Source organism: Manduca sexta, chromosome 9 (assembly GCF_014839805.1).
Source record: "Manduca sexta isolate Smith_Timp_Sample1 chromosome 9, JHU_Msex_v1.0, whole genome shotgun sequence".
Lineage (NCBI taxonomy): Eukaryota > Metazoa > Arthropoda > Insecta > Lepidoptera > Sphingidae > Manduca > Manduca sexta.
The window spans coordinates 3,606,136-3,678,224 of NC_051123.1; the positions used below are offsets into that span (position 1 = coordinate 3,606,136).

Below are 72,089 nucleotides of genomic sequence, written 5' to 3' on the forward strand. Positions count from 1 at the left end.
TGAAAGATCTTTACAATGGTAGGTCCAGTACACTTCAATAGGAAAGTAAAATAGATACATACATAATGGGGTGTGAAGGTAGATGAAATGAGAACAGAACCTTAGAGTTTAGAACGGGGTCGACCCTCCTAGCCAAAGTTTCGGCCACGGCGGTCAATCTCACCGGAGATCAGCCACGCAGGGGATATTATAGTGCACAAGTGTGTGCAATGCACAGGTGCACTCTCTGTTTCTTCACTCTAGTAATTCAATGAGACAGCAATCCGACATGAGCTGAGGGGGACCAGGCGCAGAACCAACGGCTTTACGTGCTTTCCGAGGCACAGGGGTACTCCGAGCTGTGTCTGAGTAATGTTGTAGATGGAAAAACCCAGTCACAATTATTTTGGCCCGACCTGAGATTCGAACCCATGATTTTAGCGCAGTAGTCGTACTTGTACCGCGTACAATTACAACTACGCCACCAAGGCAGTTACGCACGGGGTACGAGCTTCACTTATAATCTCCGCATTACACTTAACACTGGTTGCCGATGTGGTGCAAACACGAGTCACTAGCACTCCGAAACAGGCTAACAGCACGACGTTGATGCAGGTGATCTGCTCCGCCAGCACAGATGGAGAGCCATGTGGTCTTTGTGGTGAGCTGGGACGGCACCCCTGATGGCTGGAGTGATGATGGTTAGCACGTGGCCAGAGTAAGCACTCCCAATGATGGTGTGCACCTGGACGGAATCGGGAGTGAGCTCTCCCGTACTATCAGTAGAAGACGGAACGTGGAGTGCAATATAAGCTTACATATATTACACTAGAACTGCTGGTGGTAGGATACATTTTATATCCGCCCGGATATCGACTGTTAAAGATGAGCCAGTACTCAACCAGTTAAGGAGTAAAAATAGGCGTTATAATAAAATAATTTACTCACATACGACGAAAATAAAAATCTCAACTGACAACTAAGAACATAAAAAGACATTACATTGACGGATCGAAATTCAAATATTTAAAACTAAACCATATTTTACCAAAAAGGATTTGCGTCGCCAACATCGACCACCGACACAAGACGTTAAAACCCGCCATAGTGTCTTACGTAAGTGTGTCGCGTTCTGTGTTTGTGTGTCTGTCTGTGTTCCGGTACCAACAGGCCAGCTTAATTGTGTCGACTAATGTTATCATCTTTTGTAAGTCGAAATTGTAATGGACCCCACTCCTCTGACCATCAAGTGCAGAAGGGTAACTTTGTCGGGCACGCGTAAAAAAGCCTAAATGGCAGATTGGTAAAATCATTATATTTTCTCGCTTCGCCATGGTCGGGTAAACAGCACCACTTTATATTATGTAATTCCTGGACGTATTTGCGTGCCAAAATTCATTCGAATTCATTTATATACCTGCATTTACTTCTAACAAACATCCAGCTCTACAAAATTTCTTATTTATAATATTAGGCAGTCATGAAAATTGTCACCTGTTTAGTGTAATGGGAGCCATGAGTTAAATGGAAGGTTTGAGTCCCCATTCAGGCAACTCTTCGTGTATTTTTTTAGAATTTGTCTAAAATACAATCGTTGAAGGGGAGGACCGGTTCTTAAACTAATCCCTTATTTTGTAACATTCTTGAACAAAATATTGCGTCGACCCCAAGTAGGAGTGATATAAGGACAGCCAGAAAAAGTAACATAATCATAGCCAAGGCCCTACACAAAACTATAATACTAAAGGAGCAGAACTATAGTACGATTTGAATGTTTAAATAAATTGAAAAAATACAGTATGAAAAGAAATTATTTTGGATTTGAATGAGTAAATAAATTGTAGCAAGAAAACACGTCAACAACATTGCTATACGTAACGACAAGGCGCACAATAATCAACTATACTATTATGTCAAGCTGAAGGATTTGTTATGAACACTCTAATCTCGGGAACTAATGGCCCGAATTGAAAATATATTTTAGTGTTGAATAGCCCATTTATCGAAGCTATATAACATCACGCTATGACGAATAGGAGCGGAGCATTAATGAAAAATGTTGCAATAAAATTATAAAGATATATTTGCATTCGAAAATATGCAAAGAAATATAAATTACTTTAACTATATTTTATCATACTCCGATCCTCAAAATATACTATATACCTTAGCATCCGGCAATCAACTTTCTTATATGTCAAAACATGTTACTAAAAAACTAATCCAACGAAATATATTGCGTTATATCACTGTACATAGAACATATAAAACTCTGTATATAGAATATATAACAAAGCGTTTTAAATACTTTATTTTTGACCCTCACATGAACCGCTTTAGAAAACCATCAATCTTTTAGCTACTAGAATCTAGTGCATCAACTTTAATTATATTCTCCTTTGAAACTGTTTGAGATAAATTCAATATTGCCTTATCGATTTTAAAGTATCAAAATGCTGGTCATGGCTATTTTTCATCCAAAAATATAATCTTAGAAATAATTTTAAGTAAAAATAAAAAGGATTACATATCTTTAAAGTAAACTCATTTTAGAACTGCATAGCTATCCCCACAAAGTCGATTACGCTACAAATAAATGTGTTTTTTTTTTAATGTACCATAGGCCTAGCGCTGGTTCCTATATCAGCTACTTACTTCAGAAACTATTAGCTAAATTGGTAGTATTTATCGGCATCAAGTTGATAGCATGAGGGTGGTACTTTACACGTACTGAGTTCTTTTTTTATTGCTTTGAATGACAAGACGAGCTTACCGTTCGCCTGATGGTAAGCGATACGACCGCCCATAAACAGTAGAAACACCATCCAATTCCGCCTTGTATTGCGAAGTATTGTTTGATTTTTCACTGCGTTCGCTATCCTGAGACATGAGATGTTAAGTCTTATTATGTCCAATAGTTACACTGGCTACAATGCTCTTCAAAACGGATCATAACAGTGACTACACACTGCTGCTTGGTGGCAGAAATATACATTGCGGTGGTGCCTTCCCAGGCGAACTCTCACATATGAGAGACCTACCACCAATACACCATCGAATCTCTCTACACTCTCACAATCTGATTTGGCAATTGGACTATTCCATTTTTCATAATTTAGCCAACAAAAATACATTTGCCAGTATATTTTATTCAAGTCTCAGAAGGGTCTAGTATTTAACTTGGCTGGAAACAATGTAATTAATTAGATTAGTACGTGTTGGTGTAAAACATTGCTCTTTTTGCAGAGTCTGCGTTTATACTTTTTTCATACAATTCAACATCGATTTTTCATAGAACATGACATAACCATGCTGCTTTCCAGAGGTTCCCAAAGTATTTTACCACGGCTCCCTGATGCCTAAAATATAAAATTTCTAGTCGACCCTCTCGCACGCCTCCCCCCTTTAATGGAAGGAAAAGGAATCCATGTGTAACCTCTTCTACATACCCAATTATTTTTAATAATTAAAGGCTATTAATACATATTTATTGCAATACTAATATCAGGGGTAAATTTACCAACTGTCAGAATATGCCATCAAGAGAATAAAGGCGTAAAAAATCTTGACATATTTCACGATAAATTTAATGATTTTATAAGTAAATTATTGAATCATATTAATGCATAATTTTTTCCTTTGTATATTTTACTTTATTGTTTTCTGTTCACACAACACATTATACAGTTGGGAAATGCTTTGTGTTCCTGTTATTGGCATATATATATCAGCCACAATGCCTTACAGCTTTGTTTGTGTATGTATGTATCAATATGTATGCTGTTGGTATACCTTTTAAATAAATAAATAGACGACATCGCTCAATATAATAAAAATAATATTCCTATAAATAAATCGATCATATTACATATGTATCTGTTTAAATAAGCTAATCGTCCGTACGATAAAGTACAAATAATCAATTCCGTAATAATATTCATTATAAAAATTAATATTTTTACTTTACTGAAAACATTTCAACCGTGGCAACATTCTATAAAGAAACATTTGAATCGTTAGTGATAAGTACCAAGTTTTATAACTCTTCATCAATTAAAGTTTTATAGAAATTCAATTCTTTTAATAGGCTTCTCTTTGCTCTGAGTTGCTTTGAATTATTTTTAATATTTTACTGAAACGTATTTTAATGCTTTGTGTACTGATAGGTCTCTCACATGTGAGATTTCGCCTGGGTAGGTACCACGGCAATGTCTATTTCGGCGGCCAAGCAGCAGTGTGTAGTCACTGTTGTGTTGCGATTTGAAGGACATTGTAGCCAGTGTAACTACAGGACATAATAAGACTTAACATCTCATGTCTCAGGATGGCGAGCGTAGTGGAATACCAAACAATACTTTGTAATTCGTGGTATTGGTATTAGGTATTGGCTTGCCATCAGGCGAACTGGAAGCTCGTTTCATCATTCAAAGCAATAAAAAAACTAAAATGGCCTATTAAATGATTCAGAGATAGTTTACAATAGTAAAATACTAAATAGTTCGTGACATGTTCAAAGCATTATTAATTATAATTTATCAAAGTCTTATACTTATTTATAAAGTACTTAGTAATTAGTGATTGGAACTTGCATTCAAAAGAGCCTATGATGAAAATATTCTAAATATCAGAACTCATTGCTGAGATATTTCAAGTCGATTTAACTGTATAAATACATCAATGCTTTTGCCTGTGGTTCTGCCCGCGTGAAAAAAAATTCCGGGAAAGAATTCTCGCTTTACATCTTTTCGGCATAAAAATTAGGCCATAACCCTCAGGCCTTGTTAAGTATATTTAAATTATATTTCTCCTAATTTATTTTATGACTATATAAGTAATTGATGTTATTTCTCCAAAACATAATGTAACAATAACAATTGTTTTGTATTACAACTCGGAACACGAGGGTAGTTGTCACGAGCGTTAGTTGACAAACTTCGCCAGTTAATAAGAAATTATTTGAAAGTATAATCTTTAGTACTGTGAAATAAAATTGTATTTAAAACACTGTAGTTATTTATTTGTAAGTTTTACCAGAAGAATGCATCTCCTGTGTTGTTCATGTTCTGGAGTGGCGACCACGAGCCGGAAGATGCGGCGTAGGCAGGCCCCCCACGAGATGGACCGACCATGTGGTGGGGGTCGCCGGAGTTCGATGGATGAGGGCAGCCCAGAACCGATCCCTATGGCGCTTAATGGGGGAGGCCTATGTCCAGCAGTGGACGATTCCGGGCATCTTCCTAATAGTAAAATAAATTTTCAAATCGGTCCAGTAGTTCCAGAGCCTAGCCCGTACAAACCTACAACTGACAACCTTTTCCTCTTCATAATATTAGTAAAGATTTATTCAACCGGCCTGATGCTATGTAACACAGAGGAACAATAGTTCCTGATTCTAATTGTTTCATATTGTCGCCAGACGTCGCCACATGTCGATTGGATCCAATTATTTACATACATTAATATGCAAAGTATAAGGTTCAGTGCCCTAATTCGAAAATGTTGACATTGTTTTGCAATTATATTGAAATTAATATAATTAAATATACGCTCGTTTAATTCATTGGCATAAATATGGTAAATTAAAATTGTAAATTCAGAGTCAACAGAAAGTAAAAGACCGAAATATGGGACGCCTGGTGGTAAGCGAATAAAACGGCAAAATATGTATCACTCGATGCAAGTTAACAAAACATAAAAAAAAATCACGTCGAATTGATAACCTCCTCCTTTTTTGAAGTCTGTTAAACTGGCTAATGAAATTACAAAAATGACTGCTCATATATTAGTAAATTTTGAAAACATTGTGTGACATTGTTATGTTTCGCTCATTCTTAAATATAGGTAATGCAATCTTTTTAAATGCCTAGCTATAATTTCTTTTGAACTTGCACAGTGCTTACCAAAGTATTAGAGGAAAAATAAACCATCTGATTGTAGTTTCATAGATAAGAGTTCACATAGTAAACCATAACACAGATACAGGCGAATTTGTGCATTCGCCTCTGCCTACCCCACAATAAAAGGCCTGTATGAAATATTAATCATAGCTTTAACAAGCGACGCAGGTACGGCCGAAATAAACGTTCCACTTAATGTGAGACAAAAGATTAATAAATAACCCCTCTGAAATATGAGGGTTGTCACTTAATTAATTCTAGAGATTCTGAACGTTACATTCTGTGACTAATGAGTGAATTAATGAAACGCTTGATGAATATATGAACTTGTTATGCATTTACAGCTCAGGGTTGAAATAATTGAATCCCGAGGGTACGTTTTTCTCTATATTTTGTATATTTTATCTAAGAGGATGATAATTTACATAATTAACAGAGTGCATGGCATTGGCCACTGCGGTTGTGAATTATGCAGTGTTATTTCACTATATATACATAGCATCACACCTTTTACCTTTTCAGTGGTAGGCAGAGTGTAACAGACTCAGATCTCGTCAACTATGTTAAGGACCTTGTAATTGGATCTTTTTTGGCTTTATACAATATTACAGGATATACAGGAATCTTAGAATCCTTGGTTCCTCCCCAAGGATTCTAAGATTCCTGTATGTCCTGTAATGTAATAATATAAATGTCAATCCATTCCCTCTTTTTATTAATAGAACTTTAGGGTCTGTTTCACAACTTCTAAGTAAATGCTACTCGATACATAAATCTCTAAGCTGATCAAATACAAAAGTTGACTTTAAACTATGTTCCGAAATAAATATTAATAAAAGTTAACATTAGCTATTAATAGAATATCAGTGAAGTAAAATTTACTTGAAACTTGAAGGACACTTACTAATAAAAATAATTTTAGTGTGAACAACACTTGATCAAAATTTCCTATCTCAGTGTCAATCACAATGGGTATAAGTACTCCATACTTTTCAATTGACAATTACAGTTGGAAATGGAGTACTCAAATTTGCACCAATTCTACGGCTCCTGTTAGCTAATGCGATTTCGATACGCGTGCCGCCGCATGTTCACCGCAAATAACTCTTCGTATTACCCACCGGTCGATTAGTATTCAATAAAGTAATTTGTGAAGAACTTGCGGCTTCAATGAGGCTCATAAAAACCTCTGGTCTGATTTTTAATTGCTGTTAATTAATCAGAGGTTAATTAAAATAGATATCAATATTGATTCCTCTAGCCAGTTTGCGGGATTTGCGCAACTGGATGCTTAAAGCAACAGACCAAGCCCTTTGGCATACTTTGGAAGAGGTCTATGTCCAGCAGTAGACTGCAACATGATGATGATCACAATATTAATAATACTTTCCGCAAAGACTTGCTCAAAATTCTTTTAGCTCTAGATAATCAATAATGAACTAGAATATTCACTGGTTTCAGCGGCGTATGAAATGTGTTAAATATGCGTTCAGTGAAGAACGTTGTGGGATATGCATTTATTTTATGTTCCTACTAGATTTAATGCCTTTATTATTTGTACACATTGTATAACTGTTTGCTCTTCTTAATAAAGAAAATAAAATAAAAACACGTTGTAATGCCTAAATTATTACACTTCTTGGGAGTAAATTGATTAATCGTAGTAGGTACACATTACAGTATAATAAAGTGTTGCTCGATCTTGAGCTGGACTGAAGAGTAACGCTATATTATTAATTGCTCGCAGCTCCGCAAATGTGTAAATATTTTGTCCGGGATAAAAGTCCCGCTTTATATATTTCCAAGATGAAAAGTAGCCTATAGCATTCACGATTAATAGCTTATTATTAGTAAAAAAAAACGTCAAAATCGGTTTAGTAGTTCCTGAGATAGCCGCGTTCAAACAAACTCTTCAACTTTATATATTAGTATAGACTTTTCTATTTTTAATACTCGTAATTCTTTATACGGGCAGCGATATTTTAGATACTTATATTAATTTAGATAAGTTCAGTAATCGGACCAGGAGCAGACACACCAAAAATAATAAATATCATCGCAATATAAACAGCAAATCGACTCCATAAGCCTCCGAGGGCGTTCAACAATAAAGATATTCAAAATGTCACCGCAATAACTTCATATCGCTAACGTTGTATTGTATAGCTAATCTTAACGCTGTAACTGCTGACCCTACCAATAACAAAGCCCTTTGTACTCCGGATATCGGGCCCTATCGTACGGCACAAATTACTGAACCGCATTCCTGGTTTACATCGTAGAATTTCAATGTTATTGAGTATCCTTTGGGTTGCTGTTGACGTTTAAATCGCAGTGAGGCTATTGTTTGGCCTTGTTTTTGTTTTGGGTTGATAGTTCTTTAAATATGTTGTTATTTTGGTATTTAACACGCTTTAGCCGATAATCGTTCTTCCAGAATGAGTAAACGACTTAACAGTAAAAATTAAGGCAAATTAATTTAGCTCCTCTCTTCTTTTACTGACCAAAATTCTCATGAAGCCGAATAAGTGTGTGAAATAAAAGACTGCATTGAAGGCTTTACTTCTTGTTATTACAAATCAATCTTAAATTCAAGTCTATTCCACATTTCTCAACCAAATACCCTTGTAAAAAGTCACTTCGCAGTTCACAGAATACCCAAGACCCATTAACCGATTGCTATAATAATAGTTCTTGAATGAAGCCTTTATCCTTTCTAGATAATAGCTCATCAGTGAAGTAGGACGGCGTATTGTAGGCGTGGTCACCCCTGTCGTCGACGTATGGTCACGTTTTTCATTCTTGTCCTGTTTTATTGTGTCGCTGTAATCAACGGGATGCATTTGCTTGGTCAATGGGAAGGTAGGGATGCTACGGATATCGACGATCGAGAGAGCAATAAGTATGGAATATTCGAATAGAAATACAAAAAGACACCCTTGTGGTACATTTGGACCAAAAACCTACATGGCCATGGGAGCCGCCATTATTAGATTTATGGATGTGCATCGGCATCATCAATTTTCTTTTGTTTTTGTAAATATTGCCCTGTTACTCCGTACCCATGAAACCCAAAATACAGGTCTCACCACCTAGTTTGGGTCTCGCTGTAATTCATTTCTAGTACTACTAAGGTAATTGTAATATTGTATAAGATGAACTTATTGTAAAAACTGTTGTGTTTGGCAAATAAATAAATAAATAAATAAAAATAAAATCTACGCACTATATGTAGGTACTACACAATATCATTATTTTATTTCCAAATTCAAATTGCGCGGGTTTTTTGAAAATGCTTTATCATAAAAACTTCTGTGGTTAATAGGTCCCAGACTCCCATTATTACAAACTTATTCAGTGCACCTAAAGTTGCACCTTCGTGCTAAAGGTACTACATAATAACATTTTATTTTCAAATTTAAACCACGCGGGTTTTTTAATGCTTTATCATAAAAAACCTCTGTGGTTGATAATTCTCGTTATTACAAACTTATTCAGTGACATATTTTTTGTGATTTATTTCTGGGCAAGCGGGTACACGTGCACCTACTTGCAGCCCCCGCCCGGCACCCATGTATACGGTTACTAAAAATTATCCAATTGCATCAAATCGTTTTTATTTTATTACTTTGAATGAAGAGACGAGCTTGCCGTTCGCGTGATGGTAAGCGATACGAACGCCCATAAACAGTAGAAACACCATCTAACACCTTAAATTACCAAGTATTGTTTGGTATCCCACTGCGCTCGCCACTCTAAGACGAGACGTGTTAAGTTTCATTATGTCCAGTAGTTACACTGGCTACAATGTCCTTCAAACCGGAACACAATAGTGACTACACATTGCTGCTTGGCGGCAGAAATAGACATTGCGGTAGTACCTACCCAGGCGAACTCTCACATATTAGAGATCTACCACTAGTGATTCGATTTTCGAACAGGATTCAACATAAAATTCTCATATCAAGCAAAATTAACTAAACCGTATCATTCAAACAAAATTATGTCGCAACGTTAACGCGAAAAGGGTGAAAAAATCGCGAGCGGTTAGTGCAATTTCTAATTAATATTAAAACCCAATTTGCCGGCCCGGCTCTCGGTCGGCCTGTTGGAAAGTTTAATCTGGTTTGTTATCCGTTTGCGCTGTGACTTTCAGGTGTCAACTTTTCAACTTTACAACACTCGGACACTAGAATTTGATATTAGGGTATTTCCTTGGGATTATGTAATAATTTAATGATTTCTTATGTTTACGCGAATGTTAGACATTGAAATTAAACTAATTTTCGGATTCTATCGCGGTGCTAGTATTTTATTTTCTCCCGACGTTTAATTTCAATTATGTAATTTTTTATGCATTTGATCATCCTAGTTTTATTTTTAAGAAAAAACTATTTTTTTTTTTATAATTATAATAAGGTTAAATAGAAGTCAATAGTCATTACCTTTCTTTGAAGTGGACTGCTGACTGCTGCTGACTGAGAGGTAGGTCCTGGGAACGCGTTCCTCCCTTTATGTTTTAGATTATGTACATCTTTTTTATTTCTTCTTTCTTGCCAGCCCATGCTGGCTTTTTTTTGTTTACTTTATAGTCTTTCATTAATTTTATGTCCAGCATAAAATTTAGTTATACAAGCGATTTTATTTAAATAATAATTAAATTTTCTCCTGTACCTTTCTTTTCTTTCTTTCTTTCTTTCTTTCTTACCTTGACTTATCATAAGTGTAACTATGTTCGCCTACGTGATTAATAAAGCATTTTTTTTTAAGACGATATGAGACACATGTTCTTGTTTCAACAAGAATGATTTTTACTCGTATATTTACGCGAATGTTACACAGTCATAAAAGTATTGTGCAGATTTGAAAAAATCGTGATAAAATCCGCAAACTAGTTTTATTTCAATCGTTCCATCCAGGTGCGGCGTTTTGATGTATTCATACATACACACATACACTCTCATTCCTTAATCCCCGAAGGAGTAGGCAGAGGCGTAAATGGTGCATCCACTTTCCGGAGCGTGTATTCCGTGTCATTACGTGATAGGGGGTGAGCCTATCGCTATCACTTTGCCCAACCTGGGATTCGAACTCAGGATCTCAGAGACCTGCTGTACTACGCATGCAATACAACTACGCCACCAAGGAAGTCATATATCATACTAGCTTTTGTTCATGGGTTTGCTCGCGTGAAGGAGTTTTCTGGAATATATTTTTTTCCGACTAACTTGATATGTATCGTTATATTAGGACCAAATTACACAAAATCATTATAAATTGTAGCTTAGGTGTTATTCTGATGCATAACCAATATTACTGTAATGTTTCATCCGAATCCGTTCAGTAGTTTTTTCGTGAAAGAGAAACAAACATACATACATCCTCACAAACTTTCGCACTTATAATATTAGTAGGATTATAAACCATATCAAAATATAAATTTGGCTTAATTTCGGACAACGGTATACTTAATGTGATAGTAAAATTCCAAATAATACAATCAGTACAAATGGTATACAATATTTATTACCATAAATAAATACATTCAGTCATTACCTTACAAGAGTCATTGTTACAAAACCTAAATCTTGGACAATATTTTATATTTTAAAATTTTCACGGCGGGAAACTGTGAAGATATTTACTCAAACTTTCAATTATAAGGAATGTAGTACAAAGGAATAAAGGCCATAACACAAAAGAAAATCCAACCAGCATGATCTGGCTCACGACTTCATTTGAATTAGCCATATTCTATTTCACCACGGAACTAAACATTCAACTCCAGATTCTATAACTTAGGTATTAGGCATCCAATTTGCAAATCTTCTAAACACCTTGAAAGTGCTTGCACATCCAACTCATGACAATAAGTAGGCTGATGAAAGCAAACGTGATTAATAGGAACTGTATCGCGTCTATATTGTAGGTGATGTGTTTCTCCATATCACCGGCAACTGCTGCTTGTAACATGACAGACGACCAGGAAAATGAGAACCAAAATCACTATGGACCCCAGGACAATGAGAATCTGGTTGAAATTAACGCTGAGGCCAGAGGAGAGATCGGTTTTACTAGCCATCTCAGTCTGTGGTATTGGTCATTGTTTTGGTGGATTTTTAATTTATTGTTTCATGGTTTGGTATTTTTATTTTGATTTGTGACATATTTGTCAGTTTTGACAGGAGCGATAGACAATTTACTCTATATTGGTATGGTCCTCATAGATTTTAATCACGAAGTTTTTATTTTATTTAAAATAATAATTATTTAACACTTTTTAAACTTTTAACAAATATTGCGTAATGAACTTAACAATATAATATGGTTTGCGCTTACAGTGTTCGACTTAGTTCTAAACAGTAAAGTTATAAAGTCTTGCAAATACACAAGTAACATCTCAACGCGTTTCTAAATTATAATATTGCAATTTTACATAAAAAAATTAATATTACAAATACTTCTATGATATTCTATTTTTTTCTGCTATTCAGGCGTCCAATTTTCCAAACCTGAAAAGAAAAACTGACGTATAAAAAAGTGAAATAAATAAAAATGCCTCCACCATTTCATTTACAGAATTTATGTAGGAATTTTATGTACACTTTATACATTAATTACCATGCTATTATCACCCTTATTACAACGTAATTTTGATGAAATATTCGAACCCAAGACCTCAGCGTGGTAGTCGTACTCTCGTTATTAAAACTGGCATAAGAACAAACTAGTAAAAACTCATTCAAGTGTTTTTAATATTTTTCATTAATTCTTTCCGTCAAGTTGATCCATAAATATTTACCCACAAACATCGATATATATGTACGACGTACTAGATTTGGCGTTCCGAACTTTCACTGTGTGCAACTGAATTGAACTGTAATCCATTCAAACTGATTTTAACATGGTCTCAATATTGATGCTTTTGGTTGTGTACGGAGTGGCGCTCATAATATACAACGCGAGTCAAAGTGCAAACCTGGATGTGAATAAAAAATATTAGTGAAATAAGTAAAATTATTTGCTGTACAGGTGAATAAATAGGTTATAACATTGACGTTTTGGCTGCCATTTTATTTCATATTTTGAATAAATATGGACGTTCGTGTCTATAGTATATACGTGAATATCCACAAAGCTTTTTTCCAGATTTCGATCCCAATTTCATTTATGGCAACCTCACCATAACACAATACGTTCTCGTATAGGCACGTGAACTCCACACAATAACCATATCCGACCGCATTGGGTCCCCGCACGCTAACAATTTAAAGAAAATGCTCCATAAAACGTCATCACCATTATTTATTACGGTAATGGTAAAGGTCACGGGGTCCCATATTACACACAGGAATTTCGTTTTTAAATCTCTATATAGTCATCTTCATGGGCGAGTGCTGAGGACGTTGCGTAATGGAAGCCTCTCGATCACTAATCTTTCTATATGGTGATATTCATTACACGTATTCTATTAATTTCTAGAATGTTATGAAACTTAGTGGAATTCATATATCAGGTTATTTACTTGCTTGTTGTCCTTGCGGTGCTGGCGACTGACATCCTTTTTTTGGTTACGCGTACACGTTTCTTTTGTTGTTGCCCATCTCCTATCAGGGTATGGGAGGTGCTCAACAGCTCCTTCGCACCGAAGGACGCTCTCTGCATCAACGACAGCACGAGGCCTACCTTCCACGCTGCCGTCTATCCCTACACAAACTAATTATAGACAGCCTCCTGCTGTCGTCCCGGACTAACTTCCTAACGTGCTATTAGTCAGAGAACTCCAGAAGTCAAGTTTTTTTTCTGTTTTCACAGATTTTTGCAAGACCTAAGTTAGTGTTTGAGGGGGAGGGGAGAAGAGACAATTTAAGAAAGATCTGTTTCTTCTAAAAACGATCGAAAGTGCCATCTTCTACACACACAAACTAAAGGTAGGCAGCTCGCCGGAGTAATCCGATTACGTATTATTAGACAGAGAAGTCAAGAGTCAAATTAAGAAGAATCCGTTTCTTCTGAAACAGATCGAAAGTGCCATCTTAGTTGTTGCTCGTCGCTGTGATTCTTTAAAAAGGCCAAAGTGCTGTTAAACTCTTCACCAAGGTTAATCAAACTACTTCATATTGCATACCAAATTTATTAAACCAACTTAATCTAGTACAATCCCATTTTGTAATAACAGTATTTTTGATCAAATGCGAATTACACAGCCCGATGTTAGTTTGCGGTTTTGTGAACAACTTTGTACATTTGATAGTTCGAATGCACCGAGCTCTAGAATCGAATGCTTTTCTAAATCGAATGAAGGAATGAATCGATATTGAGAAATTAAATCAGTAGTAGGCATAGAAATAGGTTAGAAGTAAAGCTATTAACAGATGGTTCGATCAAAAATAGCTCAAGGAATGTAATACCAATTCTTAATACGATTCTTTCGATTATTTTTTTTTTACCTTAAGAAATCAATTTAAATAATCAACTAGAGTTAATTTAGATTATTATAAAGCATTCGATTCAGGAAGCAATTAACTCCGCGCCTCATAAAAATTTTGCCTTAACTAACCAGGGACAAGAAAAAAATCTAATAAATTAAATCAAATTCAAACTTAACTGAACCTTATGGCTCGATTTTTTAAAAGTAGTTATTTTTATGATATCTATTAAAAATTCAAATTAAATTGTGTTTATGAGAAATTTTCATAAGTTTATATATAATTACACCGATCTATTCGAAATTCTATAAATCCCGGATATATTTCATTCCGGATATTATTCCACTACCATTTGTAAAGGCAATTAAATATAAATATGAGTTTATTACATATATTATAACATCTTTGGTGTTATTACTGACTACAGGACATGCGGCTAGTCCGGTGGTACGAAGCGTGAAAGAAGATAAAAGAGGTTACCACGAACTGCTCATTTGTAACAGTATGATCATTGAATTTAAAGTTTAAATGTTTTCCAATTACGTTCAAATTGAGTTGCATTCTGTTTTTCATTTATTTCTTTTCGTTTTTCTCATATTTAAACTTAAATAAATAGAAAAAACACTTAAATACACACTGTTACAAAAATGAGCAACTCACACATAGAAGAGAAATAATTACTGTTTTTTATACTTTTTCATTGCCTTCCTTCGGCTATTCTCCATCGACCTGGTGACCAGCCACACTGCGAAACTGTTCGAGGACTCGTAAATTGTATTCAGGATGTTAACGAAGGCAGAATGCGGAAGGTAGCCAGTGGTGACGGCCGTGGTGCCGACGAGGTTTATAGCAGATTTGACAAAGTCCTTCGCTGTTGGTGCGAAAAACGTGCTTCGTCTGATACCGGACATGTTTGAGCAAACAAAGCCGGGCTGCACGCATTGTATTATAATGCCTTGTTTCGAGTACTCCATTTCAATGCCCTCGGTGAACTTATCTACGTATGCCTGTAAGGATTTTGCGACTTAATTTCGTATTTACAGAGGAAGAAAAAGATAAACAATTTTACTGGTGGTAGGATGTATTTAAATCTGTCCGGATAGCGACCATCGTACACAAGGTGTTAAAACTCGCCAAAGTGGCCCAGGGAAGTGTTCGGCCGACATAATTGTGTCGACTGTCGAAGGGTAATCGTCTCTCGTCAGTCGACATTCTATTGGACCCCACTCTACTTACCATCAGGTGTAGTGGGGTCAATTTTCTGTGCAAGTATAAAAAAAGTGTACAGTAAGGCAGTAGAAAATAATAGTGTTATACTAAAAAAATTCGATGCTTACTGTTTAAACTACTTTATTTCAATTTAAACTAATTGTCCCAGATATATCTTCCTATTTTGGGAATCCAAATATTTCTGAACCTGTATCTCTATCTTGAATAATATCCATTCCAAAACTTACAACTGTATCTCTTCCCTATAAAGCAACACGGGCCACCAGCGAAACGGACCGTGTTGCTCTATGCTCTTCCGATTTCTGAACCTATATCTCTATCTTGAACATTACCTGTCCAAAACTTACAACTGCATCTTCCCTGATATTCTAATCTACACCTTAATCAACCTATGGTTAGGGTTTTAATTCCTTACCTTAGTAGCCGCGTAGACCGTCAACAGCGGGCTAGGAATGACTGATGAAGCCGATCCAATGTTGATCACAACTCCCTTCCCTCGCTTCACCATGCCAGGCAGGATCAGATGTGTCATGTTGGTAACAGAGACTATGTTCGCTCTGATCAATGTAGAGACTGTTTTATCCCTAAAATCAAAATATATTGGATAAATGCAAGGAAAAAGATGCTATATTTATGCTGAGTTCGGTTCAGAATGGGCTGGAAATGCTTATAGACTACAGAATTGTAAGTAGAAAATTCGTCTAAATATGCCAGTTACCACGAAATGAACTCAAACAAAACAGAATATATTATAAAACAATGTCCCTTTTTTAACCGTCTTCAAAAAAAAGGAGGAGGTTATCAATTCGATGTGAATTTTTTTTTTTTGTATGTTTGTTACCTCAGAACTCGCTCATTTATGAACCAATTTGGAAAAAATATTTTTTTATTCTAAAGAATTTCTCTCCAGATTGGTCCCATAAAATTTTTTTCAACATCACTTCGGTAGTTTGGTTTTAAAATTTAAAAACTAGAATAATTACTTATGTCGTCCAATAAAACGAAATCGCGAATTTAGCTTTCCTGTGACGTATTTAGTTATGTTTTTGCATTGAGTTTGGTTGACTGTACTTCTCACATACTTATACATATAGCATAACACCATTTCCCCGTGTCAGGGGTAGGCAGAGGCGTAACATTTCATCGCGATAGTCGTACTGTGTGTGAAACATATCAGTTGTGTTTTTGGGTTGGGTTTAATTGACTCTTCTTCTTACATACATACATATATGTATATAGCATCACACCTTTTCCCCTTTTTAGGGGTAGGCAGAGATGTAACACCACAGCGCGATAGTTATAGTATGATCGAAATATATCAGTTGTGTTTTTGTGTTAGGTTTACTTGAATCTACTTCTTACATACATATATATATATAGCATCACACCTTTTCCCCTTTTCAGTGGTACTCAGAGGTGTAACTCCTCAGCGCGATAGTCGTATCGTGAGCGAAACACAACTATGCCATTGAGACGGTCTATTTTTACTGACACAAAAAAGCAAAAAATAAAAATAATTTTAACAAAAAATTAAACCGCATTCAAAAACCACTCAAAACGAGTCAACAAGTCAGATCGTCACCGGAGATAAACACACCGCTGCAGCACAGCAAATGGAAGCTATTAAGGAAATATTTAAATTTGTGAACTGTACACTACCCAAATTCTTCCCCTGTTACATATAGCTGGTCAAATGTGGGTGTATTACACTCCCTGCCTCGAAAAAAGAGGAAATAAAAAGATGAAACACCATACATGTGCTTGGTATTACAGCTTTCATTGTGTATGTTTGTTAATAGTACACGCAAACCTACTCCTTTTAATTGATTTGAAAGAAATTTAGCTCATAGATGGACTATGCAACAAATATAGCTAACTAACAATTTTAATTAGGCACCGACTCTAAAATTGGTATCCAATATATACTTGTTAGGTGAAATTATTTTTGGTTTTGAGTGGTTTTTGAAGGCGGTTTAATTTTTTGTTAAAATTATTTTTATCTGTCTATCTGTACGTTTTCGATTTTCCCAAAATCTACTGAACGGATATTTATGAAATTTGGTAAAGAGATAGTTTAGGACCCTGAGAAGGTTATACGCTACTTTCTATCCCGGAAAATTATGTAGGGGGACTTTTATCTTAGAAAACTCATTTCAAATGCTAGTACACGTAATAAAGTAAATTTATTATAATTTCTGATGTTACAAATCTTTCAATAAACAATGGAATGTTCAACTTAATAATATTAATAATATGTATTTACACAGGTGGTAAAACTGTAAACAATTTGAGTGCAACGAATAACCACGATAGACACATAAATAATAATGTGACATCATTTTAATTAATCATTGGCTTATTATGCAAATTCGTGTTTTAGATTCATAAAACTCGTGTAGATTTATTACAAGTTCGCGTCCTTTTGGTGGACGAGTAAAGACCTACACACAACAACATCACGCATTTTATCCCCGAAGGGGTATGCAGAGGCGCAACCATGGCACCCACTTTTCGCCAAGTGTGTTCCGTCCCATGATGTGATAGGGGGCGAGCCTATCGCCATATCGGGCACAAATTCCAGACTCCGGGCTGATACTGAGCAGAAAAACCCAAATAGAGTAAAGACCTATTTTGTTAATTATAGTTTTTATAGGTGCACGACAATTTGACTCTACTGATGGTAAATAGAGAGGGGTCCTATAGAAAGTCTACTGACGAGAGATGATTACCCCTCGACAGTCGACATACTTATGCCGGCCTGTTGGAACCGGATATACACAGGCTGATCCCGGAACGCGACACACTTGAGCCACTATGGCGGGTTTTAACACCTTGTGTACGGTGGTCGCTACCGGAGTTAAAATATATCCTACCACCAGCAAAATAATTATACAGACATGATTTTAACTTAAACAACATCAAAACTGTACAACATAAGCATTCAAACTTCTATATAATATAACAACATTAAACGATCAAAGAGACAGAGAGCTGCCAAATTGGGATTTGATGGCTCATTAAAGGGTTGACTCTCGTCCGAGGACCCAAAGGCTTTCAAAATAAATATATAATTGCTCGTAAATGCAGCGTCCCGCGTGTCGGCGCGTGACCGGCCTGTCCGCAGAATTAATACAATCACAGGCCCGCATTATCACTAATGGGCCAGGTCTAATCATGTCATTCGGCTGGACAAATTAACCCGCTATTAAGCAGAGTTGAATAACTTCTTCGTGTTTGCGAGACAATTTTGCTTAATTGCTTTTTAGTGGCAACTGTAGCTTTTGTTTCTTATACCGATGATTTTTTCTTCAATTATAACCTAATTGAGTAGCGTTACGGTACAAAATTATTTGTACCGAAATCATTTTTTCAAAATTTCTTTTTTGAAACTCATACCCTCTTCATTCTCATCTTTACCCTAAACTGATTGAAAAGAGCAACACCAGAGTTTTTTGAGTTTCTTGCCCGTTCTTCTCTGGTGAAAACTGCTTTCCGAACTGGTGGTAGAGTTAATATTGACGGAATCTAAATAATGTATAACATTTTACAGATTCAAATAAATCATTTCATTTCATATAGAATTTACTAACGTTCAAAGTTCCCACAAAACCGCTTATACAAGAACTAAAATACTTAAAATGAAATCCAAAAACACTAATGGACTAAAAAGACAAGTTGAAAAATCAATAACAAATTAAGAAACTTCAAGCAAAACTGAACTAATCCGACACTGAAAGTCACGTCAGCCGTCAAACCAATACGACCCTTTGAACAGAGCTGAATGGATTAGATCAACTGTGGTTAATCCTTTGACTTGAACTCGGATCAAATCATCAGTAAAATGTATTTATAACAGTTAAAGAATTTAAATGTATACTAAATTAAGAATTTGTTAAGCTTCGAATTTCAATAATGAAATCAATTAACTTTTGTGAGATTAACTGGCGTATTGGAAATTGAAAGTATTCCATTAAAGGTTACATTAAATAGAAATTAATATTCGAATTATAATTTGAGGATAAACACTGTGGGAAAACTTAAGAATTTCAAAGATGTACCAATAAATAGTAAACCTCTATTAGATTATTGTTGAAAATTTGAAGCCTTACCTCTTTTATTTCAAAAGGCCTGTGTTCAATAATAATAAAGTATACTTGTATTACATCAATATACCTATTATTTGAAATATCTTTTACATCATCTGCGTCCTTTAATTACAGAAAAACAATTTTAAACAAATCAATTACATACAAGTCTAATCATCACACATATCAGAAAAAATATATCATTGAAAAATCTATTCACCCAGTCAATAGTTCTGAGGTAACAAACATAAGAAGAAAGTTATATTCGAGTTGAAAACCTCCTTCTTTTTTGAAGTCGGTTTAAAAGAAACTATATCCAATTGGAAAAACGCAATAGATAGAACTGGACAGTGGACAACAAGCCAGTGTAACTACTGGACATAATGAGACTTAACACCTCATGTCTAAGAATGGCGAGCGTAATGGAATATCAAAACAATACTTTGTAGTTCAAGGTATTGGCTTGTGTTTCTACTGTTTATCGGTCGTATCGCTTACCACCAGGCGAACGGCAAGCTCGTCTCGTCAATCAAATCAAAAAACAATCACGCAAAATTTTAATATAACACGTAGATACATCACAATTTATAAAACCCATAAATATAACATCAGATGGCTCAAATAATCCGGACTCAATAGACCGTCGATAGTTCGAATAATATTTCAATTCTACGGCACTTATTTCATATGAAGGCGATATCGGAGCACCTGCTCCCATTGGAAATGGCTCTCACGATGCGGTTGCGTTGAACGGGTGCAAAACCAGACGTCGATATTAGCCCGAGACGTCGCGACGCCTATTCAACCGATTGGGTTTTTGACACGGAACGTTTTTGACGATATATTTCCGCTTGGGATTGCTTTTTGTTGAGGAGTTTTGAATTCGAATGTTGTGCGGTAGATTTTATCGTGGGATTTCAAAAATACCAGATGAAAATTGAGCGTATGCAATCAAAAGGCAATGAAGAGGTTTGTTCTAAAAACGTAAATAGATTATGTCTGCTCAATTCAAGGAATATTGGGCCTGCTAATGCCGGCTCTTCTATACTTCCTAAAAGTAGTGACAGTTGATTCGAAATTATGACAAATACAATAGTAATCCTTGGTAAGTGAAAATATTGTTCTTTATAGATCATTTCATTCACGAAGACGCGCCCCACCACCTTTTGAGGGAGGGTGTTACTTTCCCCGACGCTATCCATCGTAGTGTGCGTGTACTCATGCTGTTCACGCACACTCTAAGGGTTTAGGGAAAGAAGTGGGGCGCGTCTTCGTGGATGAAATGATTCACCCTAGAAGGGTGTTGAATATAAGTTACATAATAAGTCATCTATACTCACCATTCTGGAATGTCCAGGAAGTATTCTGGGTAGGAATACGACACTCCCACGTTGTTGACCAACGTGCCGATCTCCAGACCCTCAATTTCCTTGGAAATGTGATCATAGATCTTCGAATCCTCGCTAAAGTCAGCTTGTATTACCTTAGTTGAGACTTTGAAGTCCTTTTCTGTTAAATTCAACGGTGGATAATTTAAAAAATTATTAATACCAGCTTTATATTATAAATGGGTCACTGTTGACCAACCGCCACCTAGACTAGATTCGTCTAGAAAGACATTTAAATCCCCACTAGGCCACCGTGGATTTCAATTTTTATAAAATTGTTGCAAAGTTTTTGATTCTACAAGGTGGTTAACATCAAAAGGTATGGATGATGTCCACGAAAATTATTCTAATGGATATTATTAGACCTTTTATATGTACTTCTGTAATTAAGTGCTCTTATGGTTGCCTTCCACCCAGTATTCAAACTAATATATTCCATCAGTAAAGTACATCTTTCCTTAGTGTTAAGTAGGATAGGGGAAAACATACTGCTGTATCCATAGCTTAGGAAAGTTAATTGAAAAGCCTACAATATGATTGGGTTGGTACTAGCAAATCCGTCTTGCTAACGAATTCCTTCAAAAACAAAAATGACTTTGCCAGAAGTATAAACATTCCTGTCGATACCAAACCCATAACTTCCTTCATTGGTAACAAAATGTTAATCAAATACCATCAGAAATACGACCCTCCACAAGTATTAAATTGCCGTGTTATCTAGTATGAAAATAAAAGTTGAAAGTACTCACCTATTTCCTCCGCCGTTGCCTTTAATTTATCTAATGATCGACTGACTAGAACGATATCACAGCCTCGCGCAGCCAACTAAAACAAAATTGAATCAAGAATCAATATAGTTCAGTTCTGCCATTTAAACTTTAAAAAATCACACAGGTGGATAAATAATATATCGGAGATTATTTCTCAATCGTTCTTATAGAAGTTTGTTTGGAAGGTTCTAGAAAATTATTTGTTAAAATTAAAAAGTTTTAATTTAGTCCGAAAGAATTCATCTGACAATAGAAAAATCAGCCATTAATATTTGTTACTCGATCTTCTAAGTTTGTGAAATCATAGATAGATGGTTCTTCATTAAGTATTGTGATTTGTTCGTTTTCAAACTTCCAAACAAGTTTAGATTTAAATCTTGAAGGCTTCACTTATTACTGCAATATCTAGTTTCCATCCAACTGGACGTATTATCTTTTTAAGATATAAACTTTAAAGGGTTTTACTTACTAAACCATTTCTCAGAACATTTCAGTTTATTAACAATACCTATACAATTGAAATACAAAAAACTAGGTCAAAATACGTAGATATTATGATAAAAATGATTGTCCAAATATATACTGCGCATCAAAAATACCAAATAAATATTAATTTTCGATTTGTAACGTACATTTTTAATGTTCGCATACATTTTATCAGTCCGCTACATCGGAGAAATTAATACACTAATGGACTTGATGTTTGCTTCAAGTTCATACAATATTATCGATACAGCTTTTTGAGATGTGATTACATTTATTTCTGGAACGTGCTATGTTTCATTTAATGGAAAGTAAGTGTACACTGCATTCAAAATATAGGATATATTTAGTTTATCCTTTTAACCTTGAAGAGAAAGGCGAACACAAGTACATAAACAGCTTATTTTCTATACAGCCACGGCAACACTACTCTACTGTATCTGATGGTAAGTGGAGTAGAGTCTCAGATATATAGTAGGTATACAGAATGTTGACTGACGAGAGATGATTACCCCTCATCAATTGACACAATCATGCCGGCCTGTTTGAGACTGAATATACAGAGATTTCGCCCTAAAATCTACTCGATGATGTATTAGGGGTGAGACTATTTCCAAATCGGGCATAAATTTCAATCCAGGGCACGTCAGCCCCCTTAGAATATACGATAAAATACCGCGCGAGCGTCCGTGTCGTCCAACTGTGATTGGTCGAGAGACCAACACGTGACTCACTTGTTCATCTCTTGACAAATCACAATCAGACGACACGGTCGTTCGTTTCGTATTTGATTTATGTCATATTCTAAGTGAGACATATTATTTTTGAAAACGCTCATATCAATTCTAATTGCCCAACTTAGGAGTCAAACCCAGAACCTCACGATTCTCAGCCTACGCACATTGCCACTAGAATCCCTCTTCCTTAGCTACGTCACTGATTCTTCCATTTTACATTCAACGTTTACAAAATTCGTAACCTGCATAATCCCAAAATAAAACACGTTAAACACTACATTATTGGGACTAAAGTCCTTGTAAATACGAATAAAATATAGAAGCTCATAAAAACTAAAAACACATCTATTTAAATTTAAAATATTCTTATTCGTGGTAAGTCTACTTTTATATCTCATACATTCATTTTACATGCGGAGGCTTTGTGTGGACCACGCTAGACGGATGCACGGTCTCTAAAATATTTTTCCACAGACCGAGGGATCTGTAAACCGCACTTATGGCTAAAAACATCGTCGCCGTGGTTGTAAACTTGTATAAGTCGAATGTTTAATATTTAAAGGAAAGTTTTTTAAAAACTTAGTGTTTAGTTGAATTTATGTGTGAATATTAGCAATTTTTGTTGATGTAACCCATTTACCATTGGAATGTTAGCCGGCTTACATGACAGGTACATGCCATTACGCGTGTCGCGGAAAAATAACCTAATTAATATATTTAGCAGGTTATCAATTTGACGTTTTTTATTATTTTTATTTCTTACCTCATTCTTACCTCCTTAGCCATTTATTCAAATCTATCTTTACATGTAGAGCGTGTGTAAAATAAATTAAAAAACAAAAAAAAAAAACATAGTTTTTTTCAGGAACCAAGTTGTGTAGGTAAAACGCGTAAATAATTTTTATTAAGTTATCTATTACTTGTTACGATAACTTTGAGGTTAACAAATAGTTTCATGTTTAAAACAAGCCAACCCTAAACTATAAAGTGGCTTCATCGGTGTCACCGGAATTTCTGTGTATGAGTACTTGTATAACAATGGATATTCATTACATACGTACCTAACCCATATAATACAGGTTTAATGATAGTTGATATCTATAAAATTAGGGCTTGTTTACTATATTATCGTGTTGTTTATTCGGACTAGCTCATTAAAGCCTTTGCATAAGATTACTGGATGATACAATATTTATTATGATAAATTAATAACACATTAGATAAGAGAAGGAACATAAATCCGTTTCTTAAATTTAGTATTTCAATAATATTATTATGTTTTTCTTAAAAATATATTTTTTTTAAATACCAATTCACTTTGGGCAATAGGGCTACATCTACAAGAAATTACTTTAAGTATTTTTAAGAAGTTTACTTGAAAAATTTACATAATAACAAATTTTGCTCTTAATAATTTTATTACAAATTATACGACTTTTTCACGGTCAAATCATACAGCGAACAGATTATGTTAAAATAGTGTCGTCGTGTTTTTAACAAGGAAGAGAATTCGAACCTTGAAATGAGCACATTACCGCCATTGTTTAATTATGCACATTTTAATTTTACACCGTTTTGGACCGAAGATCACGTCCTTACTTAATTTAAATAATATTATAAATTCTTGGAATCTTGCAAATTACTTTTTTCATCATGCGGTCGTCAGTCTGAACTGATAATACGATTCAGTTTATTAATATTATTATTTATTGCTTTGAATGACGAGACGAGCTTGCCGTTCGCCTGATCGTAAGCGATACGACCGCCCATGAACAGTAAAAACACCATCCAAAACCTTAAATTACAAAGTATTGTTTGGTATTCCATTGCGTTTGCCAACCTGAGACACGAGATGTTAAGTCTTATTTTGTCCAGTAGTTATACTGGCTACAATGTTTTTCAAACCGGAAACAAGCAGTGACTACACACTGCTGTTAGGCGGTAGAAATAGACATTGCGGTGGTATCTAGGCGGACTCTCACATATGAGAGACCTACCACCAGTAAAATATAGTATTTAACTTATCAGCTCTTTTTACAACTTATTTGACAAACGATAACAAACTAAGTGTATTTTAGAATATCGCTTGAATTATTAAACCAATCTGCCGACTTTCTTTCAACGACAAAATCCACGATATAATAATTCAATATAAATTTATTAAGAGAATTTTACAGAGAAAATTACATGCGCAAATCTCTTGCTTCTATTACTGACAGGTCACCTTTTCAGACACGTCTAGGTCATCTAAAATGAGCACTCAAGACTCAAGTTCCAGGAATGTTTCATTTCAAATAAGTTTATGTCAAATTATTCAACAAAATAATTGCCATGTAATTATTTCACACTGATAATGTCACTTGAAAGTAAGCACTTCATGCCAATTTATTATTAGAATTATATGATTACCCTATTATGAGCATAATCACCTAATTAGATTATTAGAGAAATGAATGAATCAATTCAATGAATAACCTTTGATATTTCTAGTGATTCGTTGCTTATTATTAAAATTATTTTTATGCTAAGATAGTACTAACCTTCTATTGCATTATTAGCAGTATTAACTTAGACGAAACGTAGGTCTAGAGCCAAAATGTCAGAACATTACCCGATATTTTACAGCGGCATTCACTAGCATATTAGGAATTTGAATACATCGGTCATTTTTTTGATATAATAAAATTGTACTAGGCTGATATCCTGTACATTATAGATATTGAAGGAAATCTAATATGGGCGTCTTTATTAGAAAAACAGAAGCCAAAACATTTTTTTTTTGTTTTTTTTTTTTGTCGGTCTGTATATTTGTACCCGCATCACGTAAAAACCACTGCATTGAATTTAATGCATTTATCATTTATTTATTGCCCGAGGCTAAACTTAAAATATAGGCTCCGTTCTATCTCTGAAAAATATAAAACGGGTAAATTCTCCTGAAGAAACATTCACGCAGGGCGAAAAACGCGAGCAAAAGCTAATATTCTAATATAGCCACTATTCTAAGCGATATGTTCGGTAGTATTACTACCCCTTATATGCAATAGTAACCATTGGACAGTGGACATTGACTTTTAAGATTTTTGTTTTTTTAATAATAATTTAACTTTTATACATAAAACACACAAATCATGACTTACCTCTCTTGCGTATTGCTTTCCGATGCCATCCGTGCATCCGGTGACCACTGCAACAAATGAAAAACACGGTTATATTAGTAATTAATTAATAATGCATTTTTGAATACTGACATTTACCAACAGTATTATTCAAAGGCTATCTTTACCAATGTTATTAGTAAAAAACTACAAATTTTTACACATTACGGTACTTAGAAGATGATTATCACTACATTTTTTTTTAATCGGCAGGACAAGTTGACCCTACTGAACCTGATCGTAGGTGGACTGGGGTCTAATAGAATGTCAAGTGATGGGAATTGCCCCTCGACAGTCGACGTTATTATGCCGGCCTGTTGGAACCGGATTTACACAGGAACGCGACATATTTACACACTATAGCAGATTTTAACACCTTGTGTGCGGTGGTCGCTATCCGGGGGATACGGGATGGAACCGGATTTACACAGGAACGCGACATACTTACACACTATGGCAGATTTTAACACCTTGTGTGCGGTGGTCGCTATCCGGGGGATACGGGATGGAACCGGATTTACACAGGAACGCGACATACTTACACACTATGGCAGATTTTAACACCTTGTGTGCGGTGGTCGCTATCCGGGGGATACGGGATGGAACCGGATTTACACAGGAACGCGACATACTTACACACTATGGCAGATTTTAACACCTTGTGTGCGGTGGTCGCTATCCGGGGGATACGGGATGGAACCGGATTTACACAGGAACGCGACATACTTACACACTATGGCAGATTTTAACACCTTGTGTACGGTGGTCGCTATCCGGGGGATACGGGATGGAACCGGATTTATACAGGAACGCGACATAGTTACAAACTATGGCAGATTTTAACACCTTGTGTGCGGTGGTCGCTATCCGGGGGATATAAAATATATCCTACCACCATTTAAGCCGGTATATCCAGACTTATTTTCACTATGAGACCTACCAAACGTATAACTCCAAAATACCCACATTTCTACTCAACGACAAACCATCCCTCGGCTTGAACATCATTAATATTATGCACCGAATTAAAGTAGGTCACGGAAAAAAATCTAAATATAATAATGGTTAAAATGCAAAACATTCTAAAGTCCGCACAACTATTATGCATTGAACAACTGTGATATTCATATTCAGACGACCCAGATGCGTCGTGCAAATGTGAAACATTTTATCCACCTTAAAAGGAACGCAACATTTTATTTCTAAAAGATTAAGTAATTACCACTGCGGGGTTTTTATATGCGGGAACGTCAAAATGACCTCTCAGCCTCGACTTTGTGGCATGCATTTTATGTAGTAATTTTGCTTCTGTCTACCCCTTTGGAGATAGGCGTGTGTGTATAAATAGTCATCAAGAACCTCAAGTCCTCCCCGTGACCATGAAGGCTGCAAAGTCTTCGAAACTTCGGGAGATTTTTTTTTTTTAAAACCGCGATAAATTTCGTAAAATAGTTTAATTTAAATTTCTAACATTCGCGTAAACTGAAGAAATCATTAGTCATCAAGAAGTTGGATATAGTCCATAGTCCATGTAAAGTATGATAAGTAATCATCACAAGATATACTTAGCGTCAAGATATCGCAATATCCATGCAGCCTGACGGCAGCAAATATTTTGCATTCGTGTTAAGCTCGAGCAACATCGCATATTCGCAGTTTCAACAATTTATGTACGACTCGGCTGTAATTTGCATAATTTGCAATTGATACTGTTGACTAAAGACTGGAAGGTAAGCGTTCTGCTAGCTATGTATACATCTTGATCGTTGTTCGAAGAGCATAAACCGAGAATACATAAACTCCAGCTCTGTTAGGAAAATCTAGAAGTTAATTAATATTAGATAAAGGAGAGTTTCGAATGGCTAACCTTATCGTTAATGATTACCATCCTCCACAATTACAATACTAGAGGAAACAATACCAAAATATTGAAGAAAACATTCGAAACAGAAAAATAGGATTAAGAGTGCAGAACAGTTCCAGAACCTTGTAATTTTTTTATATTCAGTATCCAGTGGGATCTGATGGTATTTAAAAGCAAATAGTGATGCTCCTACGTGAAGTATACCACCAGGCGAGCAGACAGCTCGTCTCGCCGTTCATTTGTATAAACCGGTCTAGATAGAAATCCAGCTCTAACACTTTCGAACTCCATCGAGATCCTAGTAAGCGTGTTAGTTTAACAATACTTTCACGGCAAAAACCTGTAGTACTACTGAGTACGTTGCAAAACCGGCTTTATGTATTTGATAATAACCGTTGGAACTCCTTGAACTTGTCCGCGGTGGAGGTGAAAGTCGCGTGCGAGTCGGGCCTTGAGATCTGGCTTTGAATAACAAACTTCGAGGTGCCAATGGTATTTTTAATTTATGTTTACTTTTGCCCACATCCTTCGTCTAGAACTTATAAATAGGACCTAGTGTCCTAGATTTGTTTTCAGGATCGATGTAAATAATTTTAACAGATTTTTTTTTTCAATTTTTTTTTTTGTTGACGCCGTTCAAGCCACTTGACATTATATTTATGTTTCACCGCGCTTTACACCAAGTGCAGCTATCATCATTATCATTAGCCGCAAGATGTCCATCGCTGAACTTGAGCCTCCATTAAAGATTTCCAGACCGACCTATTTTAAGTGACCTCCATTAGCGACCAGGTGCATTGAAGTCACAAAACCAGCATCATCACTATCTTTTAGTAGGCTAATCATTTGTACTATGGATAAAATAAGAATATTCAACCTAAAGCAATTCATAATGCGGTTTCATCCGGAGAAGGACGGCCCTATGGTATTCCAAGCGCCACTAAGGCCAACTAGAAGACCTGTTACTATCTTACTTCTTAATCCACGGCCAGTTAAAATTTCATAGCGGTACTATGCTCTCATGGGACAAAATGGAATTTCAATCATATATTTGAAATAGATGGCGCTGGCGTCTTAATAGTGGCGATATGAATTCCTACAATGTTTTGGGAACTCTGGCAAGGAAAGTCTTTTACAAGCGCGAAGTCGCGAGCAACACCTAGTTTAACATGTTTAGATACAGTAATAATAATATTTTATGGACTTCAATAGATCAAAGACCAGAATACAATTTTATAACTGCTGCCAATTGTTGCATTACTTAAACAAGGTTGCTTGTTAGCTTACAATGTTAGGGTCATGATCAACTTGGTTTAGTTACATTGTACCTGTATCTTGAAGGTCGTTAAGATATAAGGTGAAAAGACGAGAGGAACATAGTGATATATACATACTAAGTGTATTTAGATAGTATCTTCATCTATAGACTGGTTTTTAAGAACGTAAATTGGTGTAGATACAGAAGAGATTTTTCATAAGTTAAATAAATCAATTTATTCGTCACGTACGAACGTAGTTGCACATATGACAAGTCAAGATTTGATAATAATAAATTATTTATTACCATTAAAATTACTTATATCAATACAAACAAACCACAATGTTTGGAAAAAAGGACTGGCAGGTAAGAGGACAAAAAAACAATATTTTTAAACAAATTACCGTCAAGGACACGTCACGATAATTATGGGTAAGGACGATGACGACGAAGCCTTAACTGATAAAACACTCTTCTGGGATCCTGGGTTCAAGTCTCGGGTGGGGCAGTGATATTGGGTTTTTTGCTCAGCATTAGCCAGGAGTATGGAAATTGTGCCTGATATGCCAGTAGGCTCGCCCCCTGTGACATTGTAGGATGGCACGCACTTGGACTTGTAGGGTATAAGTGGGTGCCTTGGGTGCACCTTTTCCTATCCCTTCGGGTATAAATAAAGGCGTACTGAGTTAAGTGATATTGACTTTCACTTCGAAACCGGAGAAAACATTATCTTAAGTCTCATAATAGCCAGTGCTTTCATTGTATTCTAAAACCCTTAAACCTCAATAGCCTAACTGTTTGACGAAAACATTCTCCTTTTGCAAGACCTGAAGTACGCACATTATAAATGTCTATTATAAAAGTTCATAAAATTTATTTCGCCCAAATTACTCGCCATAATTTAAACTTAACGTTGTGAAGTAATAATTAAAGGGCCTGTAAAGTCGCTAATGAAATTCTTTAAGAGTTTTTACACCTTATTATAATCGTTAAAGTGGACAAGTGGCTGAGTTATTATTTTCGGATGGTAATATTAAAATTCTAAGTATGTTACTGCTATGGAAATGATATCTTATGGAATGGTGATACTAGAGAAAGAGTGGGAATACCTAAAGCAAGACATGCTAATGACATTCTTTTTGATGATACCTTTGTTTCCTTAATTGTCAATGATTGTGACAAAGGTATGATTAAATAGGAAAATAATTAAAAATATAAAATTAAATCCCAAACAATAATTACTAAATATAAAAGTATTACAACAAACCTATTAATCCAAATAGGCTGCAACAGTTGAAATACGAAAGATCCAATAATAAACCTGTACAAAAAAGTTAAACTTAAATCGATAACCGATAACAGAGAGCCGTTTGGATTCAATAAAATTTCCAATCACCCATTTCATAGAAAATTGTCCCGCTCGCAAAATTGCTTCCTTCATTAACTTCAAAGAAATGTTTATTGAGAAATTATGTCGGATTCTTACCTAATTACAGGATACGTTATTGTCTAATGGTCTTGTGTAACATTACCATTGAAACTTGCATGACCCGTGTAATTACAAATACTTGCAATTGTAATTAAGGGTAAAACGGGACCGCTTAAGGAAACTGGTAAATTTTAGGTTAAGATTATAATAGTATTCTATTCCATATATTTGATGTACTCAGATGTTAAAATGTTCGGATGGAATGTGTTAGTATAAGGTGGAGAAGAAATAACAGGAACATGAATTAAATGGTATGGAAAGTGTCATAAATACCTTTAGGATAGAAAAGAAAAAAGTTATGCCGATTTACTACATTAGATAAGACAACTATTATATCATAGTAAAAAGCCATGTACAGTGAGTCGTCCCTATAAGTCGCGTTTTGGAGTCAATAGGTATACATCGAGTGTACGGTGCGTATAGTATCTTTATGACAGAATGATATTGTTTGTGAGAATGAGAGAAAGTCCTTTTTTGATAGAAAATTGGTATATTGAAATACTTTAATACAATGATAATGAGTACGCGCGGAATGATTGATGAAGAATGCGAACTGAGTGGACAATATTATGATACTATGATAATTCAAACGGCGTAAAATGCTGATGATACAATTTGTACGTGCTTGCCCGTACATCCAGTAAGACATGTAAATTTGACGTAATCTACTTTATAAAAAATAATTACACGCGTACTAATGGACTTTATTTTATTAACTGTTGTGCACCCTAATTATGCATAATAGACACTTAACTATTGTGTGGCGAGTGATAAGATATTTGCTATCACTTAGTAAGTTAAATGTATCTAAAGCAAACGAACACTTAGGGCCTGTTCCACAAGCTTCAAGTGAATCTAATTCGACACTGCCTGTTCCACAAGCTTCAAGTGAATCTAATTCGACACTTATTGTATTAAACAGCTCGTGAATCATAGAAGGATCTTGTTGAAGCCTTTGCCAAACATTGGGATAATATAGGCTAGTACAATATAATACAAAGTGAGCAAAGCTTCTTTTCAATTATTCACCTGCCTCCGTCCTCTCTACACCACCCCAAGGTTAACTGGGAGAGTAGTCCGCCTGTATACCATGAGTACAAAGTGTTAATAAATAAAAAGATAAATAAAGCCGAACTTAATACCAAAGGCATTCTTTACCAATCAACCCGGGGTGATACAGAAACAAAAACGGCAAACTTTTACTTCTATATTGTCATAATGGATACAATATAACTAAGGACTACAAACCCTCCAAACCACAAGAGAGAAAGCATCGGGACACGTAAAGGCAAATCCATTCTAGTTTCGAAGCACGTACTAAAACAAGTATATCAAAACCGTATATTTGTTAACAAAGCGAATGCGCACTTAATAATAATTATAGAAAACTTCGTTGCCATTGTTAATAAGTTAATAGATACAGTAAAAGCACCTTTACAGCTCTAAAGACATAAAACACACCCGAGAGACTGAAAGTTTTCTAGTGTAAATAAACTACAAGTTAAGAACGCAGGTCCAAGTTTCCAAGGAAAACGTTACATTTCTTCGTTTCAACTATTCCTAACGTTCGCTACGGGGTATTCGGAGTTGGCCGAGTTCCTGGCCGTCGTCGTTTGTTCAAATTTTTAACACAATTCCCACTTCATTTGTAAATAACTTTGGAAACGTTTTGGGTTTGGACATGTAGATAATGCAAATTCGTGTGTGAATTGAATTTTGTAGTTATCGCTTTGCTTGTTACTATTATATCTGGTATGAAGTTATCACTAACGGCTAAGAGTGCTCCGACAATATCTGGCTTGGCTGTAAAGGCACAGTTTGTATTTTTTTTATATACACAAGAACAGCAAACTAACCAGAATGCACTGGTGGTAAGTGGAGTGGGTTCCAATAGAACGTCGACTGACGAGAGATGATTACACCTAGCTAGTCGACTCAATTATACCAAACCGATTAAACCAGATACACACAGGCTGATTCCACGCGTTATACTTCTGTGGCGAGTTTTATACCTTAGGTATGATGGTCGATATCCGGATGAATACAAATATCCTACCACTAACAAATTAGATGTTTGGAACTTTGTTGAAGGTAACACAGAAACCATTTATTGGTTTTGAGTTTAAACTGACGCCAAAATAGAATATTTGGTATTAATAAATAAATAATGTAAATATTACCTCTTTTATACAGTGGAAGATTTGAAAGATTTTTCACTAAGGCAATTTAAATAATCGTACTTTAATTTATTGTACTTTTAGGGCCTGTTTTATAAGTTTCAAGTCAATTTTATTTCACAGTTATGTTATAAAACAGCTTATGTAGATGCATTGCATTGGCAATTAACATCTTCGTGAGATGATTAAGTAGCGTTCGTAGAAGATTCGAGGTACGATATACAGCTACGCTGGTGACTTATCAGACCGATTCTAGCCCGATTATGTAGATAGTATGAGTATTATTAGCATTTATTCGGGAGCATAGATTAGAGTGCGACTTTTGTATTTAGTCAGCTTATACATTTATATGACTAGTAACATTTAATTAGAAATTGTGAAATAGACCCTTGCGAAAAAACTTACTCAGAACTTTTGAAGAAATATATGATAAATAACTTTATAACATAAGGTTTAGGGCTGATTATTCAATCATCGGATATAACTTATTCAAAAAAGTACAAGACAAATTAATTACAAACGACAGTTGTATGTAAATAGTTATATTAGCTTAGTCTTATTACTTACTTAGATTTCCAAGTATCAAGGGCAGCAGTTTTTCATTTATACAATCATCGCCATTTTTGTTTAAAAGGACAGCGCGTACGTGGATTTGACGTTGGTGTAACGAACCGCCCTGTGGAATGGGGGCGTTTGGAGAATTCCACCACGGTATCCCCTGCCTGTCGTAAGAGGCGACTAATAGGGGCCACGAAGGGGGTCGTCGGCGGGCAGCAGGGGGCTGTCCGCCCTAGTACATTTTTGTGCATTTTGCACATTTTTCGGTTGACCCCCGGGATGGACAGCAGTGTGTTGTTGGCCTCATACTGCCGTAGACGCCGAGGGCGTCCTTTGGTGCGTGGGGGCTTCTGAGCCCCCCCCCTCCAATAGGAGACGGGCCGCAAGGCGGCACCGCGCAGGGACGGCTGCGGTCGTAGACTTAGACACTACAACGTCAGAGGAAGCCCGCAGCCGTCCCAAATGCGCCGAAGAGGGCCACCGCGGAGTTTTAGCTGGTAGGCCGTGCGTAGGTTAAGTTGTACATATGGTTAGGGACTCGGCCCGGCGGTCGCTCGAAGGTCACCATCAAATCCGGGCGGCTCAACGTCGGGCCGTAAGGCACGGTTACCCCAGCATAACCGCTCAGTCGCCCCCCGCGAAGGCTGGGCGGTAGTAATAAGGTACTTTCTCCGCGAAACCAAAAAAAAAAAAGTTGGTGTAGCGAACCATTCCCTGACCAACCTTGGATATTTTTATTAACCTTAAACGCTATTGGATTTACATTTTTTTTAAATATTACTTGCGTCATAGCGAATATTAATTCCTTAAATATAAAGTAATCCTTGCAAATAATTCTGTTCTAAACTAGTTTTACAACTAGTAACTAACTAACTCGATTCGTGACTAATTTCAAGGTGGTCATATCTAAGTTCTGTGTTACTTAATTAACTATTTTATAGCCAGCTAGCTATGATATAGTTTTCAAGGACAGTTAAGAAGCTAGGTATAGTGCAGGGTGAGAAAAAAATCGACGCACTATGTATCCCTAGCTGTACCTACTCCTTCATATTCTATAGCAGATATGAGCAGAACATAGTCACTAGCATATTTCCCAACCTTCCTTGATAATGAATGACCAGCATCACTAATAAACAATATAAAAACCTAAGATGTTTATATTACATAGATACGTTGTCCGAGCTCAATACTGGGGCCTTATTCTCTATCCCGCACGTTATTTTGACAGTGCGTAACAAGCACGTAACACAACGCATCATGTTTAGGACTATAGAAATTTGGCTTACAGAATACCATTCCACGCACATTTCTCGAAGATAACATGACACGGCCGCGTTACGCGTTTACACTACCATACAGAATAAGGGCCCTAGCAAGACGAAAGTAAGGTAATTGCCCGACTTAACAGCCAATGAGCGTGCGACACTAACGTTGTTACGTAACTGTCGATGTATATATATCCTTTTCTAACGAATGTGTGCTGCATCTTGTTATTCCTTCTTCGAGCCAATTTGCAATTATATGTACAGGTACGTGAATATAGCAAATAATGCGCCGTTTTTATGTGCCACTTTGTTAGTGTATGACGTGTCTATTTGCAAAACGTCATTGATAAAAACAATGTTTCATTTAATTTAGACACCGATTTCAATAAAGAACTTAAGTTGGAAAGAATAAATAAATAAATACATTGTGTTTTAATAATTTCTTATTAAAGGCAATATTTTTCAATCGTTAAATAATATTTAACCCTCGAATAAACTATAACGTGATTATATATTAAAGTGAGATAAACAACTTTTTACATGCAACTGTCGTTTTAATGCGTTTGTTTTGTACTTTTTTGAATAAATTATATCCGATGATTGAAACATCAGCCCTAAACCTTATATTATAAAGTTATTTCTTCTTATTTTCCATTACGTAGCAGCAAGTTATATTTGTTATTCAAAACTCGATTTGCGACCTTACTGACGCAAAAGCAATATCTGCGGGAAACTATAGTGACCTACATGAATATTGATTTATTTTATAAGGATATACAAAACTATATTAAAAGCGGTAGTGTTTATGACTTTAAATTTGGCTTACGGCCTTGTAGACGGCTATCGGATACAACATAGATATCAGTAGCTAAGCGTCCATACAACCAGATTCCTACCGGCTTCCCTTTTAGATTTATATACGTTTGACTTAGTTTTTTTTTTATGTTATGCAATCTGTGATATGTCAACTAAGGCAATCTTTTTTATCTCGGGTTACCTTTTGAAAAATTTCACCCTTCGCCACTATTAGATATACGCATTTGATTCTCAATATATGATAATATCACCTCTACTTGTCCAACTTCTGCTCTAAGGTCTTTGGTTCAAATCCCGAGTCGTGTTAAGTTATATCAGTTTTTTTCGTCAGCATCAGCCCCGGTCACATCATGGGTCGGAATACACACGGCAAAATTGGGTGCATTGGTAACTTCAAAGATAAAAGACGTGTCTAGCAACATTCGTATTTATCGACTTGTTCCTACGAATCGCGTTCCAGAGAGCGGTTTGAATAAAACTTTTTTTTTTTATAAATCTGTCAACAAATTACAAATAATCTTTCACTGACAATATACTGCATTATCCCTAGCTACCTTTGTATTTATCGGCGTGTACCCACGAATCGCGTTCCGGAGAACGGTTTCAGTAAAACTTTTTTTTTTATAAAAACTCAACGAGTTGCCAAAATTGTTTTACTTACAATATGCTACATTATGACTGAGTGAGCTCATTCTTTTTCCTGTAATATTGAGGTATTTATACGACTGCCATTCTGACGTTCTGGATGCGAATTCCTGGTCGAAGCGATATCGTGTTTACTACTTAGTATCGGTTTAAGTCTGGAATTTGTCACCTATAGGGCAATATAATCTATGACCTCATGGGATGGAATACACATGGTGAAAAGTAGGTGCCCTGGTTGCATTCTTGCCTATCCTAATGGGTATTAAGTGTTTTTTTAATGCTTTTGAATGACGTGACGAGCTTCCCTTCGCTTGATGGTAAGCGATACGGCCGCCCATAAACAGTAGAAACACCATTCAACACCTTGAATTACAAAGTATTGTTTGGTTTCCTTAGACATGAGACGTTAAGTCTTATTATGTCCAGTAGTTACACTGGCTACAATGTCCTTCAAACCAGAACACAACAGTGACTACACACTGCTGGCAGCAGAAATATACATTGCCGTGGTACCTACTCAGACAGACTCTCTCATAAGAGGGACCTATCACCAGTAAAGTGTAAGTATGGCATGTTTCTGTGATATTTTATATAGTCGGAGCTGCTAGCCGCATCTAGTAAATCCTCTTCATCGTATGTAGAGGTGAAGGGGTTATGAACCTTAACCGTTTGGTATAAAAGGATAAAATCGATTAAAAAGTAAGCAATAACCTTATTAGTGTGATATTTATTTGTTACTAGCTGACCCGACAGACGTTGTGCCGTATTAACTATAAAGCAGCGCGCATTCTGTCAATCGCTGACAGTTATTTCAAACAATTCACAGTTATATAAAATTAATACTTTCGTTAAGTTTTTTTAAATTTTCTAATTTTCCGCGAAATTTTTATTTTTTTTTTCTTTCATAAGAACCTTCTGACAATAACAATCACAACAAATAAAAAATAGTGAAATCTGTCCAGCCGTTCACGCGTGATGGCGTGACCAAGGGAAATAGGGATTCATTTTTATATATATAGATTTTACACATTCGAAGCTGCTACTAGTAACTGTCGTCTTTATCGCATGTAGAGGTAAACGGGTTATGAACCTTAACCTTTTGGTATGAAAGGATAAAATCGATTAAAAAGTAAACAATATATTAAAATAAATATAAGGCCATGACATTTGCCCGAAACTGTATCTTTGGACTTCCCAAGAAAATTAACGTGGTGTTATATTTAATACCAATGCCTAATCTATACTACTATATAAAGCTGAAGAGTTTGTTTGTTTGTTTGAACGCGCTAATCTCAGGAACTACCGGTTCAATTTGAAAAAATATTTTTGTTTTGGATAGCCCTTTGTTCGTTGAGTGCTATAGGCTATATATCATCAAGCTATACCCAATAGGAGCGGAGCACTAACGGCTAATCTCAGGAACTACCGGTTCGAACTGTAAAAATATTTCTGTGTTGAAAAGACTTTTGTTTGTGGAGTGCTATAGGCTATATATCATCGCGCTATACCCAATAGGAGCGGAGCAGTAAAAGCTAATCTCAGGAACTACTGATTCGAACTGAAAAATTATTTTTGCGTTGGATAGCCCTTTATTCGTGGAGTGCTATAGGATATATATCATCACGCTATACCCAATAGGAGCGGAGCAGTAATGGCTAATCTCAGGAACTACCGATTCGAACTGAAAAAATATTTTTATGTTGAATAGCCCCTTGTTCCTGGAGTGCTGCAGTACTGGCCTTTGTTTACCGTTTTGGCCGCGTAAAGCACATTCCGGAATGTTTAACTTAAAGGTTTTAGCGTGTTTATTTAATAGTAATAAGTACATATTTCTCTATAATACATCTTTGAGAATAAATGGATCTATGTATATGAATTAAAGGCGGTTTTTAAAAAGGTTATGGAATTTATTGAACCTGCTTCTAAAAAACTAATATATCTTAAAATAAAAGTAGCCTATGTCCTTCCCAGCGTCCCTATTTATCTCCATACAAAATCACATCAAAATTCGTTCAACATTTTTTGAGTTTATCGCGTTCAAACGCGGCGGGGACTTTGTCAATATGTGCGTATTATTCAAAAACAAATTTACAACTTAAACAACAACTACAAAGTCAATAACTTTATGTTTGTCCTTACAATAAGTTTTATTGGTCAATATAAACGTGTTAATAATATAGGTATACATTGTTATTTATATAGCACATGATAATCACCTTCTCAATATATGATAATAAGCATTTATAAACTCAAACATACACAATGATTTCTTATGTCTACGCGAATGTTAGACATTAAAATTAAACTACTTTTCCGATTTTATCGCGGTTTTTTATATTTTAGTTTTCTTCCGACGTTTCGAAGACTTTGCAGCCTTCATTGTAACTTTGACTTTACGGATGAACAACACCTCAGTCCCCCCCGTAACCATGAAGGCTGCAATTTCTTCGAATACACCGGGAAAAACTAAAATATAAAAAACCGCGCCATAATCCGAAAAGTAGTTTAATTTTAATGTCAAACATACATCACGCTTTTAACCATAAGGGGGTGGGCAGGGACGTAAAAGGAGCACCCACTTTTCGCCATGCGTTTCCGTCCCATGGTATGACAGAAAGAGGAACTTGCTATATCGGGCACAAATTCCAGACTCTGGGCTGATGCTTAGCCGAAAAATCCAATATCACTGCCCGACAGAGGATTCGATCCGGGGACCCCAGTGATGATCGTGGCGCGCATGGTATACAACTATGCCATCGAGGCAGTCATGAGTATTTTATGATTGTTATAATTAATACATAACATCACGCATTTATCCCCGAAGGGGTATGCAGAGGCGCAACTAGGGCACCCACTTATCGCCAAGTATGTTCCGTCCCATGATGTGATAGAGGGCGAGCCTATCGCCATATCGGGCACAAATTCCAGACTCCGGGCTGATACTGAGCAGAAAAACCCAAATATCACTTTGCCCAACCCGGGATTCGAACCCAGGACCTCAGAGCGCTATTGTACCGGTCATGCAATACAACTACGAGGCAGTCAAGTCAGTTATAATTAATAATAGGTAGGTATATGTATCACACCACGCAACTAAGACAAAATTAGACATGAAATAAATGAGATCTACATTTTGAGGAAGTAGTTTTTTAAAATAATTGTTGCATTATTGTTTATTATTTTTTTAATGCATAGTCAAGCACATTAGCTGACTCAGTTGCACGTTATAACTTATTTTGGCAAATAATGCAAATTTTATTTGATTTCGTATTCAACCTAATACTCACGGTTAAAGTCCAATGCATTTTACTACTTTTATATTCCAAATAAGGATAACAATTCTACTTATTTACCAAGCAATGTAATAAATATTTTTCGATAAAATTCTGTTGAATAGTATCAGAAATAAAGTTTGGCTTTTTTTAATATTCATTGAATTAGTCTCCCTTGGATATCCAAAAATCCTTTAGGAACGTACTTTGCAGACAGACCCGTAGGCAAACATAAGTCTAGATAAAACATCGTCTGATAGGGGCATGACCTCTAGCAAAACAGTCTATGGTTACAAAAACATTAAAGCAATGACCTTAATATTAAGCAAAAAACGTATAAATGGTTTAACACCGAGCGTCTGAGTAGGAAATAGGTCAACTACTGAGTTATCAAGTGATGAATCATGTATTACTGTAAACTATCGATCAATCCACCATTTTGAAAACAAACTCTTTAGACCGGTAACCTAACACAAAAATTTGATTCCTTTGCTTTAAAAAAAAATGAGTATGCTGTTTATTACAATATCCACGAATACAAAACAAATTTGAATATGGAACGAGTGCATGACATCGCAAAGGCCATGGAAGTGCGGCGGCGGCCGCAACTCGCAAGTCAACGACATTATAAATATTATAAGGAAGTATGACTTTCCCTTTTACAACGCGAAGAGAAAGCAAAGAAACAAAAAATATACTCACATGCCCATTTCCCTTTTAGCTTGTAGTCAACTTTGTTCAACGCTGGGCCAATAACAAAATTATACACCACACTTAATACATTTTTCACTATATATAGAAGCAAAAACCCGACAAATATAAGCCCGACTTTCTCTAAAGGCGATAATTGTGCCATTTTTTTACAAAAATACAATTAAAATAAATTATTTAATAGGTTATGTGGAGGACCGTACGTCACCGATCGTCAACTAAGCGCATGCGTACTAAACGCTGGAAGAAAGTTGCCATGCGCAGAGAATGAGCGATTGATACGAACGGGAGTGAACGAAGAGCCAAAAACGTCCGAAACGCTGTGAATTTAATTGACCGATGTAGAAAGGGAGGGCGATAAAACATAGCGCTGTCTCGTTCGTGATAAGAACGATGAAGGTCGCATGAAGGAATACGTTTTATGTAATGAATATGGAGCACCTTTAAATGGATATTCATAGATCACGAGGTTGAAAATACTGACATATTTAAAACTACCAAAACTAAGGAAAATATTATACTTACATGAGGTGCACTGTACAAGAATGAAGAAACGGAGTTTGAAGCATTCCAGAGTTTAAATTAGATTATATTGTTGCAAACATAAAATTACTATTTGAATAAAGATTTATTGAAAACCATTTTATTTTTTCTTGTTCAAAATAATCAAAGCAATTATTGATGTACAAAAGTAAGTATAAAAAATATTAACAATGGACGTGATATATTTTATTGACAAAATAACAATAACAAATTATTAAAATTTTCGATCTAATAAAATTAAATAGGTTATTTCTACTCAGTATCAGGTCGGAGTATAAAATTTGTGTCCGATATGGCGATGGGCTCACCTCCTATCACATCATGGAACGGAATACAAACAGCGGAAAATTGGTGCACCAGTTGCGCTTCTGCCTACCTCTTGGAGGATAAAAAGGAGTGTGTACAATAAAGTCAATAAAGTTTTATACATACAAGACGAGCGATTTGCTGCTCTATTGCCGGATAGTAAGCCTCACAACTAAACGCAACACCAACACCATCCAGTTTTAATAACTAAGCTCTCCCGAGAATTAAACTCACTATCTGAGACATTCGATGGTTTTATGACGCTTAATAATTAACTACAAAACAGATTGCTATAACTTATAGGCAAAAATTGCTCCAATATACAGGGTCATTATGACATTGCGTTTACAAATGAAATCGCATAAGTACTTATCTTATTATATACAGGGTAATTTTGACATTGCGTTTAGAAATGAAATCGCATACTTATCTTCTTCAAAATTACACTTTATAAAAAGGTACTGGAACCATAAATGATAATTAAAAAGTGTACGTTTCGAACAAAAGAAAATATCAATAAAAAAATAATTTTACACGCTTTAATCCCACTACTACTACGCTAAGAGAATTTGTCGCAGCGGCAACTTCGCAATTTCAGTCAGAAATATACTCACGCACACGCCATATTCGCACTAAACTACAAAGCGATAAAAAAATCAGAATAAAAAAACTGGGATTTTTGGTGAAAATATTTGTTATTAGATAGATTTTGGCACGATTTTACCAAAGACGTGTGGTTTAATTTAAAAACGCAATGACAAAATGACCCTATCGTTCATTACGGAATATAAAGACGCCTTTTGCTGCTTGACGGCAACACTAGACAATGCCATGTTAACTACTCAGACGGAGTTCTTGTATACAACTTATACCTTACCTTTTTTATATATTAATAAAAGCTATAAGTATTTTCTGATTTTGGTATCACAATTTGAACCTAGATAATGCGATACAAACTGTTTTTAAGGAAGATGTTGGATGGCGCCGTGAAATTGTCAACAGTGGGTTTTATAAAATGCTTTATTTTAAAAAAATCTCTGTGGTCAATACTTCTCAATGTTGCAGATTTATTCAGTGACATATTTTTGTGATTTATTTCTGAGTAGGGGAATCCAAATTCACCTACTTACCCCCTTCGGCGCCCATGAGGAACACATAATTTAGCTAATGTATGCGCCTTTTTGTTTTTATTATTTTTTATCATCTACTATTAATCCTAAATAATAAATAAAGATTGTTCCTTAAGTTTCTTGAAAAACATTAAAATGTTCTATTTACATTACAAAATACAGCGCGAAGTGAAAGTAAAAAGTAATTGCATTGCTTAAATTGTTTCTTCAAGGGAACCAATTACCTTTTTTTATTTGTTTCCGATGCCTTTAGTATTCTAATGGGTAGGCATTAAGTCTTATTATCCATTTATTAGTAATGGTAACTGATTTGCAAGTTTTAAAAAATAAAATACCAAATAGAATTTTGTATGTTTACGCGAATGTTGGACATCGAAATAAACAATTTATCGGTATATGTCGCGGTTTTTTTATTATGTTTTAGGCGGCCGTGTTCGCCCCGTGACCTCATAAGGCTGCAAAGTTTTCGGAACGTCGGTCGAAAATAATATGAATATAAAAAATCGCAATAACATCTGAAAAATAATTTATTAATGATAGAGAAACGAGCCTTTTACAACAGTTCGGTTTTAAATAGTTCGTAAAGCACTGGATCTCTTGTCACAAATAGAATAAATAAGTAGTGATTAACAAAAAATTGCTCGTAAATACAGTCTCGCTTGAGAAGTGATTCGAGATTACCATATCATACTTATTGTAATTATAAAATGTTGTATCTATACATATTGTAAAACAAAGTTCCCTTTTCTGTGTGTATGTTATCCATTTACTCAAAATCTACTGAACCGATTTTTATGAAATTTGCTATGGAGTTCAAGACTGGAAAGGTTTAGGCTACTTTTTATGCCGGGAAAATATATAGCCGGAAAACTTTTTCACGCGGGCGAAACCGCGATCAAAAGCTAGTTATCATATAAAATAATTATTCAATTTTGAATTTTATTTACATAATTTACGCATGAAGACCTCACGTTACGTTTTATAACTTAAACGTTATTTTGATCAAAAAATTACGTAATGTTAATTCATTGCTTTTAAATAACTTACACTTATTATACAAAGGCGTAACTATTTTTTACCTCATTGGATAGGTAAAGGAACATAGACTTTACAGCCACCTGACGAGTTAAAATATATTATAGACCGAACTATAAAATTATACTTGTACCCCTACCTCATAAGTAAATTTTACTGTAATCATGTTTAGTCGTCCTAAAAAGTGGCTAATATTTTAAGAGGTCAATTATATAAAAATACTAACTTTTACTTGCGACTTCGCTCATCTGAAAGAGTATTTCCAGGATGAAAGTCAACCTAAATATATATTCCTTTTAAAAAGTAGTCTATATCTTCCCAGGTTCTCAAACTAACTCCATTCTAAATATCATTTAAATTCGTTCTACAGTTTTTGAGTTTATTGCGTTCAGATGCGGCGTGGACTTTATTTTATAATAAGGATATAGATATTATTTAAAAACAAATTCATGTTATAAACAACAACTATAAAGTCAATAACTTTGTATTTGTCCTTACAATGTATTTTATTGGTCAGGAAACGTAAACCTGTTAATCATGTAGGTAAGTAAACATTTTTATTTACCTATACATATTATAAAAAGTCCCCTTTTCTGTCTGTCTGTATGCTATCGATTTTCTCAAAATCTACTCAACGGATTTTTATTAAATTTGTTATGGAGATAGTTTAAGACCCTGGAAAGGTTATAGGCTACTTGTTATCCAGGGAAAATATAGAGGGGGGCGTTTATCCCAGAAAACTCCTTCACGCAGGCGAATCCGCGAGCAATAGCTAGTCTAAGATATAATCTTGTTGGTTTCAGAGAGAATTACCCATAATCACCATAAGCAACAAGCACATTAAGTCCATATAGACCTCTTCAAGGATTTCGACGCGGACCTGACAGCGTCCTGTACCCAGTTAATTCCTGCGATTTTTATTAAGTAGTCTATCCATCATGGAGATGGACCTACAATGCTACGCTCGCTGGTACGTAGTCTCCAATTGAAAATTTATTTGCTTCGTTTGCCGTCAGTTCTGCTTATGGTTCATAATCAATTGTCGCAATCTTCAGTGGCGACCTTAGGCGTTGCAGTAGTTTTGAGTAGTGCCTTGGAGGCCATTTTTAACAACATCATAGGTACCTACAAAGCTGTTTGGGGGAGCAGTCTTTTCATTCAGCATGGGACCTCGCATCAGTATTTTTTATTCTACACGGGGTCTCCCGTGTTTTTTTTTTGCTAACGCCCGGGGCCATGCGTCATCGAAGACTAAAGAACTAAGGCTAAAGTTTTAATCCCAAGTTCTTGGTTACAATATCTTCCCGAAGTTTTTGTCGTTGACACGTAAATTTTAAAACGATATTTAAATTAAAAACAAATTAAGACTTATAAGCTAAACGTTAACTTCAGCCTTGACGTAGTCCAATTACCTCAGGCTAACTGGCGAAGAAATACTACTTGGAGGGAAGCCTAACTGTTCTCCAAGGAGTCATGAGACATTACAATAATTAGCATAACTGTGACAAAGGACAAACCTCAAATGTTTGTAACAAACATTTACGGGTCTCTTCTACTTTTGGGGTTACGAAAGATCTGCATTAAAATATTTAAGACTTATTCGAAGCGACTCGCATCCAGCGACCTCCTGTATCTTTTATTAGGTCATCTGCCCACCTCGTGGACGTCCGACGCTGTGTTAGCCAGTTTGTGGCCTCCACTCCAGAACCTTCATGCCCCGATTTTCAATCATAGCAGTACCTAAAACCCCATACAATGCCTTTAGATATTCATGCAACCGCACATAAAATTCTTATGATATGAATTTGGGCTAGGGAGCAAGTTTGTTCCCAACTAACGTAATAGGTGGTTGGAATACCCGCATATAACTTCGAACATTCGATTGCCAAGGAGAATCCGAGATTTAAATCATATCTGAACTAGTAACATACATGGGTTTAATCGATTGTTGCAAGTTATGAATTCAATTGTGTAGGATCTGAATAGTTTGGCCAATTGAGTAAGGAATGTTATCGATCGAGACATGGATATGTCTGAAGATATTAAAATAAAAGTGTTTTACTGATTCTATCGCGATTTTTATATTATAGAACAACAGGTTTATACCTAGCACAGACACCTACAGGTTTCCACCTAGCTTCGAAGTCAGGAGACTTAATTACTATAGTTAAAATTAGTGGGAAATAAAATCTATCTATACTTATAATAAATCTGTAGAGAGGTCAATTCTGTACATGAAATATATTTCAAAAATAACTATCAGGGGGTCATTAGGGATCGATACTGATGCCAAAAATGCAATTAGTAAAATTTTTGTCTGTCTGTCTGTCTGTATAACCGTTACAGAAACAAAAACTACTCGACGGATTTTAACGAAACTTGGTACAATTATTTTTCATACTCCTGTGCTGGTTATAGTATACTTTTCATCACGCTACAATTAATAGGAGCAGAGCAGTGAAGGGAAATGTTGGGAAAACGGGAGAAGTTACTCCATTTTTTAAGCTTCCGTCGCGTGTGCAACCTTAATGGTTAATGCTACACAGAAATGATGTATGACGGAAATTTTCTCCTTAAAATTATGTAAAAAATATCCCACGACAGCATATGTCTATCTTTTATGGTTGACTCACAATAACACGTGTAACTCCCGATAGCTTAGCAGTTCGAAGCTTTCTCATTATATTTGTCTACTCTTACGTTTAAAACACTCTCAGTCATCCCTAATTAAAAAAGTTAACAGTATTAAATATTCCATAAAAAAAGAATCATAGAAATCGGTATAGAAACACCAAAGTTATACATGAAATACGCTAATAATAAGCCATCATGCGTGAATACTGAATCATGCTATAAGGATTATTTTTGTATATATATAAGGTCGCGAACGCACAGGCAGGCGGCTTGCTTGGCATCTAGAGGCTAGCGAATCACTTAGCGAGTAGCTTCGTAAAACGAACATTCTCGAACGTTTGCGACCGGCTCCATTTTTGAAGTCCGAAATCCACGCGTGCGAAGCTGCGGGCGGAAGCTAGTCTATATAAATAAAAATGAATCCCTATTTCCCTTGGTCACGCCATCACGCGTGAACGGCTGGACCGATTTCACTATTTTTTGTTGTTGTGTTTGTCTTGTCAGGAGAAGGATCTTATGGCAGAAAAAAATTAAGGAAGTTGAGCGGAACGTTAGAAAATTTAAGAAAAGTTAATTTCAGCGATTGACAGAATGCGCGCTGCAAATTCATAGTTAAGACGGGACAACGTCTGTCGGGTCAACCAGTTATTAAATATTTATTAAATATATTGTAAAAATATTGATTAAACAAATAAATAAAGAAATAATGTTTTATTCATCACGTAGGCGAATAGTTGAACTTATGATAAGTCAAGCTACATAAGGATATGTAATTATTACTTAGATAAAGTCGCTTACATAAACTGAAGTATTGCATTTAACAATTTATATTGGACATAAAATAAATTATAGTCTAAAAAGTAAACAAAGAAGCCAGCTCGGGCTGGCACGAATAGAAGAAGTAAATCGGACATCAAATTTGCTTTGGAGTCGGTTTAAAAATACACTTCTTATCATGTTACATCGAAATGGAGATATTGGACCACACTATAAAATTAGTATAAGTATTAAACAAATGTAATGGATGATTGAATTATGGCGACCTGTTTTTTTAACGGTGATTTGATGAACTTTACTGTATAGAAGAAGACCTTATTTTAAAATAAAATGTACTGCTATACACCTGGGAAATCATCCTGAGATATTAAATACTAGGTGTTGCTCGTGACTTCGTTTGAATGAGAAGCCTTTCCTGCTACTAAAGTCTCGAAAACACTGTTCATAGCGTCATCTGTAAGATAACTGTGCCATATATTTAAAAATTTGTTTAAAAAATTCTAGGAAAAGTATTAATAATAATTGCTCATTGATTTTCTAAAATAACTAAAAAGTTATACATTGCTTATTAAAACAAATCTGAAAATATGTATGTTATTTTGAAGAAGGAAAAATGTATGACATCTTAATTTTAGACATAAATATACAAACGCTTTTTATCCCCGAAGAGGTAGACAGAGGCGCAACTAGTGCAATTTCGTCTCGAGAAGTCGAGACGTGTATTTTGAGTTTTGAACCTGGACCTTCGTCTCCACAGTACCTCAAGTCTCAGACTATCCCGCTACTTAGACAGTTTTTCATTTTAATACTGCATACAAAAACATAACTACATTAACACCAACTGCAAGAAAATTGTCAATAGTCACAGTATTAGCGAGATATTTTTAGCAAAAATACACCCTTAATGCACTAAAATGGAGCCGAGCTTTCACTGAAAGCTCTAAGTTTAATCTACTCGCAACTAAATTTGCTAGAAGTAGTGGCATTTTTATAGTCGCATCGAGCGCCTTTGTACGTGCAATTTATCTGCAAATTCAACGACGCTGGCTAAGTTCAATGTATGAAGTTACGCGTTTGTTGCGATGATGGGAAAAGTGGGTGTTGAAACATTTGCGAGTTGTAAAGGCGCTTCCATTGTGCAAGTACTGGTATATATTAAATTTGCCTTGAAGTTCAAAGTTACTTATAGTTTGGCCAGACAAAAAACTAAGCGGAGTTAGTTTAGCTTACTAACTGGTGTATGTCGTTTTAATTCATTAAAATGTGTCGCATATATATTTTTATTTAAATCTATATATATATATTATAAAACAAAAGCCCTTTTTCAGTCTGTCTGTATGTTAGCGATTTTATCAAAATGTACTGAACGGATTTCTATGAAATTTGGTATAGAGGTAGTGTAAGAACCTAGGCAGGTTATAGGCTAATATTTATTCCGGGAAAATATAAGGCGGGACTTTTATCCCGGAAAACTCCTTCACGCGGGCGAAACCGCGAGAAAATGCTAGCATCATTCATATTAATAAGAAATTATACTACGTAATACAGGGTCATTTCGACATTGCGTTACTAAATGAAACCACAGGTTCGTGGTGACCTCTGCTAACACCGTGCAAAAGATTATTCATAAGTAACGAATATTTACGTCAATAATCCCGATTTTAGATTTATGGTTTTTTGATCACGCTGTCTCTTAGCGCGCTTAACTGAAGTGAATGAACTACGTCACAGCTGATGATATTATTACCGAACCTATAGGGTTCAGAAGGTCAGCTCACAAATGAACTCCCAATACGTTCACTGACTTGGTTGCAGCAGTTCATTGAGTCAATAATTAATTACTACAAAAAATATTTCGTCAATTATAAACGTTATTTTCGTTAATAAAATAGTTTTCTTACCAAAAAAGTTACCTACATAATTACTAAAGTTACAAGATTTAAATCTATTGGTCATATTTTTTCTAGATTCTACATGATATTCCGACATTTATTTTAATTCCAACATTAATATTTCGGTTTGTCATAATATCTAAAAGAAGACTACGTAGACATTACCGAACGTCATATTATGCTTTCTGTACCGTTTCTTTGCTAGATAGGTACACTATGGCAATGCGTCCGAGTCTTTGACCGAGTCCGAAGAGCGCGCGATTATTCAATACAATAGTCGTACTCTTTCTCGCCTAAACTCGCAGTGTTGTCAGTATAAACTTTTTTACCAAAAAGCTTGCTAAAACGACACAGTATTTCAAAAAATCTGATATTAGATTTTTTTTAGTACATGATGTTCTAACAGATTTAACACACAATTGTATTACAAAAATAAAATAAGTAATGATTTATGATGAAATGATCAATGAAAAGTCTACCTAATTAAAATAATACACAGCAATATTTTAGTATTTTTGAAACATTATTTTAAGTAATAAAGTATAATAGAGATTTTGGATTCAGTCATTCATTTTCAATAGGCATACAGAGTATAAAATAAACAAGATATTGCACAATAAGGTAATAATAAAAAAAAGTTTGGTAACACTGCGAGGGCACGTGTTAGTTGTAAAACTCTGGCTCGTCAAATATCGTGTACCTCCAGACTAGTGTTGCCAAGGTCAATTTGTTTAAAATCAAGAAGGTAAAAAAAATCGAAATTTAGTGTTATGGATCCGGACATAAAAAAGCAAGTATTTTTTAAAAATTTAAGTTTTATGTATTTCGTTTTACAAAAAATATCACTGCAAGTCATGCTAAAGTTGCGTTTTAATTTGGATTGCTGTTTTAACATCAAAGCACAGATCGCCGGGTAGTCGCATCTCTAAGCAAGAGAATAAAACAAAACTGTACGTTCAGCGCTAGTGAGATGATACGTGCTATTTTGATTGCATTGTCGCACTCAACACAATGATGAATGCGTAGTTAATTTTTTCATAATACTTAATGGTTTTAATAATTTTATTGGTGCAAAACGGGTCACGTCCCCAGAACTCTGAAAATCGGGACGTCCCGCGCAAATCGGGACATCAGGCAACACTACTCCAGACCCTTGCCGCTAGTTTGTGGAATTCGCTAAACTCGTGTGTCGCGTGTTGGTCGGTCAGGCACAAAGAAATTTAAAGTGGTCCCCTAAACGCGACCTTAAAACGTATAAAATAGAGTCTATTTTTAGAAATATTTTTTGTCATTTTGAATATTTTACGATCGCGAATTTGCATCGTTGACGCGTACGCGAAACTGAACTAATCACAATCTATTGATTATGTTTCTATCGGAGGCTGTCATTACGATTTTAATGTGGATTTATGAATTTGCGATAGGTACTGAATGGAAAAATCCAATATCATTTTGTCCGACCCGGGATTCGATCCCGTGACCTTAGCAAAGCATCCGTACAACAACTGCGGCACCGAGGCAGTTACAAATTAACTGTATTAAAAATACTTTGAAGTATGAAACAACTTTTAAAGGAACAAGCAATCTACAAATCTTCATTAGGTATTGGTAAACGCATTTACTATTTTGAAAACATGTTAAGATACCTATTGGGACGCCGCGCCGCGCCGAGACGCATCCCGTCGCTCGACATTTTTACCTCAAACTATCACATTACCTAATTATTATCAAGATTGTAACTTCGTTATTAATTGTTCGTGTGAATTGCCAGACTTGCAGAATGATATTTTATTGTTATGAGTGTTATAAATCTAACCGTTAAACGTATTTATTATACCTACTTATCTACTAAAATGGATGAACTACCGACATTAGAATGTGTGTGTTTTGATTTAAAAGATTGAAACCACTTTAAAATTACAAAAATCATGTGTTATGTGTACCTAACTTATGCAGTTGTGGTTTTTTGATTAGTGTCGTTTGCTTATGATGATAGTTTGAGCATAGAAAATATTGTTCTAATGAAATGTGATGATTAGTGCGTGATGTTTATGTTGGCGTTGGATGTCCACCTGCAAGGTGGACAGACGACTTTGTTAACGTCGCGGGAACACATTGGATGCAGGCAGCTTTCGACAGGTCCGTCTGGAAATCTTTAGGGGAGGCATATGTTCAACACTGGACTTTATGTGGCTGATGATGATAATGATGTTTAGGTATGTGTCTTTTTGTAACGTCGGCGTAGCGTCGTCGCTGCTGGTTTAATTGTTGATTGAGTGATGTGGCACGACACAAAACCCTAGGTAGTTAAAGCGCCGACATCAGCTGTTCGGTTGCGGCGCGGCGCGCGCGGTGCGACGAACTACCCTTGCGCTCCGAGTGTGCATCACTTGTTCGTGTGCGTGAGCATAATATTATCAATGACTGTGTGCGATGTTGCCGCTCCGACGAATTCTAGTATAGTAGTAGTGGCAAAAGGGTGTGTAAAAATAAAATGACTATTTGAATATTTATTTTGTTTGAAAATTTTACTTTTTTGTTTTTGGCCTTAGGTTAGAGTAACTTATAGTAAACTGCTTCTTTCAAGATGACTTTCTCGCAGTTAAATTTAAGTCTAGGGTTACAAAATGACCCTGTATAACTTTATATTATTCTAAAGAGCATTACCGTAACACTAAATGTAACCTCATTAACTCTTCCTTTCACTTGTGTACTCACTTTCAATTATTATATTTGCAAGTAACTGCCTAATAGCGTGCGTGGAACATTCGGTCTGAAGTCTCGGGTTCGATCTCCCGGTCGGGCAGTGATATTGGGTTTTTCTACTCAGTATCAGCCCGGAGTCTGGAAGCTCGTTATGGCGATAGGTTCGCCTTATCATGGGACGGAAGAAGTGAAAAGTGGGTGCAGTAGTTGCGCCTCTGCTTACCCCTTCGGGGATATAAGGCGTAAGTGTAGGTATCAGTGGCGAAGGGTGAAGTTTTCTGAAAAGTAACCCGAGACAACTTATAGGTACTAATATACATAAATGCGGTCTACAAATATTTGATAATTAATTTAACTTGAATTACGAAAGCAAAGGTGGCAGGAAACGGGTTATATGGACCCTTTACCATTGGCAGGTATGTCTTAAATTTATATAATATTGTATATTTTTTCTTAGAACTAGCTCTCAATCTTTCCTTATTCAAAATAACAGATATATTCGGAATTATTTCCAAAAGCCATGTATAGCTTTTAAGAAAATTATAGAGCAATTTTAAATTTAAAACACGTACTCTTTGAGACGAATATAGTGGGATTAACACTGGCTTATAAATTATTTGATACGTATCGAGTATCGACATTCTGTTATACATCTAACACAGAAATAAATTCAGTCTATAATTTATTGTATAATATATCCCTTCTTTTTGGTTGTATTGAATTTTTTACCCAACATTTACACCTCCTGTCACCTTGTAGTCTTTAAAACAATAGCACTTAGGTCTCTTATAGCTTTCACCTGCCTCGCCTTTGTCCTCGAAGAGAATAACCTTTATTATCGACCTTATATTTGTACTATGCGATAAGAAACGAGCCTATTACCATAATGGGAAAATTTTAATTTCTGGTGTTTTTTGATTATTGATTTGCTTAGTATTTATAATCCTGACTGGTATTAAAGTTATCTATAAAAGGGCATAGCCTAGTTGGTAGTGGAACGGACTGCCGAGACAAACATCCACAGGTTCAAAACTTAAGGACAACATCTCTGCCTTTTCTAAAATTATATGTGTATTATTTGTGAATTATCGCTTACTTTAATAGTGTAGAAACATCGTGAGGAAACCTGCATACCTGAGAAGTTTTCTATAGGAATTTTGAGGGTACGTGAAGTCTGCCAATCCGCACTAAGTTAGCGTAACTAACTAGTACTAAGGCCAAATCCCTATTAGCAATAGAGAATGCCCGTACCCAGCATTGGGTGAGTATATAATACAGGCCTGATGTTATATTATAATTACATTCATCTAGCTGAAACCAAAGAGAATACAAATACTACGTAAGAGCTGAATCGACAGACGTTGTCCTGTCTTAAACTGTCAGAGTTTTGTCAATATATTGAAGACATCTCGCAGTCTTCTGCCTCATTCGCACGCTCACTTTTTTGAGATTTTTAAATATTTTTTTAAACGCTCTTTTTACAGTAAACATGATATTAGTAAAATAATTACAGGATAAAATTTTAGACATTTTTGACAACGTCCAACCAGAGAGAATAATAGAATCAAAGAGAATACAAATACTACCTCAGAACAAGAACAAGCATAGAAGGAATCTAAATTACCTTCATATACTTATCCTATTTTTTCTAATAGGTCAAAACCGTTGAAAAGAACGAGACAAATATTATGTTGCTAAGGTCAGCTTGCGTACACTTTAAAATAATCAAATGGTTTCCTTTGGTCATCTTTATGATGCCGAATTAAAAAGCAAATAAAATGTCAAATGTTCCAACTCGCTAATCTCAAAACAATGTCACAAACGCGCCCACACAATTTAGTTACGTTATACTTCAGCGCGTGCTTTTTAAAATTGGCTACACGTTTTGTAATATTTTTGTTGTTAATTTAATAAATACATTGTGCTGTTTACGTAAAATATAGCCCTACGAACAAGCAATGGCCTGCATTGTTGTGGGGTGTAAATCTCATTCTTCTCGTAAAGAAAATGAAACAGAAATCATCAGCTTCCATCGGTGAGTAAACAAAAAACCTAATATATTTGCTTTAAACCCTGTACATAAGTGCAAAAAGTGTTATTAATTATACTTTATTATGCTGTAGTCATAATATATTCTGCTGTTGGCCATTCGATACAGTCATTATTAAGTATTTTTCGTTTTTACTAATTTACGTAGTCGTGTTCAATAGTGTTGTACTGCATATTCCATCGATAACATAGATGTTAGTATATTGTAGTTTACTATGTTGCATAAATTGCCTTTTACTTTCAATATACGGTGGTGTAGTGGTAAAAGCCACTTGGAAACCGTGCGCGAAGGCTGGTGTCGAGGAAACTACCTGATTTTCATAGTATGTTTCATACAATGTGTTTCATTGCAGATTCCCCACAGATGGTGCTATGGGGCAAAAATGGATCGTTGCCATAACACGTCCCAATTGGTATTGGAAAAAACAGCACCGTGTTTGCTCTAAGCATTTCGACAAAGTCTATTTTATTAACATTGAAATAACTTATCAAACATATGTGACATGAATAATACCGCTCTGTTTAAATTTGACTCTCCCTTTTTAGTAGCTTCTGTCAAACCACACCTCTTGGGTATCTTTTAATCCCTAAGAAAGTCAGAAAAGAACAGAAGGCGTATTAGCTTTCTCCTAGACGAAATTTCGGCCTATATTTGTTTGCTACTTATAGCAGTTTTCATTCCTTCCGAAATTTCTAACATTCTCTTAATTCAATAATCTAAATGCTATACCATTTTTGTGTGAATGACGTTTTGGAAGGCATGGAAACTGCTGTAAATAGCAAATGAAAATTGGAACAATAATTAGTTCGAAGAAAGCCAGTAGTTCTATAGTTTATTGTAATTTAACAGCTACTTAACAAGTGCTTTTATATATCCAGACCTCATTTGGTACTTGAATTAGGGTTTTGATATCTTTTTTTTAACCTTTATCTAAAATAGCAATTTGCAACGGTTTGTAGTTAACTGACCGAGAAGAGTTTATTTTCGCAGGTATGTGAATTTACCATAGCCGATAGACAAAACATCTATCGATATCGATAAAATGTCAGAAGGATCGCAACACAATAAAATTTCTTGCTGTCTAAGACGGAGTACGCTCAAATGTCATAGTGTTACTTCTATGCTTGTAATTGTTCTTAGAATACTACGTAAGAATAGAATAGAATAGTCGCCGCGTGACATATCTTCTTTTCTGCCAGCCAGACCGCGCAGCCGAATAACCGAATCCGAAAACGCCCGATATCGACTAAGATAGCGGTGCGTAACAATTTTCTATTATATTATAAATCACATAAAAGAAAGATTTATCCAAATTAGCGCAGTCGTTTGCAAGTTATGCGCGTACAAACATTTCAGTGATTCATTTTTATTTATTATAGACATACATTATGCATATTGAATCGATAAATGCATATAAAATTTTATATACAAGATGTTATGGTTTTCGAAAATGATTCTCTAAAAGGTAATCCCATCGATTTCATGGTGTTGAGGATCAAAAGCTCTTTTGCATCCGAGTATATATCTATACTTATTATAAAACTAAGTTCCCTTTTCTATCTATATGTTATCAATTTTCTCAAAATCTTCTGAACGGATTTTAATAAAATTTAGTATGGAGATAGTTTAAGACCCTGGGAAGGTTATAGGCTACTTTTTATCCCGGGAAATATACAGGGTCATTTCGACATTGCGTTACTAAATGAAACCACAGGTTCTTGGTGACCTCTGCTAACACCGTGCAAAAGATTATTCATAAGTAACGAATATTTACGTCAATAATCCCGATTTTAGATTTATGGTTTTTTAATCACGCTGTTTCTTAGCGCGCTTAACTGAAGTGAATGAACTACGTCACAGCTGATGATGATATTATTACCGAACCTATAGGGTTCAGAAGGTCAGCTCACAAATGAACTCCCAATACGTTCACTGACTTGGTTGCAGCAGTTCATTGAATCAATAATTAATTACTACAAAAATATTTCGTTAATTATAAACGTTATTTTCGTTAATAAAATAGTTTTCTTACCAAAAAAGTTACCTACATAATTACTAAAGTTACAACATTTAAATCTATTGGTATCGTATTTTTTTTAGATTCTACATGATATTCCGACATTTATTTTAATTCCAACATTAATATTTCGGTTTGTCATAATACCTAAAAGAAGACTACGTACACATTACCGAACGTCATATTATGCTTTCTGTACCATTTCTTTGCTAGATAGGTACACTATGGCAATGCGTCCGAGTCTTTGACCGAGTCCGAAGAGCGCGGGATTATTCAATACAATAGTCGTACTCTTTCTCGCCTAAACTCGCAGTGTTGTCAGTATAAACTTTTTTACCAAAAAGCTTGCTAAAACGACACAGCATTTCAAAAATTCTGATATTAGATTTTTTTTTATTACATGATGTTCTAACAGATTTAACACACAATTGTATTACAAAATAAAATAAGTAATGATTTATGATGAAATGATTAATGAAAAGTGTACCTAATTAAAATAATACACAGCAATATTTTAGTATTTTTGAAAGATTATTTTAAGTAATAAAGTATAATAGAGATTTTGGATTCAGTGATTCATTTTCAATAGACATACAGGGTATAAAATAAACAAGATATTACACAATAAGGTAATAATAAAAAGTTTGGTAACACTGCGAGGGCACGTGTTAGTTGTAAAACTGTGGCTCGTCAAATATCGTGTACCTCCAGACTAGTGTTGCCAAGATCAATTTGTTTAAAATCAAGAAGGTAAAACAAATCGAGATTTAGTGTTGTAGATCGGGACATAAAAAAAGCAAGTATTTTTTTTTTAATTTTAGTTTTATATGTATTGCGTTTTACAAAAAATATCACTGCAAGTCATGCTAAAGTTGCGTTTTAATTTGGATTTCTGTTTTAACATTAAAGAATAGATCGCCGGGGAGTCGCATCTCTAAGCAAGAGAATAAAACAAAACTGTACCTTCAGCGCTTGTGAGATGATACGTGCTATTTTGGTTGCATTGTCGCACTCAACACAGTGATTAATGCGTAGTTTATTATTTCATAATACTTAATGGTTTTAATAATTTATTGGTGCAAAACGGGTCACGTCCCAGAACTCTGAAAATCGGGACGTCCCGCGCAAATCGGGACATCAGGCAACACTACTCCAGACCTTGCCGCTACTTTGTGGCATTCACTAAACTCGTGTGTCGCGTCTTGGTCGGTCAGGCACAAAGAAATTTAAAGTGGTCCCCTAAATGCGACCATAACTCGTATAAAATAGAGTCTATTTTTAGAAATATTTTTTGTCATTTTGAATATTTTACGATCGCGAAGTTGCATCATTGACGCGTACGCGAAACTGAACTAATCACAATCTATTGATTATGTTTCTATCCGAGGCTATCATTACGATTTTAATGTGGATTTATGAATTTGCGATAGTTACTGAATGGAAAAATCCAATATCATTTTGTTCGACCCGGGATTCGATCCCGAGACCTTAGCAAAGCATCCGTACTATAATACAACTGCGGCACCGAGGTAGTCACCAATTAACTGTATTAAAAATACTTTGAAGTATGAAACAACTTTTAAAGGAACAAGCAATCTACAAATCATCATTAGGTATTGGTAAACACATTTACTATTTTGAATAATGTTTAGATACCTATTAGACGCCGCGCCGCGCCGTGACGCATCCCGTCGCTCGACATTTTTACCTCAAATTATTACATTACCTAATTATTATCAAGACAAGATTGTAACTTCGTTATTAATTGTTCGTGTGAATTGCCAGAATTGCAGAATGATATTTTATGAGTGTTATAAATCTAACCGTTGAACGTATTTATTATACCTACTTATCTACTAAAATGGATGAACTACCTAAGTACATTAGAATGTGTGTGTTTTGATTTAAAAGAATGACACCACTTTAAAATTACGGAAATAATGTGTTATGTGTACCTAACTTATGCATTTGTGGTTGGTTGATTAATGTCGTTTACTTATGATGATAGTTTGTGCATAGAAAATATTGTTCTAATGAAATGTGATGATTAGTGAGTGATGTTTATGTTGGCGTTGGATATCCACCTGCAAGGTGGACAGACGACTTGATAGACGTCTCGGTAACACATTGGATGCAGGCAGCTTTCGACAGGTCCGCCTGGAAATCTTTAGGGGAGGCCTATGTTCAACAGTGGACTTTATGTAGGTGATGATGATAATGATGTTTAGGTATGTGTCTTTTTTGTAACGTCGGCGTAGCGTCGTCGCTGCTGGTCTAATTGTTGATTGAGTGATGTGGCACGACACAAAACCCTAGGTAGTTAAAGCGACGACATCAGCTGTTCGGTTGCGGCGCGGCACGCGCGGTGCGACGAACTACCCTTGCGCTCCGAGTGTGCATCACTTGTTCGTGTGCGTGAGCATAATATTATCAATGACTGTGTGCGATGTTGCCGCTCCGACGAATTCTAGTATAATAGTAGTGACAAAAGGACGTGTAAAAATAAAATGACTATTTGAATATTTATTTTGTTTGAAAATTTTACTTTTTTGTTTTTGACCTTAGGTTAGAGTAACTTATAGTAAACGGCTTCTTTCAAGATGACTTTCTCGCAGTTAAATTTAAGTCTAGGGTGACAAAATGACCCTGTATAGTGGGATTTTTATTCCGTAAAACTCCTTCATGCAGGCGAAGCCGCGAACAAAAGCTAGTTGTGTAATAATCATAGGTGTGTTAACTAAAAACTTTTTGCATTTGTCCTCTATTCCCCACCGCGTACTCAACTATAGGTTCGAAACCTCTTTTTACTATATCAAGACAGAATATTCTTTCTTTCGTCACGTACCAATAGTACAGAACGCGAGATGAAGACTTCCACGCCGATTTCAAACAGAAATGTTCGGAACACTCCAAAGACAACCGGTGTTGCTATCGGCGAGTTATGATTTTTTTATTTATTTATATTCTTGTTTGATATTGCGAAATATACTGTGATATTTTCTGTGTTTACTACGAAAGACGAATGAAGGCTATTTTATTTTAATTGGGTTTTTCTTTATAATGATTTCCTATGTTTACGCGAATATTAAAAATTTAGATTAAACTATTTTTCGGATTTTATAACGGTTTCTATATTATTATTTTCTTCCTCCGTGACCATAAAACCTTCAAAGTCTTCGCAACGTCGGAGGAAAATAATAATATAAAAAAACCGCGATAAAATTCGGAAAGTAGTTTTACTTCAATGGGTATTTGTTTGTTCCTAAAATAGTCTGATTAAAGTATCACTTTGTTTTATTCTCCTTTTTTTAAATACATTCAGTCATAAAAGTGCTTACAAACTTCAAAACACGTAAATCCTTTTATTTTTGTGAAGAAAAAGAAATGTTGGTAAGAACACAAAAGTGTATAGACAATTTTAAGAATTGAATTTGATCTGGTAGGTATAATTATGTATGCATATAAATAATCCTTATTAATTTTACTTTAACTCGTCGTTATTTTAGCAAAATTATTAGGAAACTATCGATCGTAAGGAAGGCCCGTGCCCACCAGTAGGATAGTACATAGGGCTGATGCCTGATATTGTTATTATATTAGAATCGTCTCGGGATTATGAAATACAAGGCAGTCAACCCCATCTTCAGCATATATTCTCGATGTCGGCTCAGGAAATCCGAGTGGCAACGAACTGATTTGTCAAAGGAGCTAAAATTGTACGTGATGCTGTCGGGACTTCGGGCGCGAGACAAAAATGGGATGTTCAAATGCAAGATCCAGATCAGTTCTATTTGCACTCAAGTGAAGCAAGCGACATCACTTTGTACTTTGTAGTTCTTAAATTTAAGATTTGGGCTATACATAATTCTGGTAAATATTCAAGTTTGTGGCGTTCGAATTTGAATTGATTTAGATGAAATTCGGGACTGCTTCGGTGGCGTAGTTGTACCGCTAGCACGGTACTGCGGCGCACTTTTGGGTTCAAGTCCCGGGACGGGCAAGGTGATGGTTGGGTTTTTCTGCTTATTATCGGCTTGGAATCTAGAATTTCCCCATCACATCAATCGGAACATACTTGACGATGGGACACACTTGACACAGAACATACTTGGCGAAAAATGGGTGCCCTGGTTGCCCTCTGCATACCCCTTCGGCGATGGAAGCGTGATGTGTGTGGCTGTGTATGTGAAATTCGGGACACAAAATTTAAGATATTGAAGTGAATTTTTTATTTGGGACAGTACAGGGAAATCCGAAACAATACAAAAAAACAGGAGGCAAAAAACTGTCTTAGAAACTAGGTAAAGGCTAAAGATTTTTCGAAATGTATTCTGTTGGAACTTCTGGACAAGGTAAGTCAAAAATGTTTTTAGAGATTGACAAACATTTTTTTGTAAAGAAATGAGCCGAATTCGTCGAGATCAGTTTAATCATTCAGTCCTTTTTATCCTTTCCAACTGTACGTGGATAAGTTTTGTTATTACTCTTTGTACAATCCGCTGAATTTCAGAAGGTGTAACAATAATACGAAGTTATAACGTTTGGATATCTCTGAAATTTCGAGTTATTCTGTCTAGAGGGCTAATTAACCATCTGTTCGTAAGGTTTCATTTTAGAAGTTACATTTAACAGCATTGTGAAATTACGAAACCATTTATTTCATTTAAATTGTGAAATTGAATGATATTGTAGAGAATAGTTTTTTCAAATTAAATGACAATATTATATTAAATGATTCTGCGAGGGTAACTGTACTAGATATTAATTTAAAACTGGAGCAGAGACTAAGAAAAATTAAAATTATAATATCAATTCCATTTACAAAGGATCTCGAAGTAATATAAACTACAGCGAATAGTTATGGTCGACTGAAAGGTATTTGCCTCTCAGTAGTAGAGGAGGCCTGTGTCCAACAGTTAGACAGTATATAATACAGGGCTGACATTATTATTAAGGTTTTAAATTCCATTCTTAGGTCGTATAAGAATTTGTGTGGGTTGTTCAAAATAATAAAGATCAAACTGTGACGTGTACAAAAACTAAAAACAGTATTTTACATCGACCGAGCTTAGAATGGCATAAGTAGAAACGTATAATGATTAAAAAAAAATAACATACATTTGACACTTCATTTATAAATCATTTACTGAGCAAAGGTAACCTTCATTGTTCCAATGTGTCCATAAAATCCAAATAATAGATTTTTAATACCATAGTTCCAAGTTGAAGTGTAAGCATCGCACAAATTTTAGAACTTCGCAAACCGTCATATCTTAATTAAAACTGGAGTTGTGAAGTTATCTGACAACAACGGCAAGCTGGAGGGATGCTTATAAGAAATTAATTTAATGAACATCATCAGAGCACTTCGAGGCCTAGACTAATAAGTAATATTGATATGTTTGCATTTGTTTGATTATATTACAATTATCATTAATATTCAATTATATTATTACTAGCTTTTGCTCGCGACTCCGCTCGCGTGAAGGAGCTTTCCGGGATAATATTTTCGACTTACTTGATATGTATTATATTATGAACTAATTACACAAAATCATTATAAATTGTAGCCTATGTGTTATTATAATGTATACACAATATTATTGTAAAGTTTCATCTGAATCTGTTCAGTAATTTTTTCGTGAAAGAGGAACAAACATACATACATTCATTTATCCATCCTCACAAACTTTCGCATTTATAATTTTAGTAGGATAATCACTAATTATTCTTAAACGGGATCGTATTTAAAACGTATGTTTGTAATTGATAAGCAATTTATCGCTTACAAAAATAATTTGAGGGATTTCACTAGATGAAAGTCATCTTTACTTTTTAATGATGACACTGGATAAAAATAATTAACATGTAATAATCCTAAAGCATCAGTAAGTAAAGCCCTTTTTTCGCAATGGTTACCGTATGATATAATACTATTTAGAGAATGTTATCAACGTATTAGTAAAGCTTTAGTCGTCAGATAACCAACAAAGATTCACTTTCGAACATTCTCCAACTTCAAATAACCTCCAAAATATCGTCAATATCTGGAACATTTTAACTTGTTTAGCTTCGTTATTGTAAATGAGTGGAAATTTTCCGTGTAACGCCGCTTTAAGGGTCATTTTCGCTATATTAACCCGTAGATGGAATTTTGAACTACTCTCCAAGACTGTTAAAGTTGAATGATTATGCGCCTCCGGGTTTCGGTTAATTGCGTTTACTGTTAACTAACTTTGTCAATCGAGGTCTTTTTGTAATGTTATTACTTGATTATGTTGTTATTTGAAGTAAAGTTTACTGTCATTTTCCTGATTAAGTTATTTGGAAGTCCAGAAATCTTGTAATAGATGATTTTAAATATTAGAGCTTCTACATTTTAAAATCTTTTAATTCGTAATCTAAGATTTTTTAAATACCGATTAATGAAACTAGCCAGCCTCCTACCTGGTGGTAAGTAATATAACCGTCCATAAGTCACAACAAAATCACCAAATTTTGAATGAGGTACAAACCACGACGTGTTATTGGACTGCCCTCGTGATCTTGAGAATTATCATGTCACGATCATAAAATGTCTAATAATTCCACTAGCTACAATGGAAGTAATACCTACCTAAGTAGAAGAAGAAAACCAAGCACATAACAAATATAAAAAAATAATTACGCTAACTACATTTTCGAATCGTGCGCGATCTCGCAAAGCATCCAAAATTAACTCTGAGACACCCAACTATAATTAACAGCCTAAACATGAACTATCTATAATCATTCTAACTGGAGTAATGGCAGCTCGACCACGAAGTTCTATTTCAGATCCAGATAAATCATGCTTTTCTAACAAGAAACTAGGATAATTTAAACATATTTCAATATCAGCCCTGTATTATTTACTATCCCACTGTTGGGCACGTGCCTCCTTTACTACTGAGAAGGAATAGGCCTTAGTCCACCACGTCGAACGTCCTAGTACGGGTTGGTAGACTTCACACACCTTCGAAAATTCCTAGTAGATAATTTCTCAGGTATGCAGGTTTTCTCACGATGTTTCCTTCACCGTTAAAGCAAGCGATAATTCACATAGAATACACACATATTTTTTTAGAAAAGTCAGAGGTGTGAGCCCTTAGAGTTTGAACCTGCGGACATTCGTCTCGGCAGTCCGTTCCACAACCAACTAGGCTGTCGCCGCTTTTTTCTCGAATAACATATTTCAATAAAACATTGTAAACGAAAAGTCGCATAAGCATAATGACAGAAAAATTCGCACCAAAAATTTCAAAGAGGTTTTCAGCACTTCACCTAATGGCGAGTCAAGGTGCCAACCTTTCAATTGTTATTCTGTTTACGCAGATACGAAGGATTGGCTGATGCTTACGTCAATGCTTAAAGCCATTCGCGGCTATAATTATCTCGACAAAAGGTAATTGTTGTTGGAATTAAATTGCACTGAAATCAATAGTTCTGTGCTATGCGATAGTATGTCTAGATATTGTCCATTTCTGTCGCCAGTAATGGTAAAGGGTTCATATAATCTAATTCCTGCTGGCTTTCTGTTATGTAAAATTTACGAAGAATCTATTTATTTAATAAGACACACCAACAGCATATACATTCTACATTGGCTGTCTATTATAGGTATGTACAACATTCGCTATTTCGCACTTACATACACAAGGTGCAATTTATCCGTGTTAATTATTACAGAGAAGAAAAATACGAAATTATGATTAGAGCGATTTGCAGACCCTATTTATGCATTAGTACCAATATGTTGTGTCATCCCGGAAAATTTCACCGTCACCACTGATGAATCCGCCCATTTAGCATATGGTTTGAAATTGAATAATATAAATAATATCAGCCCTGTATTATATACTGTCCCACCGTTGTACGGGCCTCCTCTACTACTTCAAATTGAAGAACTTATATAAAATGAAACTAAAGAGTAAAATTCAATGGTATGCAGAGGTTTGTTATTTATGTACTGTTATTTTTATACGTGCACAGCAAGGTGATGCCCTACACCTGATGGTAAGTGGAGTATGCTCCAATAGAATGTCGACTGACGAGAGATGATTACCCCTCGGCAGTCGACATAATTATGCCGGCCTTTTGGAACCAGGTATACACGGGCTGATCCCGGTAGCAATACACTTACGTAAACCACTATGGCGGGTTTTAACACCTTGTACAGTGGTCGCTATCTGGACGGATATAAAATATATCCTACCAGCAAAATAATAAGAACTAAAATGGAGGAATGAAGATGCAATAAATGGAGAAAAGGTCACGTACCGAGTAATCAATGGGTCGATATTTCTCTACCAAGTGGTCTGAAGTTTAATAGCGTCGGAGTTCTGCAGCAAACGTCGAAGTAATTAATTCAGTTGTAACTTGCATAGTCAATAAAGTATTAATTGAAGTCATTCCGTCCTGTGCGCGTAACTTCGTCTTGTTGCTGTCGCAGAAGCGAATTAGCGCCATCTTTTAGCGTTTTGAGGAAACTTTACGTTTAGTTGTGAGTTGAGTAGTTGGATTGTAGATATTATTTGCTGTTATTAATAAGTAGTTGAGTTACATCTGTAAATGTCTTGTATGCGAAGTTCTGACTGCCTATCAGCAGTAAGCAAATATCATGTTGACTTTACTGCTTGAATGTATTGTACAAAAACGAGATATTCTATTTTATGCCGCTGTTGACAAAGTCTGCATTACCTTTAAATATAGATGGGTCCCCGTTTTTCCATTGTGTGACATTGCCATTGCATATTGCAGAGACACTGATACCCTTGACCTAATTCCTGATATATAACATACACACGTACGGACATATATTATAGTATTCTCCCTTTTTCGACTTCCAGGGGTAAGCAAAGGTGTCATGGCATCCACATTTCACCAGCCAGTATACTACCACTTAATAATATCAGCCCTGTATTATATACTTGCCCACTGCTGAGCACAGGCCTCCTCTGCTACTGAGAGGGATTAGGCCTCAGTCCACCACGCTGGCCTAGTGCGGATTGGTAGACTTCACATACCTTCGAAATTCCTATAGAGAACTTCTCAGATGTGTAGGTTTCCTCACGATTTTTTCCTTCACCGTTAAAGCGCACGATAAATTTACAAAGAATTCATACATGATTTTAGAAAAGTCAGAAGTGTGTGCCCTTGGGCTGACGAATGACTAGCGGTCATTCGTCTTTGCAGTCCGTTCCACACCCAACTAGGCTATCGATACTACCACTTAATGGATAAAATTCCAGTCTTTAGCCTGATACTAATAGAAAAACCCAACATCACTTAACCCGGCATAAGAATTATATCCAACATGTCAGAAGTCGTCAACAGCCAAAGAAGAAATAAAATAAATGTTTTATTCAAAACAGCAAGATCAACCTTTTGATGGAAAGACTTGGAATGAAACAAACACCAAGTTCAAAACGGATCGAAATGGAGAATCTACAGTAATTCTCCATTTCGATCCATTTTGAACCCTTAGCCCCATTCAAGGGACATATGACTTTAATAATGAAGATGACGAAACTATGACACAAATCCCTCTTAAAACAAGAAGAAACCGCAAACAAAGGTGTCAATTTTCGGCGGAATTTAAAGGCGTGAAAAATGCAAAATAATTTCCTGGCCACGTTTTTACATGTTCAAAGAGGAAAGTGGTGCACTCGCGGCCTCTCGTGTTCTTTCAGGCTATGTCTTCGCAGGGTTCTAGGGCTCTTCAAAACTCTACGATTTTCTCAAGCCCCTTCCTTCTACTTACTTTTTCACTGTTTTAAATTAAGCTTAATGCTTATACATCCTTTTTGTTCGGTTTTAGGCTTAGTATTTGTAGAATTGTTTTATTTTGTGAAGGCTTTTATCTACTGTGAAATATTTACTAAAGCTGTACGTTTTATTTAGTATTTAAACAAAATATTTTACCCAAAACCGTGCTATAGATTTCGTTTCCGAAATCAATATTATTCTTAGAATCCATTTTAAAAAATAGATTTGCAATATTCTGCTTTTAATATTACTTTTACATAGGTGAAGCTAACGCTTTGAAATATAATTTCACACCCTCAACATCTTTATTCTCTACATCTAAATCAAATGAGATTAACAAAGCGAGACATTCATTATACCAATTGATATTAGCATAACTATCTGAGGAGACAGTAAGTAATCAGGACATACGAGGCGGCTAATTCCTTATGTACCAACTCGATATCCACGTAGACGTAGTGATGGGAACTAATGCGAAAACAAAATAATATTTAACTAGCGACTATACCGGGCTTCGAATGGACAGAAGAGCATATATTTATAATAATAATAATAATACTGTAAACGCACATTAAATTTACTTAGATTAACCTAACACACAACAATTACATACATAAACAAAAGTTGACAAGAATTTCAATTAGTAGTAACAATATTGTTTAAAAATCGCTGGAGACTTGAAATAGAGCAATAAGCTTTTATGGCAATATATATAAATAGCGCTGGCATTTTCCAGTGTTTTATGTACTTTTGTCGCCGGAAGGACTTACAAGCGGGGCAAGCCTCAAACAAAACGTAATGATGAAATAAAATAACTGGTGCGGTACTTCTTATCAGCATATCGTATGCATTTATTTATTTGTAATATTCAGTTGCACTTTTTTATTATTTACATCTTTTGTCTCTTTTCAGACGTGTACAACATTGTGCAGTTCCAATATCTTTTTACCCAACTGAGCATCGAATCCAAGACTTTAGCAATACTCGTGTTGTGCATACAAAACTACACCATTACCTCAGACGAATTTCTAGAAGTTACACCGCTTAAAAGGGACAAAAGGCGCGAATCCACGGATGAAAATTAATAAAAAATTACCACTAAATAAAATACATATTATGTATGGACTTGTAAATAGAGCGTTAATTACACATTGTATTAAACTTTGGAGACAGAAAAACTTCTCGAATATTTACAAATTCGTATTCACTTGGAACATCACTAGACGGCTATGTTGACTATGACTAGTATTATGTTGGAGGGAGCGAGCGAATCGTGCGGTTAACAGAAACGTGTGCGTTGGGGCTAGACCATTATTATTGTACCAGAGATATTTCTCTACCTCGCAATATTTACATTATTGACGTTGGAACTACCAGGGTTTACTAAGTATAAAATGGGATGAATAATACAGTAAACCAATTGATCGGGTTAAAGGTTTATTTTCTGAATTACCTTTTTATTCGGTTAACCCTTCATGGGTTGGTATAAGGTTAGTAGATATTGATTAATCCAAATGAATAATAGAAGTTATGATTATTGATACAAATATGTACACTATACAATAACCCGATTGTAAAGCGGTTAACACTGGTAGAGTTTTTAATTTAACTCGAAAACCTTGAATAGGGTTACCTTCCCGATCACTGCTGTAAATTGACTAGACAGAGTCTAAGGGACTTTGCTGGCAAGATCTCTCTCTTCTGTAAATCTAGTATTATCTTTTTTAAATTGTCTAGTATTCATTTTATTCGGATTTTGATTCTAAAAGATCATTAACGTAAGCAAATTAAATTTAAGTCTACAAATACCAACAAGAACAAAATATACATAATATTACCCTTATAAAATCTTTCATAATCAAAAGAACTGATCTCGATAACTTTAGTACTCTTAAAATCTGAAGCTTCATGAATAATTTAAATGTTGCCATTATTTTTATAGTTTCACCCGTAATGGACACGAATATCGTTCATACGGTTTATTACAAATAGAAACTTCATGACTTTCGAGACGTAAAATATAACTGCATCTGAATATTTAGTAGTTCAGTTTTGGCTTGATTCCTTGCATAATATAATTTATTGTTTACGCTATCTACACGGATCCTGTGAAATAGGTTGAATTTAAATATAATCTATGCTGCAGATATGCTGGAGCAGCGATAGCCTAGTTGGGTGTGGTATGGACTGCCGAATGTTCGCAGGTTCAAATCCCAAGGGCACACACCTCTGACTTTTATAATATTATGTGTGTATTCTTTGCGAATTATCGCTTGCTTTAACGGTGAAAAATTGTGTAAACATTGTGAGAAAACCTGCGTACTGAGAAGTTCTCTATAGGAATTTTAAAGGTGTGTGGGGTTTACCAATCCGAACTAGGCCAACGTGATGAATTAAGGCCTAATCCCTCAGTAGAGGAGGCCCATACCCAGCTGTGGGATAGTATATAATACAAGACTGATATAACCTACAAATTACACATTTATTTTCAAATATTTTTTGCAAACCGAATTCCACGCGGACGTAACCGCGAATAAAATAAGATGGAACATGTTGAATAGCCTCGTTTGTATAAGTACATTCGGGTTGTAGAATATGAGCATCTGAAATAATTTTAAAGAAATTTATTTTTAAAAGACAAAGACAGTCACAATGAGATGGATTTATCAATTACGAACGCTATTTGCGAATGATCACTGCCTAACATCAATTCTTACTGCGGGATCCAGTCATGCAAAACATGTTAGAAACCCACATAAAGTGATTGTCAATTAGTGTTTTCACAAATCAAAATAATAAAGACAAAACACTTAAAATATTCTCACAAAAGTCCTTTATATTTAAATTTTATTTCCTTCAAGTTCCAAATTCAACTGACCAAGCCCCTAATTTTCGAGTGCAACGCACTTTCATAGTTTACGTTACATTATTCGTGAGCGCAGTGCGCCGCATTAGCTGAAGGATTTTGGCAGCCTTCAGAGGTATTTGCCTGAATTTGCCTTGCAAAACAGTAGTGCTCGGAAAAGATGTGAATATTTCGGTGGAGGTTTTTGTTCTAAGAAAAGAAGAGGTCTTTGCGGGAAACAGTAAAGCTAATGAATTCATGTGACCACGAAACTGTTAAAGGGGTTGTGATTATAAGATTCTGATCTTGGATGAGGCAGATGTTATATCTGATGGCATGATCAAGCAGCGGTGTGAAGACATTATTTTTCCGGTTTAACACAATGTATCCAGTTTAGTTGCTAAACATTATGAGGCCTAACACTTTGTATCATGGCGTGACGAGCACCCTGCAGTGAATATTTTTGGCAACAATACATCTCCATTAAAAATACAAGTGTAGTATTTTTTCAAAACAATATGCAACATAATATGTAAAATAAAATAAATAAAGAATGGTTAAATAAAAGCCATATTAATTACTAACAGCCTAAAACTACTCGACGAAAGTCGTGCAAACGAAATGTGAATTAAAATTCTGTCAGTTTCGAAGTTTTATTTGTCCATTGTATAGTTAAATTCTCGTCTCATCGAGTCACTATGGTCGGTTTTTCTACGATTTTTTTACTCAAGTACGATAGAGATACGCTAGTCGCCAGGTTCCGCTACCTTATACCAATGCATGGGGTTAGATAAGGAATACTCTTCCAAAATTTTAAAGCAAGGGCTTTATAGCTTAGGTAAATCCTATTTTTGGATAACTGATCCACGACATCTATGTAAGAAAAACCCAGTCTGTCTCGGACCTTGAAGTCGAACCCTGGGCCATAGTCCACCCTCCATACGTACAGTCGCTAATACTGTTATATTCACAATGCGACCCGCTGAATCTTACAAGTAGCCCACCAAACTTAATAATGTCTTTCAAATTAAATAAATTTCATCCAAGATCGATACGAAACCTTATAAGAATAAAGTCATTAATTATAAATAGTTTATTCAATTGATATTTTAGGTATTTAGGTCAGTCAATAAGTTTACGATGTAGCCCAAGGAACCATACCTGACACATTTTTATGTCTGCATAAAGACAAACAAAGATGACCTACTTAATAGATCAAAACTGGTTGACGATTCCAACTAAGAATACGTGAGTGAAACCGTTTTGCTATCTAGTGGAGCGTTTTCATCGTTCCTTCTTACCGCGCACGTTTAAACGTTGGAATGGACTTCCTGTATCGGTGTTCCCCGGGTTCCATGACTTGCCCATTAATCAAGGTTTAAAAAGAGTGCTCACCTGCCTTTAGGCAACGGCTTGGCTATGCCTCTGACATTGCAAAGTCCATGGACGGCGATTGCTGCTTACTATCAGACAGACCGCTAACTCGTTTGCCAACTAAGGCAATAAAAAAGAATTAATTTAAAATATCTCGCGGTAGTTGTAATAAAATTACTGCATAAAACTATTTTTGTTAGATCTATAAAACATCCTTTCACGTTACTTCAAACATCGATTATTCGCGAGTATAACACAGATCCAGAAACTTCTACTTGTTTTCAAGTTCCCGAACGTATGCATTATTAACATTGAATCTATTCCTTATTCCTGCTATCTAAGCGGAGCAGACGTTGATTTAGCTACGCTCTGTCAAACTAACCATGGTAATTAGGAGATCGATACTGATTTGTATTCGCATTATCTTCCCTAATACCATCAATAAAATGATTTCGTTTGTTTACCCGAATGTTAGACATCACAATAAAAGTATTTTACGGATTTTATCGCGGTTTCTATATTATAATTTTCTATCAACTTTTCGCAGCCTTCGTGAATGCGGGATGAACTATTAAGATATTGTAACTTTAACTTTTTGAATGACCAACACCTCAGTCCGCCCCGTCTTCTAAAACAGAAGGAATCATTGCAATATGGTGAAAACACTATAAATTATAAGTAATTGAAATTAGGTAGTAGAGGTAAGTGTTAAAAAACAGAAAAGTGACGAAGTACTTGCATGTGACCTCAGCGAGCATTACGATGCGTGTGAAAGAAAATGATACAGCGGTATTCCCGCTCCACACCCAATCCTGCATGTAGCAATATTTGAAATTTGAATTACTGCCTCATATATTATTGAATTTTAATACTGTTTTCACAGAAGGGTTTCCTTTTTTTTTCTAATTTTTGTTACATATTAAAAAATGCACAACATGGAACATAGTCAAATATCCTATTGAAGTTTTAGCGGCTTATGGTTTGCCGCCACTGTAGAGGAACAGATGGTTGCTTTCCTCTATGGAACGGGAAGATTTCCAGTCAGGCAGATGTTGCGCCTGACCAGCCGCGCCCCCTTCGACGGTTCTTATCCGAATGTGGTATAATATATGCTGCGTGTCGTGCAAATTCTGCTATCGCAAGTCAGTATTATCTGTCGCCATCTAGCGTGACTGCTGTGCGATATCACTACAGTTGTGTCAATGCATCGATAAACTGCAGTTCCAGTGATGTTGACGAGATGGCGGTATATGAACTGATTATACCGCCACAAAGCAAGATATTGATTAAAGAATATATTCTATCAATGTATCCCAACTATCACATACCTGTATCGCATGCCTTGTCCCTAATAATACTATGACAATCTAAGCAAACAAGATTTCTAATAAAACATGTATTCCAATCAATTTCATCTGCACAAGACAACACTCGAGATATTAATAAATGGCAAAGCAAAATAAAATATTCAATTACATTTATTTTCGAGCAATAAAAGTAATGCGAGGCGTCGTTTGGTAGTCCAATATGTTTGGACAGCACTCGTCAGTGAGTTGACACGGGCCAAATTGAATATTATGCGCAAATTGAATCCAACGTGGGACATGTCAACAGATTTCATAGTCCGGGGTACTATGGTTACTCGTTTGACGAGTCATATATTACTAGATATGAATTTGGAAATATAAAGCAATGTGCAATTGTTTTTTTGATACATTTTCTTCAAATGGTACTCAAAACGGCTATAATCAATTATGTGATCACTTAATGACTTTGTGTATCTTTTTTGCTACATAATTAACATTATAATATAGGTATAGTATCCATTTAACTTATTATTATTATTATCCATTTAACCGTATCTACATTTAATAAAAATTGATATCTAAAAAGAGTATTGCTTTTTTATGCTTAAATAAAATTAGAACGCCATCAGTAATATAGTGTGGAGATCCGAAAGGATTATTATCAATAAATAAAGTTGGAAATTATTCGAAAAACAATGGTAATATCTTGTAATGCCATAAGAAGGATAAGGGCGAAAAACTGCCTGTCACTCAAGGAAAGCTGTTCGAGACTACTTCTAAATAACCTATGCATGCTTTCATTTATTATCGAAAAATAGTAAATAGCCGGTATGGGACTAAGATTTTTTATTACATAGATACTGGCAAGACGAAAGCAAGGTAACTGCTCGACATTCACTTAGTCAAGCTCCAACCAGTGTCGCGGCTAGTCGGCTTACTAACTTTTTGTATTTTCATAAATAAAATGCTTTCCGATGATTTTAAACGATGTACAAATTATACTCCAACTGTGAATAAAAAAACCATTTTGTTTCATACGTTAGTAACAAGTATACACTATTTAACTTAATTTTTAACTAATAAATGCATTTTATTCAACTGTTATGGCGACGGCGGTCGACACTCAGGCCGTAATTCATCGCATTGCGACCTGTGACTGTCGATGTATTTATATATATATATCCTTTTCCAACGAAAGTATACTGAATCTTTTTATTCCTTCTTCAAGGGAATTCGTAAATATATGTACAACTATGTGACTACAGTAAATAGTGCGCTGCTTCTATGTGCAATTTTGTTAGTCTATGACGCGTCCATTTGTAAAACTTCATTGTGTTGGAACCAGTTCCGACAGGCTATCAGTGTAGTTTTGGTAGTAATGTCGTTTCCTTTAGTGTTTGTTTAATAGAATGCTCGTGAATTTTCTGTACGGTTTCTCAACGTCTTTGAGAACTATTATCGGCTCTGTAGGCCTGT

General features: G+C 35.4%; 1 protein-coding gene across 1 annotated transcript; it reads right to left on the reverse strand.

The window, feature by feature from the left end:
• Window positions 1-13,994: 13,994 nt before the first annotated feature.
• On the reverse strand, window positions 13,995-40,513 carry LOC115448088 (very-long-chain 3-oxoacyl-CoA reductase). Its single transcript, XM_030175387.2, has 6 exons — window positions 40,203-40,513; window positions 26,139-26,185; window positions 21,758-21,833; window positions 20,961-21,129; window positions 15,951-16,119; window positions 13,995-15,312 (listed from the first exon to the last, which is right to left on the reverse strand). The coding sequence occupies exons 1-6, from the start codon at window positions 40,354-40,356 to the stop codon at window positions 14,983-14,985; spliced, it is 945 nt and encodes a 314-aa protein (XP_030031247.1). The 5' UTR covers window positions 40,357-40,513; the 3' UTR covers window positions 13,995-14,982.
• Window positions 40,514-72,089: the final 31,576 nt, after the last annotated feature.

Coding starts and splice junctions, on each gene's coding strand:
- LOC115448088 (XM_030175387.2), bottom strand. CDS start 40,356: ATGGCACAATTATCGCCTTTAGAGAAAGTCGGGCTTATATTTGTCGGG. Junction 21,834..26,138: donor GAAAGCAATACGCAAGAGAG/GTAAGTCATGAT, acceptor ATTTTGTTTTAG/TTGGCTGCGCGAGGCTGTGA. Junction 21,130..21,757: donor GGCAACGGCGGAGGAAATAG/GTGAGTACTTTC, acceptor TGAATTTAACAG/AAAAGGACTTCAAAGTCTCA.